Genomic DNA, 68,606 nt, shown 5'->3' with positions numbered 1-68,606 from the left:
TCCGAGTCATCTAAACCCAACTGAGCTTGAATACTTTTCATTCCAAGTTTTTGAATTCCTTTTTTTTTTTTTAATATTATTTTATCATAGCTACAGAGATGAGTTCTGAAAAAAGAACGGTCTCAGAGATGACGGGTCTACGCCAAATCCGAGCCGGATGTTCAGTTCAATTCTCTCGCCCCCTTTTTCCCTTTTTCCTCTTTTTTTTTTCTTCATAAAATGAACATAGCAACAGCCCAGAAGAGATGACTCGGAAGACTGACAGTGATCGAAGTCAGAGGTGACGGGTTTACGCCAAATCCGAAACGAGTATCAGCCTAGCTACTCTCTCAGTGAAACGCTCAAGCACCTCTATATCCAATCCAGACAGTGATCTAGCTCAGAGATGACGAGTTTACGCCAAATCCAAGAAGAGTGTCTATCTTTTTGGACTAACACATCCACAGAAGACAAAGTTTCAAGAAACTCACGTACTTGTCTTGTCCACATGACATGAGGTTTTGTGAGGATGATACATATATATAAAAATAAGAAATCTGCAGTGAGTCGTACTCGTATCTAAGTGGTTGCAACATCTCACGAGCACAAACGCTCAGCATTCACATATACCAAGTAATTTTCGTAAACGTAGAGGTATTCAAATCTAAAGGTTTTGTAAAAATGTCTGCTAGTTGATTTTCAGAAGACACATGTTTAATTTCAACAGTTTTCTCCTCAACAAGCTCTCGTACAAAGTGATGTCTGATATCTATGTGTTTGGTTCGTGAATGTTGCACAGGATTCTTAGATATGTTAATAGCACTCATGTTATCACATTGAACTAACAAGGGACCAGAAGACATACCGTAATCATTTAGCATTTGTTTCATCCATAGAAGCTGAGTACAGCAACTTCCCAAGGCAATATATTCAGCTTCAGCAGTAGAGAGTGTTACACAATTTTGTTTCTTGCTATGCCAAGCTATCATGTTGTTTCCGAGATAGAAACACCCACCAGAGGTGCTTTTCCGATCATCTATGGAACCAGCCCAATCTGCATCACAAAAACCAACCAAATTTTCATTAGTGTCTTTAGTGTAACATAAACCATAATCTAGTGTTCCTTTTACATATTTGATGATTCTTTTAACCGCACTGAGATGCGATTGTTTAGGATTAGCTTGATAGCGAGCACAGAGTCCAACGCTCAAGGCTATGTCTGGACGACTAGCTGTGAGATAGAGCAAACTGCCAATCATAGCTCTGTACAAACATTCACTGACTTTTACCCCATCTTCATCTTTTCCGAGCTTGGCAGTTGTACTCATAGGTGTTCTAGCCGTTTTACATGTCTGCATTTCAAACTTCTTAATCAGATTCTTTGCATAGGTACTCTGAGACACAGTTATCCCATCTGAGGTCTGCTTAATCTGCATTCCTAGAAAATAGTTCAACTCGCCAACCATGCTCATTTCAAACTCATGTGACATAGTTTTCACAAATTTGTCAACTAGTGTCTGCTTGGTACCACCGAAAATGATATCGTCTACATAGACCTGAATCACTAATATATGATTCTGCTCCTCATAGATGAATAAAGTTTGGTCCACACTTCCTCTCCTAAAACCATTTTCCATTAGGAACACTGTGAGTCTCTCATACCAAGCTCTAGGAGCTTGTTTCAATCCATAGAGGGCCTTCTTCAACTTATAAACATGATCAGGGTGGTTTGGATCCTCAAACCCTTTTGGTTGAGCCACATAAACTTCCTCCTGTAGAAAGCCATTTAAAAATGCACTTTTCACGTCCATTTGAAATAACTTTATCTTCAGAATACAAGCTATTCCAAGAAGAAGCCGGATTGATTCTAATCTAGCTACTGGAGCAAAAGTTTCCTCAAAATCCACACCTTCAATTTGAGAATACCCTTGAGCTACTAGTCTGGCCTTGTTCCTCACAATGTTTCCTTCATCATCAATCTTGTTCTTGTATATCCACTTCGTGCCTACTATGTTAACAGTGTCTGGTTTTGCTACTAAATCCCAGACTTCATTCCTTACAAACTGCTCAAGTTCTTCATGCATTGCATTCATCCAAAATTCATCTTCTAATGCTTCAGTTATGTTTTTAGGCTCGATGGTTGATACAAAACAAGCAAACATCAACATTTCTCGGAAGTTTATTTGCTTCCCTCTAGTCCTTCTTGCATCACCTAGATCACCAATAACATCATCTGCAGAATGGTTTCGATGAACTTGCAGGTCATGCAACTCTGCTTGGTCATTTGTAATCACATTTTCTGAGACATCCATCAGATTTCTCTGCGAGTTACTTACCTTGACCTTCTCGGTTGAGAAGTCATCATCTTGCATGTCTCCTACAGCCGTATTACCTCTGTCATCAAAAACGACATTTACTGATTCACCGATGGTACGAGTTCTCTTATTGTAGACTCTATATGCCATGCTGTGAAGCGAATAACCCATGAAGATTCCTTCATCACTGCGAGAATCAAACTTGCCGAGGTTTGCCTTGTCATCTAGAATGTAGCATGTGCACCCAAAAACATGAAAGTAACTCAGATTTGGAGTTTTTCCTTTCCATATCTCATAAGGTGTAGTGCTAGTTCCAGGTCTTACATATACTCTGTTAATGATGTAACAAGCTGTACTTATAGCCTCAGCCCAGAACTGTTTAGCCACATTGTTCCCTTGCATCATGGCTCTTGCCATTTCTTGTAAAGTTCTGTTCTTTCTCTCAACGATTCCATTTTGTTGAGGTGTTCGTGGAGCTGAATACTGATGCCTTATCCCTTGAGATTGACAAAACTTCTCAAAGATATCACTTTGAAACTCCTCTCCATGGTCACTACGAATTTCAACAATCCCTCCTTTGCTATTCCTGAGTTGCACAGCCAGAACTTTAAAACTCTCAGCTGTTTCTGACTTTTCTCTAAGGGAATCTAACCCATGTAAATCGAGAAAAATCATCAACTAGTACAAATATGTATCGCTTTCCAGCAATACTTTCTATCTGAACGGGTCCCATGAGGTCGAAATGGACTAGCTCCAGTATTCTCTTTGTTCCCACATCGGCTACTTTTCTGTGTTGCACTCGGATCTGTTTACCTTTGGCACAGGCTCCACATACTGTTTGAGTTTTGCTTTCTAATTTTGGTATCCCTCTGACCACTTTACCTCTTACTAACCTAGTCAAGCTGTCTATGTTCATATGCCCTAACCTTTTATGCCATAAATCCAGATCGGAAGTTATAGCAGTTAAGCACACTTCGTCTGCTTTCCACATATAGCAGTTGTTTTCTGCGCGTATTCCTCTCAGAACCACCTTCCCTGCCTCGTTTACAGCTTTGCATCCAGTCTTTGTGAAGGTCACACTCAAACCTTCGTCGCATAGTTGGCTTATGCTGATTAAATTCGCTCTTAAGCCTTCAACATAATAAACATTCACCAGATTAGGTTGATTGTTTCCTCCAAGAATTCCTTTTCATCTGATTTTACCTTTACCACCATCTCTAAAGGTCACTTTACCACCCACGGCATCGTCTACTTCGTTTAGAACGTCTTTCTTCCCTGTCATGTGTCTTGAACACCCGCTATCAAAGAACCATCCTTCACTATTGTGATTCTCAGTCGATGTATATGCGACCAAACTCGTTTCTTGAACATCTTCGAAATCAATCATAGCCAACGAGCACACAAGCTCAGGTTCATCGCTTATCTTATCAGTATCGATGCTGTGTCTTGTAGTTTCCTGCATAGTTGTGACTTTCGAGCAGTTGTATAGATATTGTTTCTCAATCCACACTTTGCGATATCTGGTTGGCTCAATAAAACATCTATTAGCTCGCCAAGCTTGTTGAATCTTCCTGCGAAGCCTGTAACAAAAAAACTTGATGTGACCATGTCTTCCACAAAAAAAACATCCAACTTTCCTGCTGTACGTCTTCGCTTCTCTGTATGCATTCATGGTCTGAGTCTCCTTGGATACTGATTCACACTGTTTACCATTTTTCTGAGATTCGGTATTCAACTGAATTCTTTCTTTTCGTGGTTGCTCGGTAAAAGCCTCACTTCCTCTTACGAAGTTTATGAGATTTCCATTTGTTGCAGACTTCTTGGACGAATTACCCTGATACCCTAAACCCCAATGATTTTTTCCTGATTGACCACTTGAGAGAATTATATTAAGAGCTTTGGTTCCACTGCTTGTTGCATCAGCTCTCTTTTCACTTTGAAACTCTCTCTGTTGCTTTCCGTTCTCATCACTGGTGAGTTTCAGTGCAGCTTCGAGATCCTTGATCCTGTCTTCCAGCTTCTGCCTCTCGTTCGCATCCACGCTCTTTGATTCTGTCTCTTGTTGATTCTCTATCTCGAGAATGTTGACTTTCGCCTCAAGCATTAGTTTGTCTTTTGTGAGTTGCAGTTTCTCATTGCTCAGAACAATCCAGCTATCATACAATTTTTTGAACTCCTCCTTTGGATCAATCTCTGCTTCATCTTCAGAGTCTGAGCTGTCATCCTTTTGAACCTTTTCTTCGGATCCAATAAAAGCCACAAAGTTCAGAAAGTCTTCTCCTTCATCATCATCATCAGAATCACTCTCGCTGAAACTTATAAGTGATTTTTCTTTGTTCTTGAGAAGGTTTGGACAATGCAAATGAAAAACCGGTAGTATAGATCTGACAGGATTTCAATGCACAACCAAAACACTCTTTATTTAGAATCCTTCAAACAATCCTTTACAGACTTGTTTGATCAGTTTTATTCGCAATCAAACTCTTGACCCGACACTGACCGATCCTAAATCTACCCAAAGTCTCAAATCACTCGAGTTTTCTTCTTACTCTCTTCTTACAAAAACATTCGCTCACCAATATCCTTTTTCTCTGTTTTTGTGCGCACTAGGTCAATACCCTCTCACGCTTCTTATACTGCCTTCATCACCTTCCTTATTTTTCTCCATCAAATATTCTCATATCTTCTCTTGATATTCTCTTCCATCGCAATATCTCCCTTGTTCCTATTTTGATAACACCACGTCACTCGATCAAGTTACTCCTTTCCTCGTATGATCCTCTGTGCACTTCGGCTTGAATCTTGACTGCAACTTCTTGTGCCTTCATTTATAAGCAAGCCACGAGGTTGCCAATAACATTCATTTTACATTATCTCTCTTCTTTCTCCAAACTTTTTTTTTTCGTTAACTGAACGCATTAATAGAGAAGAAGAGAGATCCATACAAGAAGATACAAACTTTTTGATTTTCCAAAAATGCAGGTTCGTTATTTTTTTTTGTTCTCAAGTTTTCTTTTCATAATAGTTTTAACAAATTAAAATTTCACTGGCAGAACGGTAGGATATATATATATATCAACTTATTGCTTACAGCTTACACCATGAACTGTACAGTTTTAGTAGCTTTATTTCAAGCCTTCATTTGTTTTAATAGCTTTTTTTGCGAGAAAGCTTTTTTTGAATAATTTTGTTTAAATGTTAATTTGCAGGAGAAAGTTGTATTCACGTTGGGAACGTCTGACAGAAAAATCAGACAGAAAGCTATGAAACTTGTCTGTGGGGTTCCTGGTACAATTTCACAAATCAGTAGTTATATTAAACCAAAATAAACCACTATTGGCAGGATTTACCGGTTTGTATACCTATTTAGGCTGAAAACAATTAAGGAATGTGTATGTAATATTTTATTTGTTTTTCGTTAGGAGTTACTGCGATAGACGTAAAGGAACATGGTAAATTAAAGGTGACGGGTGAATTTGATAAGTATCCCATGACGAAGAAATTGAGGAAGATATATGAACATGCTGATATTATCGCGATTGCATCAGATGAAGGACCGGGGCAAAATCACAGTACTCCGGTTCCACGAGTGACTTGGCCAAAATCTTATCCTCGTCGGAATAAAGGGCCAATGAAGAAATCCGATGTTTGTATCATCATGTGAACAGACATACTATTTAAGATTTCTTTTTAAAGGAATCAATTTGAGGTGGTGATCGGTTTGAGCTCCATGGAGCAGAATTTTCTGGTGTTTAATTTCATATTTTATGTACGAATGTATTGTCTCCCTTTTTTTGTCCTTTTTAATAATTTTGTGGTGTTTATTTTAAATATTCGAATGCTATCTTATAAGATTTGATCATGCAAATTGTGTTAGTTTGGTGATATCGTTTTGTTGATTGAGATTTAAATGACTCTCATTGAAAATCATTCTAAACAAAAGCTCCCCAAGCTCATGATGACACATTTATAACAAGCACTTGAGGCCTTGAAGATATAAATCCCCGACAAAGGTCAGCCTATGCAGTTGAAAATAGTCCATCATGTTCAGCCTTGTACGAAAAATGGTTCGTGAAAGGGAAAAAAAAAAGAATCAATATTGCTTTTTAAATGTGAAAATCTGGTACTTAAATTGTTTGTACCGTGTTTTAATTTATTCACATTTTAAGTTTCGGTTCCTAAACCATGCATAAAAACTATTTGAATTAATATTGTTTTAAACTACCGGTATTTTGAATCTTCTCTCAAAAATTTCCGAGATGTTATTTTTTTAGGGTAACTTGATTAAGTTAGTGACTATGTAACTAGATATTGTAAAATTTTAATAAATATGATAAATATAAAAAATTTAAAAACTTAAATTATAAATATAATATACCACATATGAATTAATATATTAAATATTTTTTTTTCAAAAAAATATATTTAATTACTCACAACTCTACCAATCACTTAAATTATGTACACTAATAAGAGCATACAGTTTCAGCATCACACTGCTACTTAAATATAATGCTTTACTATCAGATATACCAATCAATGTGATTTTTTTTGCGGTGAAAATACATTTTTGTACTTAAGAGAATTTGTATTATATAATAAAACAATGTAATATCTAGTAAAATAATGTGCTATTTGACGAAAATAGTGATATTATAAATTATACGAGAACAAAAATAAAATTGTATATAAGAACATATTTTTTGTTAAACATATTGCGTGCTATCAAGAAAAATAACACGTATAATATCACAAGATAAAAGTGAAATGGTAACCAACAAAAGTTTATTTGTTTTTATAGTATAAGGTTAGAGTCATTTTAGTTTATGAGAAGCGTAGGTTTATAAAGTGTAATAGAGTATATTTCTTGCTTTTTGTAATTCTCTCAATTTGTTCTACAAATATTGGAACTATATAAAACACTAAAAAATGACAATATTTGTAATTCAATCAGAACAAATATTTCGTCGAAGCTAGATTGTAATTTCTTTAAATAGTATAGCTTCGAAAATTGATAATATTATCCTTTTATTCTCAAATAATTAACGTCAACTGTTATCCGCAAAAACATAATAAAAACAGTATATATATATATATAAATATATATATATATATTGACGAGATAAGACATATTATATCGCATATATAACATAGTGATTTTTTTTTGGTTAAAGATTTAACATAGTGTTAGTCGAAAATACTACGTAAAAAAATGTAGCAAGTAACCAAAAAGGAAAAAATTATACTCGCCCTATAATAAAAATAATCATAGAAATAAAGATAAAGCTCCACGTCTTGATAAAATTATTATCTACATATATATATAGTAGTCCCATCAGTTTTCAGAATATCCTATCTTGTATTTTTATATTTTGTGACAATTGTATTTTATATTTTGCTGCTTTAATTTTCGTTGCAATCCCATAATACATAACTTCCATGAAACTGTCACCTTAGACCACCTCCAACAATGGTCTCTAATGAGGAGATTTAATTTATTTTTTAATAATTTTTTTATCACTTTAGTGAATTAGAACTTCTTATAAATTTTTTCATTGTTTTATTGTCTAATGGTAGAATCTTAAAAAAGGCTTAAAAAAAAATTTAATTATAATTTGTTTTCAAATACAAACATTTTATTAATACAAATTAAAAACCTTGCCACAAAACTATCACGACCAAAACACAAACTCAAAAATGAAACCCAAAACATTGCACCACAGACTAGTAAAAATGCTGTCACCATTACATGCTTGACTCTGAATAAGCATGATTTCTTAAGCATCAGCTGTGGCGAAATGAATGGAATTTATAAGCAATATTATATCTTACTCTGAACGTGAGTAATCCTATAACTTACTGAGAGGTGGCTGCAAAAACTGAATATTGGAGAGAAGTGCAAGCCACCACTACAGCTTCCACTATAGCAAAGAGAAACGATAGCCACCATCTAAAAAAGATAAAGGTAAAAAACAAACGATTTAGTAATAACGTTGTTTAATGAAACACAAAAGTCACAAGAGCTACAACAAACAAATTAATTGCATGTTAAGAATTCATCTCACGGCTTAAGAAGAAAAAAACTAAACACACATGTAACTCTTGATCTTCTCGTGACCATCTAAGCCTTCCTTTCGCAGCTTCACCAAGGATGGAAGAACGTGACAAAGCACCTGGCACAACACATTTTCATGATCACTTGATATCATCAATCATGATCTTAATACATAAAGAACCCACAAATTCAGGCAAACACATTACATCAAAGGGAAGATCTTAACCTGCATAATTATGGATGCTATTATTTGTGGACTGAGCCCAAGCTGGAAGAGAGAAAGCTTGATCTCAACTCCAAACTCACCCAGTTCCTCTATAAAAAACACATAGATGTGTGAATTACAAACTTAGATGTGTCATCCGAACAAGGGATTTACAGGACTCAAGTGGGATGAGAACAGAGCATCTGAGACGCCACCTGTGAATTTAGCTTTGGATCGATCTCGTTTTTATGGGAGGAAGCTCCGCGACCATCGTTTCCGATGAGAAGAATCCACCGGAGTCTAAGCAGAACGCCGGAGGAGAAGAAGCTTGTGTCGCCGCCGCCATCGACTCGCCAAGATCGAACACCGGTAGAGAGATCAATCCCCTTTCTGGATACTTTGATACCACTGAAGTCGAAGAAAGAAGATAGAAAATATTCTCAACAATATTTTCATTTGAAAGACTCTATATCAATCAGAAGCTTTGATTAAAAAAAAAACATGCTACCTATCATTTTGCACCACGTATGGGGCTCAACCCAGACTTTTCAATCTCTAAAATAAGAGACGGCTCAAGCATATTAAACCATTTAAACCTTTTTTTAAAATCAAAAACATATTTAGAACCCCTCCTAATACTACCATTGGAGCTGCTCTTAGAGCACCTCCATTAAAGAACCTCCACTTGAAGTTGTTATGATTATTTTATTAATTGATTTCCAACTAAAACAAAATTAACATACTCTTCTTCTTTTGCCCTTTTATTAGAGAACTAATAACTGGGTTGTTATATATTAAAAATAATATATATTTTTTAATTTTTTTTGTTTTCGATATTTTTTTATTTGTCTTTTTGTGATCAAAAAATTAAGAAATAATGTTTATTTCATTGAATTTTAAAAACTTACATATGATAAAAAACATACAAACATTAAAACATAGAAACATACAAATATTAAATAAAACGTTGTACTTCTTAAACTCTCTATCCAAAGTTGTTCCAAATATTTTCAATTAAATCATCTTTCAATTGGTCATGTATTTGTTTATCATGAATTTGATTCCGGATGAGGATCGAAGAGGCGATGGGATTGCCGAGATTTGAAGCCATATCCGTAGAGTACGTCATATCCACTTGTGAAGAGCTAGATCCTTCTTCGGGTTCGAAGTCTTTTGTATTATACAGACTGTAGCCACCTCGCTCGTTTTCTACTATCATATTGTGCAATATGATAGATGCTCTCATAATTTTTCCAATTTTTTCTTTATCCCATATGAGAGCTGGATTTTTTATAATTGTAAATCGAGCTTGCAGCACTCCAAATGCACGTTCGACATCTTTCCGGACAGATTCTTGAGTTGTAGCAAACAACCGCGTTTTTTCATCTTGAGGAAGTCGAATGGATTGGATAAATGTAGCACATTTAGGATATATACCATCTGTGAGGTAGTACGGTAAATGATACCAGTGTCCGTTGACCGAGTATTGCACTTTTGGTACTCGTCCTTGTAAAAGGTCATCAAAAACAGGTGATCTCTCGAGAAGGTTAATATCATTTAAGGTACCTAGAGGTCCAAAAAAAGCATGCCATATCCATAGATCTTGTGATGCTGCATCCTCTAAGACGATTGTTGGTTTTCCGGCACCACGAGTATATTGGCCTTTCCAAGCTGTAGGGTAATTCTTCCATTCCCATGGTACTCTCCGGAAAATCCACGCATCTCTCCGTCATGGAACAACCTTTGCAGATCTTCTCGTGTGAGTCTTTGCAGATACTCATCTCCGAAAATTGTATGATTCCATCTGTGAAATTTCCAAACATAGAATTGCAGTACTTTCACAGAGACGGAGGTACTCGTCTACCGCGTCAGCGGCACAACCATATGCCATAATACGTATTGCAGCCGTACATTTTTGTAGCCAAGATAGACCAAGCCTTCCATGACCGTTTCTTCTCTACTGAACATATGGAGGCTCTAACTTGTGACCATTTCGGGAACAATAGGAATGATAGGGAAAAGGAATAAAAAAGAAGGATAGGAACAAATTAGAAGGAATAAATGTAGAGAAAAAATGTAATAAATTGTCACAGTAAATGGTATCCATAAAATTGTAGAGAAGGAATAGAACAATATATATAATATACTTTTATTAATTTTCTTTTTTTGCATTCCTCTCGTTCCTTAATAAATTTGATAGGGAATATATTTGTTCTATCATTCCATTTTAAAACAGGAATGAAGAGGAATAAAGAGGAATGACATGTAATAGTTATTCCTTTTAAATGGTAAAAAATTTTAGGAATGGAGAGGAATAGCACATTCCTCATCATTCCATTCCTTAATTATGATCACCAGTTGGAGCCGGAATTTCCTGAGAAAGTCGGTCAACAATACGCAGGAACAGATCCCTGTTCATTCTAAAACGGCGTCGAAAAATCTGTGGCGGATAAGTGGCATCTTCAGAGAAATAATCGTTCCATAATTGGAGATGCCCTTGCTTGCGATCTCTTTCTATGTAAGCTCGCTTCTTCTTTTTTTTCTTTGCTGCATGGCGTTCCAGAATATTGTTGAACATGTTATCAAATTTCTGATCTAAAATTTGACCAAAAGCTTCATCAAATGACTCGTCTAGCTCATTGTCGCTTGAAGATGCCATTGTTGTGTTTGATAGCTGAGAAAAAAAAAAGTAGTTTTGGTATGTGGAAAGAAGAGAGATATATGAGAGAATTTTAGGTGAAGAGATGTTTGGTCGATGAGATAATGCGTTTGTATATATACATAAAATACAAACATTACAATATGTGGCTTACAAAAAACTCAAATAAACATATGGTTAACAATGCACTACAAAATACTCTCAATACAAGTGGATGAAACAAAACGCATGGCCCATCTATTTTGTTTGCTTCTGGTCATGGGAAAGGTAAGGCAAAATGCTTGTGTCCAAGTATTCCTTGCATCGACAAATATCCTGTCAATACAAATAAAACCAATACATATTTGTATGAATGGTCGAAAATGCATCACCAACCTTTGCTCTTTGATGCAAAACACACCACTTAAAGTCATGTTTGAAAGAGGACTGGGAACAAATTAAAACCTTCTTCATTAAATTTAAACCATGATAGGAAGGACCCCTAATACATCATACCAAATAAAAAACAAATAATACAAGGAAGACTCAAATAGCTACTAAAAACAAACAACACATTAAGACTAACAAAACACATTATAACCGGGAAACACATTAAAACCAGCTACTAAACATAAACAAAGACAGATACCTGAACTCATTCAAAGTTCTACAACAGCTCATTGATAAGTTTGTTCTTAAGTGCCGTTTCATTTTCAGACAGCTCAGTTTTGGCTAGTAGCCGATCTAGTACCTTATGCTTCACAATCTCCTTTTTGAGTGCTAAATCCTTTTGCTTGATTTTCCACACATTACCCAAGTCCACAATCTCTTCACTCTCTTTTTTCATACTGGTTGAACTTTTCCCTTTCCTCTTTGATGCCTTCACACCTGGTGGCCTAACCTGCGTGACATCATCACCGACGTTTTCAGGCATAGAGCTTTGACCTGTCCCCGCTTCCACTTTCCTTCGCTTTCCCTTTCCACCATCCTTCATCGCGGGTGTTGCACACCACTTCTGGTCGTGGCGGAGTTCTCTCCATGCGTGATCGAGGTTGAACTTGAAGAGGTAGTCATTGAAGAAAATTTCGTGTGCGGCTTTCATCACATCATTCTCATTTTGCCCTGATGTCTTCTCATTCGTAGCAGCCGCATATGACCCTACAAACTTACAGACGTGGTCGTTTATCCTTCCCCAGCGCTGCTTGCAATGACTGATATCGCGTTTGGGGAGGTCGACTAGTAGAGGACTTGAGTTGTAGAAACGATGGATCCAGGTCCAGAACGAACCGGCCTTCTGTTCATTAGCAACGATGGGGTCTTTGGAAGTGTTAAGCCATGCACTAATGAGGATTAGATCTTCCTTGGGAGTCCATGCTCTTCTAACCTTACGATCATCGCCACCTAAACTTGGACCATCGGTACCTTGTGTACTAAACAAAAGAACCTGTGATGATCCAAGTTCAATACAAGGAGAGTATGGGTCGTGAACAAGCTGACTGCTGAGGAGGTTGACAAAGCCTTCGGTTTGACTGAATGAATTCTGACAATCCATAGCTGTTGTTAGAATTTTTTAGTGTTTCGAAGTTGAAAAAGAGGAAAACAGTTTTAAGTTTTTAGAAATGTGAAGAGATGAGAGAAGTTTGACGTGTTGTAGAGGTGTGAAGAGATGAGAGAAGTGTGAAGTTTTTCGAGTGTTTATGAAGAGATGATCGAAGTTTTCATTTAAGGGTGTGAAGGGTTGTAATGAAGAAGTAGTTTAAAAAGGTTATCTGCAATAAGTGTATTGATGTATTATGAGTGAAGTTTTCATTTAAGGGTTTGAAGGGTTGTAATGATGAAGTAGTTTAAAAGGTTATCTGCAATAAGTGTATTGATGTATTTTGAGTTAAGTTTTAAATCTTTTACTTTAAACATTTATCACACCACAACCAGAACTATCAAACATTAAACATTAGACGTATACCTAACAAAGGTAACTAGCATTCATTACTATGGATAACCTAAACCAAACTACCAATACTAAACCACCAAAATATATTTACTAACTGGTTCTAGTAACTATACTAATTAAGCACTAGTTAGAGAAGGGCTGACCTTTACTTTTATGGACGTAAGTATCAGTTGGATCTCAACTCAACCAGTTTTCTCAAGGTCTCCAAGTTAACCTCACAAAAAATTAAAAGAAGTAATGTTAACAAACTGCTAAAATAAATTAAAACGAAGTCAATGTCAAAAGCAAACCATTCTACTAAAGAATCCGAAAACATAAGTAGCAACATCACATTACAGGTGTCAAAAGCAAACCATTAAATTAGGAATCTGAGAATGATCGTGTGATCAAGATTCCAAAAACATAAACCATTACTCAGTTCTCAAACTAAACCATTACTCAGTTCTACTACTTGAACATGTATGAACAAGCAGCGAAGACACAAAAAAATAGCAACATCACAATGCGATCACCTTGGTTTCCAATGTTCTGCTTCAGCATTGAGACTTCACCTTCGAGATGCCTTAAATCTTGCTGTAGTTCTTCATGCGTTGGATCCGATGCATTGATCCATGGCATGTTCTCACTGAGAATGAGCTCCTTTTGAGCATCTAACCGTCTCTCAATGATATCGATTTGCTCGGTGACCGCTTCATCCCACCAAACTTCCTTGTGTGCACCGGTCAGCTATGACGAATGAAGACATGAATAAAACTACCTTTTGACACAAATACATAACAAGAACAACACACAAAAACTTACATCTATCATGTAGTCAGGACAACTGTAATACTTGCGGCCCTCAAGTTTTGTTTCAAGCTTCATCAGCTTTCCGCAAAAGCATTTGTTAGGGATCCCGTACGTAACATCGGCATAAGCCCATCCCATGTCCATCTCTGGAGCTTCGGATGATGTTTCACTATAGCTAATCGGCATATTCTACCCACATAGATGAAACAATATCAGCAACCAATATCACATAATCTATATTATCAAACATAAAACTATATAAACAAACAATCACAACAAGCATCAAACAATCCAATTCAAAACGCTTATATCTAAGTACACAAACAATATCACCAACATCAAGCAACACCAATACAAACTGCAGAAGAGTAAATACACAAACCCTACAACACTCATAAGCCTACGTATACAATCACTATCAACACGCATATGAGTAAGATCATGGACTATATCATCAAGCAACAAACAAGGCCAATTCGTTAAAAACACATCGACTTTATTGCCTAACAGACATGTCACTTAACATATATATGAACAAAACAACACCATTTCAAATCGCAATCAAAACCCCCAAATTATACCCCAGTTTCGAGAGAACCCTAATTTTGATTTCGGATTCAACTCGTCTACCACATATATAGGTTTCGATGAACGCAGAGAACACGGTATAATCATAATTAGAACCCCCAAATAACCCTAATAAAAAATCCCAAATTTCCTCCAAATTCGAAAGAACCCTAACTTCAGTTTCAAATTAAATTGAAAAAACACATAAATACTTATCGAATATGGCACTCAACGAAGCAGATTGTTTCGTTTTAACACTGGATAGAGCAGCTTGTTTCGATTTTGGATGAACTCAACTTTTTTCCCCAATTTTCATAAACCCTAATTTCGACTAAGCTTTAAACAACGACAAATCGAAAAACAAAGAATCAAATCACTCTAACCTGGACAGATGAGATGATACTCGACCGTAGGCGATGGCTGCCCGGAAGTCTGTGTTCGCCGACGAGGAGAATCGTCGAGATGAGAGAAGAGAAAATATCGGGGAAGAGGAGAGAAAGTTTCTGGGTTGAGAAATTGGTCAGGGGAAAAAATGATGGAGAAAAGAATAATTCCATTTTCTCATTACAATTTCTCAACTCCTTAAGCCAATTAGAAACAGCCACTTCGATTAACATATAGGTTCTACAAATTACAATATAACATACGAGTTGATAGAAATTGGGCCATTTTTCATTTTCTTTTAATGTTTTTTACCTAGGTTACTGGGCCCAAAATCCTCCATCAACCTTTGATGGAGGTGCTTTTATTTCTTCTCTTCTTCTCGGTTTGACTTAATCGCCCTTAAATTTGATGAGTAAAAGACAAAAAAAAAATATAGAAAGACTCAAATAGTTTTTATTAGTCCTGATTGAATTACAATCTAGCTTCGACGAAATAGTGAACTACTTTCTTCTCTTTTAATCTGCTTGACTAAATCGTTTGTATACTTTTTTTTTTGGAAGATATATATATATATATATATATCATACGGGGAGGAAATGTTTGTGAGCAAGCCACGATAATGCAATCATGTTACTTTACATCATCTCTCCTAAGTCTCTAAACTTTTAAAATTTCTGAACATGCAGGTTCCTTTTTTTAATCTTCTAATCATTTTTCTTTTCAAATCTACATGGAATTTTTTTTAATCAATACATCGTAGCCCTGCAGAAACATGTTTATATATATAATTCAATAGAGTTAGAAGGATACATTCAATGTTACTGTTTGCTTATATAATAAACTTTTTGATAGGGTAACCGATATGAAGGTGGATTCGATTGTTTAGTCTAAGAATTCCCAAACGAAACACGCGTCTTGAATTCGTTGAGAACTTCTGTTCTAGCCGAAAGCAAGAGAAGAGAGCAAAAGCTTCTTTGATAATTAATAATAATGAGATGTGTTCTCACAAGCTGAGACATCAACCCTTTAAATAGAAGTCGTTAAACGTAAAGCAAACTGGAAAAGGAAAACTGCATAATTAGAGAAAAGGAAATTCTAAAAGAAAAGGAAATCAACTTAAAACCAAATCCTAAACGAAAGATGAATGTGTGCTGCATCAGGTCACCCGGGGTAGAAAAAGATTCGGCCTCGAATCTTCAACATCATCATTTGCGATGAACGGAACCAGGTGCTTCACGTTAAAAACATCAGAAGAACGAACATTTGAAGGAAGTTTGATGCGATACGCATTTGCATTAATGCACTCAAGTATCTCTAAAGGTCCAATCTTCCTTGCTTTGAGTTTGTTATACTCACCAGCGGGAAAGCGATCCTTTGTTAGCACTGCCCAAACTTGATCTCCCACCTTGAAACGGACGTCTCGACGATGACGATCAGCATCGGCTTTGTACTTTGCAGAAGACACCCTTTAAGTTCTTGTGAACTTGAGCGTGAATGAATGAGAGGTTAGCTACAAAATCGATCGCCTGACCATGATCGCCGTTTATATCCGGACCACACTAAGATCAACAGGGCCTCGCGAACAAACCCATAAACAACACTGAAAGGACTGAACTTCGTACTCCTATTAACAGCGTCATTGTGGGCGAATTCAGCTTTGCACAAAATAGTATCCCACGATTTGATGTTGTCTCCGACTAAGCACCGTAACATATCACCCAAAGAACTGTTTGTAACCTCTGTTTGGCCATCAGATTGAGGATGGTAAGCAGAACTCATAGCGAGGCTAGTACGTAATAATTTCCAAAGAGAACGCCAAAAGTGACTAAGGAACCGAGAATCGCGATCAGACACAATAGACAGAGGAAGGCCATGAATGCGATAGATTTCCCAGAAAAACAATTAAGCCACCTGCACCGCATCAGTTGTCTTCTTACAAGGAAGAAAATGAGCCATCTTTGAAAGCGATCGACGACCACAAACATGGAATCATAGCCGCGCTGAGTACGAGGTAATCCCAAGATAAAATCCATGCTTATATCCGTCCAAGGCTGCGTAGGTATCGGAAGAGGCATGTAGAGTCCACTGTTGCTAGCATGTCCTTTGGAGAGGTGAAAAACAACACAGCGTTCTACAAAACGAGCGACGTCTCGTCTTAAAGAAGGCCAAAAATAAGATGTAGCCACCAGTTCAATCGTACGGTCACGACCAACATGCCCTTCTCTATGCAATTCTGTGATAAGCTGGAGACGCAGACTGCTCGAAGGAATGCAAAGCCGATTATCGCGAAAGATATAGCCATCATGAAGGACATACTCGGAGTGTAAACCCTGTTGCAAGGCGGACCAGATACGGCCAAAAAAAGGATCATCGGCATATAAATCAGCAAGGACAGCGAAACCCGGAACCGAGACATGTAGAGAAGCCAGCAACGAATGGCGACGACTTAACGCATCTGCTACCTTGTTCGTACGGCCAGATTGATGCTTTATCACAAACGTAAATTGCTGCAAGAAAGCAATCCAAGAGGCATGATGAGCAGAGATCTTTTCCTGACTTCCCAAATGTTTCAAGGCATCATGATCGGTGTAAAGAACGAACTCCTGATGATAAAGATAATGTCGCCAATGTTTTATAGCTTGAACAATAGCATAAAATTCAATGTCATAAGTGCTGTATCGTGCTCTAGAACCAGCTATCTTCTCACTATAAAACGCCACTGGCCGACCATGTTGACTAAGGACGGCTCCTATACCGAATTTACATGCATCGGAATGAAGCTCAAAGACTGCAGAAAAATCCGGTAAAGCCAAAATCTGAGCTGAAAGCAACTTCTGTTTGATCGTTTCAAATGCTGTATTTGCTTCAGGGGTCCAGACAAAGGTAGAGCCTCACATACAATCAGTAAGTGGGGGCAGTTATATTGCTGAAGTGATGAACAAACCGACGATAAAACGATGCTAAACCATGGAAACTGCGAACGTCACTAATAGATTTTGGAGTAGGCCATGATTTGATAGCTTCGACTTTACTAAGATCGACCTCTAAACCCTTACTTGAAACTAGATACCCCAAAAAGAGGACCTGAGCCGATCCAAAGACACATTTTTGACGAGCCGCATATAGTTGTTCACGTCGAAGAACGCGAAGGACTTCGGTGAGATGCTGTATATGACTCTCCAAATCGGTGCTAAAGATTAAAATGTCGTCAAAATAGACAACAACGAATTTACCGATGAAAGGACGTAATGCTTGGTTCATGACCCTCATAAACGTACTAGGCGCATTAGAGAGACCAAACGGCATCACTGTCCACTCAAATAAACCCTCACGCGTCTTGAACGCGGTTTTCCATTCATCTCCTGGACGGATACGTATCTGATGATACCCACTCTTCAAATCAAGCTTGGTAAAGATTGATGCACGCCCAATCTGGTCTAGAAGGTCATCAAGACGAGGGATGGGAAAACGATAACAAACTGTAATCTTATTGATAGCACGACTATCTACACACATGCGCCATGAACTGTCTTTCTTTGGAATAACTAAAGCAGGTATGGCGGTGGGACTGAGACTCTCACGAACATGTCCTTTAGCTAGGAGCTCTTCCACCTGACGACGTAATTTATCGTGCTTTTGCGGAATCATATGGTAATGTGGTCTTTTGGGAAGCAAGGCATTAGGGACAAAATCGATCTGGTGTTGGATATCGCGAAGCGGTGGTAAGGTGTTAGGTAGTGCAGAAGGAAAAACATCTTGAAACTCGGTAAGAAGCGGAGAGAATGCCGCAGGCGCATCAGAAACAAGTGATGTGTAGACCGGAGTATGAACCAAGGCCCAAACCTCACCTGAATCAGCCAGCTGAGCCTCAAATTCTGCTTTGGGAAGCGTCAAAAGTGGTTTCGCGGAAGGGGCAGCGCCTGTAGCTTCAGGTTTTTGCGTCAACCCTTTAGGTTCGAATGTTTCACTAGACGGAAACAATGTGACTTTCGGACCCTCAAACTGAAAGCTATAAGTGTTGTTGCGGCCTTTGTGAGTTGTATCTTTATCATATTGCCAAGGGCGACTTAATAAGAGGTGGCAGGCATCCATTGGAACGACATCGCAACAAACTGAATCTTTGTAAGAGCCAATAGAGAATGCGATGAGGGCCTGCTTCGATACACTAATCTCGATACCATTGTTTAACCACGCTAGTTTGTAAGGGTGTGGATGAGCATCAGCCTTGATACCGAGCTTCCGAACTGCTTCCTGAGATATGACGTTTGCACAGCTTCCAGAATCAACGATGAGCTTGCAAACTTTGCCATTAATGGTGCAAGATGAACGGAACAGGTTTGTGCGCAGCCAAGACTCTTGTGGAGCTCTAGGAAGAAGACAGTTGCTGCGGAGAACCAAATTTGGACCAACATCACCTGGAATGAAATCGTCATCGTTACCATGGTCAGAAGCATAATCATCAAAACGAGGTTCATCATCAAAATCGGGTTTCTGCACGACAAGTCCACGACGATCCTGCTTAGGACAAGCCGTTTGACGATGTCCTGATTCACCACAAGCAAAACAACGGAGAGCGTTTGTTCGTGGTGGACGTGATGTCGCAATGGAGTCCTGCACAGGAGCTGGTCGGAGCTAATTCCCACTTCCAGAGTGTTGTTCTGTAGCTGCAACAGTACTGGAATCATTCTGGTGTTGAGGAGGAATGCGAGAACGCGACCCCGTAGAAGCCCAAGAGGAACGAAACTGTATTTCCATAGCTATAGCGCGCTGATGAGCTTCAGACACAGTAGCAGGGTTGAACTGTTGTAACGCGTTCTGCAACTGTGCTCGCAGTCCACCAATGAAACGAGAGACTAATTGTTCCTCTGTTTCCATCAATGTGATACGAGATACCATGGAAAAGAAGTCTGTAGCGTAGTCGTCCACTGATCGGTTTGCTTGTCGCAGATTTTGCAATTTATTGTAGAGAGTGCGCTCATAATTATACGGAAGAAAAGCTTGTCGCATGTGTTTCTTGAGTTGTTCCCAAGAATCAATTCACGATTTTCCGGAGTGACGACGTGATTCCTTTAGCTGTTGCCACCATGCCATCGCTCGCTGTTTAAAACGAGTGGCTACCAAGGGGACACGCATCTCATCAGGAACGTTTTTGAACTCCAAAATCTCTTCAACAGAGCTTAGCCAATCGAGGAAATCTTCTGGGTTAAGGGAACCCGCAAACTCAGGAATATCGAGTTTAAAACCCGATTCCCAGCGTGCAGGTGGATTTGCACGATCAGCATCACGACGGACGAGGTTGCGCTGATGGTTGTGGGGTTCGTGGCGGTTATCTCCTTCTTCACGGCGGTAGTTGTCATGAACAAGGACTGCAAACAAATTTTCTGCAAGCCCATCATCGTCATCTTCCTGTACTCTGTTTTGCTGTTGCGGATTTTGGGCACCATGACGCTGACCCTGCTGATTCTGCAGTACCCGTGTCATAGCTTCCTCCACTGCGTGCAACAAAGCATCGTGCAAACCGGCCGTGAACGCCTCCAAGGTGCGTTGGAGTTCATCATGCTGTTCTTCGAGGGTAGGTTTTCTGGGTGCCATAGCAAAAGAGAAACTGTGGATCGTGCTTTAATTGAGAAACTAAAGAACCTGGCTCTGATACCAACTGATAGGGTAACCGATATGAAGACGGATTCGATTGTTTAGTCTAAGAATTCCCAAACGAAACACGCGTCTTGAATTCGTTGAGAACTTCTGTTCTAGCCGAAAGCAAGAGAAGAGAGCAAAAGCTTCTTTGATAATTAATAATAATGAGATGTATTCTCACAAGCTGAGACATCAACCCTTTAAATAGAAGTCGTTAAACGTAAAGCAAACTGGAAAAGGAAAACTGCATAATTAGAGAAAAGGAAATCCTAAAAGTAAAGGAAATCAACTTAAAACCAAATCCTAAACGAAAGATGAATGTGTGCTGCATCACTTTTATTTACATGTTAATGTGCAGAAAGTAGTATTCCAGTTGGGAGTTCATGACGAAAGAATGCTATGAAAGTTGTCTGTGAATTTTCAGGTACACCAACACAAATCAATCGTCATACTAAAGGAAATTTTTTTTAGGCTATAACAAACATTAAAAGAAGAAGGGAAACTGAAGCAATGTTTTTATTTTTTGCTAGGAGTTACTTCACTGGACGTGAAAGAAGAAGGGAAACTGAAGGTGACAAGAGCATTCAACAATTTTGAAATGACAAAAAAACTGAGGAAAGTATGTAAACATGTTGAAATCATCGCGGTCGGGCCTAATACAGAACCGAAGCAAAATCGCCATCCAGTTAAATGGAATGTATGCCTATTCTTCAGCTTCGTTGTCCGCCTTTACATCAGCATCGTCTGCCAATATGTCAGCCTCATCCACCAATACCTGTCCTTCCCCGAGCACCGAGAGTTAGAGGCGAGAACTCGGATCTTTGTATCATCATGTGAATTATATAAAAAAATTCAGAAGGAAATATAACGATAAATTTGGCTTATTTTATTATTAGCTCTCCCAATATATAATACAAGTCTCCATGATCTCATAATAACACATTTAATCTTCGCAAATCTTATTTGGCTGATTGATTCTCTATTTTAGAAAAGTATGATTTCTATATAATAACAAACATTCACTCTAGTTGTTCAAAAAAAAAAAAAAACAAACATCCACTCTCCAGCCACTTGGAAGGCAAGGCAATTAGACAAACATAATTAGTCCAAGTTGAAAATGTAGTAGTCGTGGTTATTATTAATGAAAGTGACACTGAGATTATGAGATGGTAACATTTCTCTTCTAGAATATACACCACAAACTGATTTATCAAGGTCTCATATTCCTTTTTTTCTTTGTCTAAAAGGTCTCATATTACTTTCAACGAGTTCATCTTATAAGATTAATAGAAAGCACAACCTGAAAAAGGGTGAAAATCCCATAACAATAGGCGATAGAAAATGTTTCATTTAAACATTTTAATGGACGATTATAAGTAATCATATATATGATTTTAGGTGAACTCTCTCCATCCTGCTGCCACATCAGCATCTAAATGGAAGACACATGTCTTTTTATCTAATTAATAAATCATAAATTTTAAATAAAAATTTAAAACTAATTAATACCACTACTTCTAACTTAACTATTCTATTTAATGTTTATTTCATATGTATTAATATTTATAGCTATTAAGTTACATTAATATTAAGCTTTTCACATTCCTAACAAAATAAATAAACAACATTTCTAACTTTTTACATTTCTAACTTTTTGGTATTCATCTAAAATTTTTTAACATTTTTCTATACTAACTCGATATTTTTCTTCCAGCTTATCATCATCATAAACACTTTTTTCAGAGCTTGTTATATGAAAAAATATAAAAATGTAGCGTTATCTTCATTCAAAGATTTGACGATTTTTACGGGTCAAATATAATATTATTATAGCTGCATTTTAATGTGAAAAATAAATTATGGGGTGGTTCTTGCAGAATCAAGGCAATTGTACACGTCATAAATTTGAAAACATTAAAAATCAGAAGTAATTATATGTTTTCAAGCAATTTAAACAGAAAAATATGACTTTTATCTATGTCTTTTTTACTCATATCATATTTATGATTTCTAGAATAGTAGAATAATTTTCCTAATTACCATACTTCCAATTCTTAAAAAAATTATTTATTTTACAAAGAATTTATTTTTCAAAAACCTAATACTAAACAATCAAACAAATTACCATATTCTTATAATTAATTATATATATATATATATCAACACAGACATATTTTAAAAATATTATGTGAAACAAAACCTGTGCGTATGCGCGGTTACAAGTCTACTAGTTAGTTATAAAAATGAACTATTAATTTTTTTCAAATAATTTTCTGAAAACTGCCTTTAGGTACCTTACTACCTTAGTAACCGTAAAAATATTTCTTAAAAATGAAATATTAGTTTTCAACCCTTTTGCGAAATGGTTTATTTTAAGAAAAAAACAAAATGATATTTTACTATTTTAGACTATTTAGTTTCACAAAATTTCTCAAGAAGACTTGAATATCCTGCCATCACCGGGTCAAGTAACGAAATATCCTCGAAGCTTCATCCGACATGTGGATCCCCCAAATGAATTTTCTTTTATTTGTTTATTTGTTAAAGAAGACTCTTGATCTGGACTTTTCCTCAATCTTAATTATCTAATTCGCTAGTTTTTCAAAATTCTTTTTATTTTCTTACAGTCGACTGTATTACTACGTGGGCGATCCAGAAAGGAATTGAAAAAACGATATAGTATATAATTATGAACCGATTTAACCAATCCGTCGAAACATATTAATTTTACTACTAGCTAAAGACAAAGTATTGAATATATATTTAGTAATTAGTATAAGAGAAAAGTCTACGTGAATGAAACCGCGAGAAAAAAGACTAATTATAACTAGATGATTAAAAGAAAAAAGTTAACAAAGCGTATTAAGATCATACAGAAATTGGATATATTTCCAAATAAACTCATTCGAGAATTGTATGTATTACAGTACCACCCCAAAAATAAAATGCACTCTTCTATTAAAATTAAGTGTTACATAACTAAATATTATCTGAAATAAATCAAGAAAATCACATAATCACACAAGTATTTGGCTCCTCCACCACAACTCTAGAATTAAAGTTTGGTTGATAGTAAGAACTTGGGTTGGAATAATAGTGTTGGTACGGGTTGATCATCGGAACCGCCGGATAGGCAACAATCTCAGCCGGTTTAGGTGGAGCCGGTTTCGCTGGTTCTGGCTTCTTCTCAGGTGGTTTAACAACTTCTACCGAAACAATCTCTGTATTACATATCTTCCTTAGCTTCGTCACGATAACCGGTACATCAACTTCTCCAACTACTGTCATTTTCCCGGTTTTGTCATCCATTGCTATCGAAGTAACCCCTAAAATATTTGACAAAATCATAAAAGAAAATGTTAATTTGCCTAACTTATTAAAAGTAATGATCATGTAGTAGTATTTTTTTTTTGAAATTTATAAAGATACCTGAAAACCGAGAAACGGTCTTCCACGCTTTCCTCCTGATTCTTTCCTCGTGAACACTCAATTGCAACACAGATTTCTGTCATTTGAAACCCAAGATCAGTACTTGCTAATTGCATATCTTATAAAGGAAAAGATTTAAAACATAATTATGACTGATAAGTTTCTATATATAGCGACTAATCAACCAGCAGTAAATAAAATATAATTATTTCAAGATAGAAAATATGAAAGAAAGAACGTACCTGTGCAGTCATGGCTGAAGAAAACTATAGAAAGCTTGAGAAATTTCTGATATATATTTTAAAGAGGGAGAATGAGAGGAGATATGATTTGTGATGCTGAAGCTTCTTGATGACAATTGCAAGTCCTTAGATTCTCTATTATATAGAAATTCCATAGGAACTTACGAGGAATTTAATATATGATGACCCACAAAAGCTTTTCTATTTTTTTAAATAATAAAAGATTTGCTAACGACCAAAAAAAGGAGTAAGTGGGTCAATTTCTATTAATTCTTTATTATTTCAGGATTTGTTTGAAATTTAAAATTCAATGGTACGATACGAGCAACGACGAAACCAAGAAGTGTCACTACTCATGGGCCGCGTGTACGACCCGGACAACGTTGACCCGTTGACCTATTCGGTCACGTAAGAACTTGTCAAGCAAGTTCTCTAGCCAGATTATGCTCTTGTAAAACTTGTATATCTCTAGATCTATATATCTCATCAAAACGAAAACTGAAATCGAAATCAAAAACTGAGATTGAAGTCACAACGGTTCTTTTTTTTAAAAAAAAATTTTTTAAGATGTTGGATTTTAATTTCCCCCCCCCCCCCCGGTTAAAGAGGTGTTTTTTTGTCCTTCGATTGCTTTTTTAATCATAAGAAAACATATGTAAGTACCCGAAACCGTAGGTAAGCTCGTCGATAGCAATCCTAATATGTTAGACTATTTAACTAAGTGTGTCAAATCTTTGGTTCCGACCTAGTCATTACTACATAAATTGATGTGTTTACTTGGCTGTGTTGAAATCGATTTCTTGTCATTCAATTGAGGAAACTCCCTTGCTTGTAATAGTTTGCTAGTCTTGCTTGGAATCAAGACTCTCACAGAATGTAGACTCAAAAAATTAAGCATATAGAAATGTTATAAAGTTGCCCTATGCATTTTAAAAAAGTCCCATGACATTTTTTCATAATTTAAGTAATGAACGATAGGGAAAATATTAAAGTAAATTGATTTTAGTCTCCTCCTCCACACAGAAAGTTCAGTACGTAATTATATTGCTGATTAATTTGATATAGTTATAAATATTTTTAGAAAATTAAAATCGGCCAATAACGCGGAAGTCCCCTTAGTAATGTATCTGATTAAATAATAATTTATGTCGCTTAGTTGAGATTTAAAACCATATTTGTAGTTTTATGTTTTTTTTTATTTGCATTTCAGTCTTTTTAAGTTATTTCAAAATTAATCTTCTTAACTTTTTTGCTTATCATTTTAACTCCTCAAATTTATATCTCATAAATACTTTATATATATCCTTATAAATTTTATTGTACATATAAATTAAATAAGCATCCTAAAATAAAAAGTTTCTTTATCACCTTAAAATGCTTTGACTGATCATATATAGAACATTACAGTAATAGTTTTATTAAGTAATTTGATATTTAATTTGTAATTTATAAGTTAGTTAGTGTGTTTTTATTATATATATATATTATACTAATGCTTTAGTAATAATTAATCTTGCTTGTGATATTTTTAAAAATTGTTTTATAATTACTTATAAAAATTTTATGATGGGACTACAGTGTGAAATATAATTTTTAGAGATGTCATATAAAGTTTACATTTGGAGAGCAGCACTCATAAACTTCAAATTTGAGATTTCTTATACCTTAAAAATAGATTATCTCTTCGTAATGCTCTAAGGTTGTATAAAATTGCCTCCTATGTATTTTTGTTAGGAATGCTTCTTCATTGTTCGAGTTTATTCAATGGTTCATTTGTACCTCCCTTCTGCTCCCATTGTGTCTCTCAGTTTTCTTCTAACTATGTCTAATTTTTGCTTTGATCCTTGATTTGGTAGTGGCACTTTGCGTCGTATTTATGTATTTTTTATATTTTATAATAAGTAATGTTTTAACTAGAAAAAAATGTTTCATTTAAATTAATATTTTTAATCTTTAATTCAAATCTAAAATATACTTTTTGATCATTTATATTTTGCTGTCTTTCTGATTATTGGTTGAATTTTTTAGTTAGAACGGAAACTTCACAGCTTTTTTTTTTGATAAAAAAGTTTTTAATTGAAAATATGCTTTCTAATACACAATTGTTCTCTTTCTAACATCGTTGTAAGAATTCTCTTAAAAATTTGGGGTATTATAGCACACATCAGTAGTGTTTTAATAGAGTTCTCAATTTTAAAATAATGAAATAAAAAAAAGTAAGTAAGAATTGATTCTCAAATGAGAACCATAAAAACTCTTTGTGTCACTTGTCTCTTTTCTAATAGTTTATTTTTTGTGTTTAAAAACTAAAATTTAATTATATAATTAGATTATATCAAAATATTAATATTTTATTGTTATACTCAAGCAAAGTTCTTAACCGAGGGAGAAGCTTATGACTCTTACAACAATAACATATCAAAACAAATGATTACTACGAAGCTAATGACTCTTACAATAGAATTAGCTAACCTGGTCCAAAATTGTTTTTCCTTTTTTCAAGAGATGACACAAGCATTGGGATTTTCATCGCCACATCCGTAGTAATGATAGTAAGGTGGAGGACATGGGGGTGGGATATACGGCCAAATCACTGGTGGTTTTGGTTCCGGTTTTGTCTCAGGCTTCTTCTCCGGTTCTTTAGCCGGTCCAACCGTAATAATCTCGGTATAACATATCTTCTTCAATTTCTTCACAATCATATAGGCATCAATTTCTCCTATCACCGTTAGTTTACCGTCCTTCACGTCTATCGATTCAACTCCTTATATAGAAATAAGATAAAATAATTATGACTCAACCAATTCTTTGAGAGAATTTTTGAGGCTTAAAGTAAAGATAAATTATAAATTAATCATTGTTAAGTATTCGTGTACCTGAGAGACAACAGACAGTCCTCATAGCTTTTTTCTTGGTTCTTTCACAATTAACATCCAATTTCAGTACAGCTTTCTGTCATGAAAATATTAAACATAATCAAGAGTCAATTAGGATAGCATAATGACGTTTCATGTAATGTTAATTTACATATATTACAAGCTTCCAACTGAGAAAAACATATTAAGAGAAGATAAATAATCGAACCTGCATTTTTTCTTCAAGTTGTCGTGTGTTGCTAATGAGTTTTGTTGAAGTTGTCTCCTTTTTATAAGCAGTAGCGACTCTTAACAGAAATTACAACTAATATCCAAAAAAAAAGATTAAATTTACTAAAAATTAAAGTTGTTTTTCTAAAAACTAAATCAGGCATTTTAGAATTATATGAAGCATTGTATTATTTCTTTTGGTGGAGATTCAAGCCCAACCAACAAGGCAAGGATTTGGACCAAGAAAGCGAGATTAGAATTGAATCAACTAATATGGACAAGTAGATAAGTATGCAGCGACTAATTAGCATTAAGTCTCCAAGTCTGAATTTTTGTGAACCCGAAGTTACGTTTTCGACTTCCTAATTTCCAGGCAAATACCAAGCCGTTTCATTTTCGTATAGTGTTGACTTTGAAGTAGACATTGTCGAATATTTTTGAAACATAGCTTAAATACGCTTTGTGAACCTTCTACTTCTAATCATCTAGAAATAGTTGGTCTCTTTTCTCGTGGTATCATTCACTGATTCACGTAGACTTTTATCTTATGCTAAATATATGTTCTTAATTTTTTTCTTTAACTATATTATTAAGTCAATATGTTGGGAAGGATTAGTTGAACCGTTTAATTTAGGTACAAATTCGATATATATATATATATATATATACACACACATAATTATGTCCTTTTTTCTATTTCTTTATGAACATCTAGATCGTCCACGTAAGATTAATACATTCGATTGTACAAACAAAATTAACTTTGAACAATTAGCGAAATAGATAATTGATAAGTGAGATTCAGAAAGAGTCAAGATCGAAAGACTTCTTTAACAAAACAAAACAAAAAAAAAAAATGCAATTTTCTTAACGAAATTTCTCAAGAAGATACACCGGTCAAGAAACGAAAGATCCTCGTAAGCCAATGAAGACTTTCGGATTGAGCGTTCCTATTTTGGACCCTTCCGGTTATGGCTATCAAAATAATGTTTACCATCCTCGTTACTCATTAATCATTATATTTCTTGTTCCTCTTCATATAAAAAATAAACACGTAAGTATTCGATTCTTGGTTACACAAAAAAAAAGCAAACAGAAACTACATACCAAAACAGAGGACTGAAGATTAATTTATGTACCCACAACAAGTTCCAAGAGGCAAAACACATTAACAACATTACTTCTCTTCTTTCCACATCTCTACCCAATTCTCCTTTGCCTCTTCGAGTCCAAAAACAGAGTTAGTCTTGGTCGGATCCAGGTTTGTGGACAAGCTCCCGTAAGCGATCCCAAGAGCCGACGCACCAAAGGTCACGAGCGTGGTCAAGAATGGAACCCACAATGGCACGTCCCAGACGTTTCTATCCTTCAAAACTTCAAGTAATTTCAAGATTGCCACTCCCAAGCCCAATGGTGTCCCCACAGATACCACAATCCTCCCCATCATCCTGTCGAACACTTCTTGAGGTATCGGCGGGTCATCTTCCGGGTCCGGGTCTGACCGGCCGGGTTTTTCAGAGCTTCTAGAAGATTGAAACCCCTTGGGTCCCGCTTGGAGCCTTGAATCCCATCTTGCTTTGGAGTTGTTGAGGTTTAGGGTTTTTGGATTTTGAAGTTTGGTTTTGAGAGTTGTTCTTGAGTGAGATGATAATGGTAGTGTGTGGTGTGAGCACAAGAGAGCTCTCATCATTTGTTTTTTCTTTTTTTTTTCTAATGTGTTTAGTTCCTTGTATATTTTATTATTGACCTTATATCTCCATGTATAAACTATGGTTTTGTTTGCCGACAAAAAAAAAGAAACTATGGTTTTGTTTTTATCTTTGAGATATTTATTTCTCGCCACACATTTCCTACTACTATTTATCGTTTCTTCACACTTCACAAAACATTGTTCTTCTTGATCATCTCCAAATTTAAACCATGTCCATCATTCTCTTCTTCCATTCCCTTTTAACCATCACCGCTTCAACGATGCAAAATTTCCATGGACACAATCAACACCATCAGTATCGTGCTTGAAAGCTTGGAAATAATGCCCACAATAAAATGAAAAAAATGCAAGAGGGTCACATTTTGTGTAAAGTTAAGCTTATATAAACATATATATATATATGTAGTTTAATATTATGTGCTGGGACTTTTTTTGTTTGAAAAGTACATCACATCTTAAAAAATTATGTTCATAAGAGATATTGAATGGTGTGATTATTATATTTATATAGAGATGGTTAAAACTAACTTGATTATGGGAGTTTGTTGAGGAATTTTTAAGCAAAAAAAAGGTTAAAATTTTGCTTTAACATTCATATACTATAAATTTTCATTATAAAAAAACGGTTTCATTATTGATGTATTGTATGTTTCAAGACGAAATTATATATTATTTTAAAAAATTTATATAAAAAAAGACACATATATATATATACAAGGGCCACATTTTAAAAAATATTTTTCTTAAGCTTATATGAATCCATGTACAACACTGACCACCATTCCCACCATTTTCTCTTTTCATCCTCCCAATTATGATCATATGTCAAGATTCCAAAGCAAAGGTTGTGAGAAATTCACTTTAGTTCAAAAGGCAATTGACTCAATTCCTATTTAAACCAATCTAAAGAGGTCATCTTGTTGATTTCAGTATATAAATGTTAGTTTAGCTAGTAACTCAATTGTTTTTTGTTTCCTTACAATTTTTAATTTTGTTAACAAAAAAAGTAATGAAATTGATGTTGTAAGTTGATGCAAGGGATGCGATAACACATCCATCGAGTAGAATAACACATCAGCATCTTACAGTTACACTTTTTTAGCTTATATGTTGCGATGTTTGGAGAAAATTTTCAAAGTATAGATTTCTATTTGTGTAGAATGGAACATAGTATTGAGACTTTTATTCCCTTATATGTTGGTTTGATTTGTGGATTTTTTGTGTTTGGAGTTTTTTTTTGTGATTGAGTAATTTTTTTAACATTTGTAGTTTAGAAAGTTCGTATGTTGTTTGTATACTAATTCAATTACACACAAAAAATTACATTTGATCTATTTTTGCACTTTTATAACCCTGAGTTGTGGTTTTATTTGGTTTGGGTTAATGTGGCGCCACATCTTGGTGTAGAGATGGACATGTGGTGGTTATCAAGGATATGATTGTGGTATCTCTAATATCACATAATTTTACCATTCATTTTACCTTAGTCACATTCATGTTTTGCATATTTTTGTGACATAATTTCACATAAGTGTCTCATTTAACTTAAAAAGACATTATAGAGTCTTAAGTTGCATTTTAAGTATTTGCTTAGTCATTTTGTTTTCGTTTTAGGTATCATGAAGTTTGTAGTGAAAAGTATAGCTTAATTTGTTGAGACAGTGTAATTCACCTTAATATTATGTTATCAACATCAGGAGCAAAATGATCAGTTTTTTAAGATAATAAAGCCACAGGTAAACAAACACGTTTCAATTCGGTTTAGTTAGATTTGGGTTGTATATCCAGTCCTATTTTCAATAAAACAATTAAAATAACAGAGCTAGAAACTTGATTTGAAGGAGGAAAAATTCATCCCTCTTAGCACTTTCTTTAACCTTTAAAGTTCTTGAAAAAACTATTAATCATGTTCACATAAGAGAAGATATAGCTTTGAATGTTTTTTTCGCCTTTCACTTTATGACGTAAGTCAATTGAATCTTGAAAGTGATCGAGAAGAAAAAGTCTCCAACACTTATTATTATTATTATTATTTGGTTCACTTGAATCCAATTTTTATCAGATTCATCATCCATTATTATGAACCATTTGATCTTGGTAGCTTCACATACGATTTCCTCAACACCTGCAAGGGACCAAAGCAAACAAAATGCAAAGGGGAAACATTAGCTTCCAGATCAAGAAAGATGTTGCAAAACAATTTCTTGAAGGCCAAGTTACGTACCCCACTAGGAGACAAATAGTAATAACGGTCGTTACTGTCCGGAGAGAGCACGGAGGGAGGTTGTGCCGGTGGCGAAGCGTAAAGTGTTGGCCGGAGAAATGGAGACTGACGGTAAGGTGAATTTATCGGTGACCGGAGCAGCGTAGAGATCATGATGCTCGGTGATAGTGGACTTGAACGATACAGCGAGATAGGAGATGCCAGCTCCGTAGCAGTTTCCGGCGATTGTGGCCTCGAATTTCCAGATATTGGCATGTTTATTGTTAATCTGTAGAGGGAAGAAAAAGATTCTGAGTACGGTGAAAAACTACTGTAAATTGCAATCTACTTTATGACTGATAAATAACGAATCATATACCTCTTATGAATTTCCACATAACGGTCTGTCTCATCGAATATTTCTTCCTTTAAGGTTCATAAAATGATTAGTTCAAAAATCATTCACAAATATAATATTTAGTAAACTAACATTTGATAATATAATACTATAGATTACCTGTATTAGTTCCTCCATAACATCTTCCAGAGTTATAATCCCAATGACCTCTTTATCTTCATCATCAATACTATCAATGTATTGGATTGGACTTTGGCGATATGTTTCACTCGAGTCCATCACAGGAATGCTCAAAACGTCTTTCTTAGCCGTTCCTGAAAAGAAAAAACAAAAGACATAAACTTTCTCGTCTCAACTTGATATGCCTTCTCATATATTCAAGTCTCTTAACCATTGATGCTCTTGTCATGGACAGGAGTATTGGTATTGGTATAGTTCTTGGTCCCAACGACAGCAGCCATGTGGCTTCGACCTGTTTGGAAGATGTTGAGGATGTCGTAGAGAGGCAAATTCAAATTGACCCTGCTTGCATAAACAATAAGCTTTTTAGATCAGTCCAGCTTCAAAAGCAGTTTAATGAGTTTGTTTACAGTCCATATATATGTATGTATGTATGTATGTACCTGGGCATTCTTCTGATGGGGAGATCTATGATTGGTGTCTCATCTTCAGGACGAACTTTGATCAAGTTCTTGACCTATTCAAAACTCATGTCAGAAGCCCAAAGTAGTGTTTCTCAGGATTACTGTGTAATAGATTTGTTGCTTACTAGAATATATCCGATGATAACAGTTGGATTTACGGAGTAAATAGGGATTCGACTATGGCCTTCACTTGCTATTAATCCCATTGTCTTTCTGTGAAGCAAAAAGAAGAGGAGATAACTAACTGAATATATATTTTGTCAAAAAGCAGAATGAAAATGGATTCCAAGAGAAGAACATACTCGTCGAGCCTAGAGTTTATATCGAGTGAAAATATCTCAGAGACTGGTGTCATTGCGTCTTTGGCACTCTTATGAGACATGTCCAGAGCTCCTGATATGATTGTTGTTTCATCGTGAGTCAGCTCCCCGCCTTTTCCTGCCTAATTATCAGAAAATGGACACAGAGAAAGAAGAAGAAAAAAAAGACATGGATTCAGCTTACATATTGACAAAACAATAAAAGCATCTCAAGCTTTTGAAACGAACCTCGTTTCCGTGCATATACACAAATGACTTGAGCTCTGCTCGCCTTAAAAGTGTAGAATGTCTTCTTCCAAGCAACAAATCGAGTAGCTGAAGCATTGAAATAAGAAAAATTTGCAAGTATTTTTACAACTTGAAACAGTTTTCTGCTTCATTATAATAACATCTGATTGTAATATTGAATTACCTTGCTGATTGGATAAGCTAGTGGAAAGAAGACTATGACAATAAATCTAACCAAAAGCGATAGCTTTGCTCCGATGCTCAGCCCGTATCGAGAACATACAGCTTGAGGTAAAATCTACGACAATAGAAACAGAACAGTAGGATTTTAGGCAACCTTAAAAATCAGATCAGCACAGATAACTAATTCAAACTCTGTTCACCTCGCCAAATGCAAGTATGAGAGTCACGGATATCAGAACAGAACCCCAAGCTGGAAGCAGTGAATCAACAAAGACTGGTAGAGCCTATTGAATATTAGCATTAGAAACAGAGTCAGTAAAGACTGAAAAAGCTAAAGTGTGCACAACACAATTTAGTTGTATCCAAACATATATGCATAATCCTTATACCTCCATTGCCAAAGCATTGCCTATAAGAAGTGTACACAGGAGAAGATGCTGGTTTTTAACGAGTGGCAGGATCTTTTCTGGCCATTTTGTTACAAATTTTTGAAAATGGTGTTAGTTTGAATATGAAGTAATGAAGTATGAGTAGGTGAATGAGTTTTGGTGACACTGACCAGCGTTTTTGCGCTCGTTGGGTCCACCAGCCTTGATGATGACCTCGAGCTCGACGAGACTAAGGGACATGAGGCCAAGAGTCAGTCCTGACATTAAACCTGCGAAAGCAACTAGAGCAAAACATGCAATTAGGTACACCCAGAACATAGTTTCACAGCAAGGGACATCATTTGCTGCCATTTCTTGAGAGTATTTTAGAAAGTAAAGACTACGAATGTTGAGACTGAGAGAGAAATGAGTTTTTACATCATAGGAACTTAAATAGTAGCCGAGGATGACATAGTAATACCAACTGCTACACGAGGAGAACATAATCCAAGAACCACCATCCAAATCTTTTTATAATATTAAAGAAGTAATCACATTCTGTAATCAGCTATTACATAGTCAATTTGTCATGCTCCAGTGACCTGATTTCAGACAGAGATATCAGAAAGTCATATGAAGAGATCTTGGCCAAGACAGCAAGTACACAGTTTGCTAAGAGTTTAAGACGGTTTCACACAAAAAGAGCATGTTATACTCACTTTCAAAATCAATTGTGTAGTGCAACTCTTATAAACTGCAACCACTCGCATTGTCGAACTCAAAGTGTGTGAAACTGTTCACCATGGTCGATGAGACCAAATAACGTCAAATGTGCTTATGTTCCTTTGCAACAAACCATTAACGTCAGGAAAATGTATTTAAGTTTCTGAAACACCAATACAACAGAGTAGGTTCCAAAGGAGCAAGTGGAGAAGTATTAAAACCTTGAAGGTACAAACAAGATAGTGACTGATTCACTAAAGAAACAAAGAAACAATTCAAGCGACGACTACTACATAATAATATATCTGTAAGGGTCAGGTATAACATAAGAAATGACCTCCAAAAAACATAGCCTAATGAAGCTATAAAATACTTCAGAAGAACAAAATTAAGAGAAGCTAATTTTTTTAAATCGGCCTACTCCACCAATAATAAATGGAAGACACACATGCTGCTTTATTCAACTTAGCTAACTATTAATCAAGATAATAATATGGGAAGAACATCACTATCTTCTTTAGGTTTTCTGCTAACAAATCCTCTATATGAACTGAATCACTTCCCACTAACAAATAATCTATTGTGTTGGAAATCAGCAACGTGTCCATCAACCCTTAATTCTCACAACGAAAAAAGAATCCAGATAAACAAAAGACTCAATCAAGAAATTTGACAGAAGACTGAACCTTAAATCATACAAAATTAAAAGTAATAACCAAGTAATAATCATCGGTGATTGTAGAAAAGGTGGACAATACATTGATACTCCTAAATTTTGCATCACAATTTAATTTGTGCCTTAATCGAAGAAAACCAAATTAGATGTGATGCAAAATTTATGAATAACGAAAAAATGGCCCAGAGAAATCTTTCAAAGCTTCTTCCTCCTTTCTGAGCCAGCAACGTCACCGTTTATGTTCTCCAAAATCAAAATGGCTCGTCCGAAGGACGGCACAGTGTGTTTATCTGTAATCCTCAAACGGGAGGTAGTTTTCGACTGTAAAAATATTTCCCAATAGGTAATCGACACGTGGATCAGTTTTTTTTTTTTTTGGGTGAAGAAAGGAAATAGGGGGAAAACAAAAAAAATCCCGCTTCGAATTGCGAATCTGTGAGAAGAGAAGAAAAGGAATGAGGAGAAAAATGTCGAAGAAACTTAGCGCGAACACCATGGATGACGTAGATCGATTGTTCCAGTGCTTCAAGTGTGGAATCTCTCCGCCTGGTGAGCTTCTTTCTCTCTTCTCTGTGATTTTTGATCCAAGCTGAATTGAAAAGCCTGGTTAATGCAATTGTCAAATTGAATCTCATATCTTATACTACGAAATGTTACGAAAAGCTTGAGATCTTTGTTCTAGTATAAACCAACGAATGTGTGCGATTTTTTTTCTCAGCCTCTGCTGTGAGAGAAAGGAAACGGAGCAAAAGAACGTTGAACCCAGAGAATTCCTCTCCTGCGACCTGTAAGAACTTGCAGCAGCCAAGTTCTTTGTCTGGAAAGGGACAAAGAAATCAGATTGATGGAAGTCTCAGTCTAGTAGACTCCATTGTATGTATTATGAACCATAGTGTTTAACTTGTCGTGTTTTAAAATTGTTGTGGAGTGGATTCTGAATTTTGTCTTCTTGATGTCATATCTCTAAGTCTGGTTCAAGGAATGTTAAAAAGAGTGTTGGGAGGCAGTTTTCACCCATTGTATTCTACGGTTCTCCAAATGGCGTTCCTCCAAAAAGACCATTGAGTTTGTTAAGGCTCTTGCGTGAGATACGTATTGATCTCAGTGAAGAAAGGAAAGCAATCTCCAGGTATCTATGAATAAGCTGGAGCTGGCTTTTTATTTCTACTTGTAAGATCTTCTGTTTTGTTCAAACGGTTTAACTGGTCTCCACTTTGCTTAGGAAAGGAGTTTGGGCTACATTTCCTCGGCAAGATGAAGCAATTAAGTTTGAGAAGAGGCATGAGAATGTGCGGGTTTTTAGTTACCAAGATCATTTTAGTGGCCAAAGAAGGTTTCTGGTTTCAACATATGAAGAATTCTGGAAGAGGTTACTTTTCTTTTACCTTAGTTAACATACCTTTAGTGTCAAACTTGAAACTTCTCTCAAGTGCTTTATTCTTCTACCTTAGATACAAATCTATGGATCCAAGGCACCGACACCATTATGAAGTGATTCAAGAGGTATCTAAATCTCATTCCCTGTGATGCTGTCGTTAACTATTTTAGTCTGTTCTGCATAGCTCTCAGAAGAGTAGATCTTCAAATTTTGCAAGAACTACGCATGTCTGAGTTGTGATTGACTGCGTTTGATTGCGACGGCTTCTCAGGGATTGCCATGCCATATGTACTTCGATTTGGAGTTTAGTCAGAAAGAAAATGAAGGGAGAAATGTTGATGAAATGGTTGATATTTTGATATCAGTCATTCTAGAAGCATTGCATGAGAAATATGCTATTGAAGGACAAGACGATTGGATTATAGAGCTTGATTCCTCAACTAAAGGTACAGTAATAGATCATGCTCTCCGAGCTGCTAGTTTGTTACGAGTTGTCCTCTTTGCTTCAGTTTTCTTTTCTGAGCGATCGTTAGAAAGCCAGATATTGTAAAGTCGTTTCTCTTAGATATTTCTGTATAAGAAGGTTGGTTCTCTTGACTGAAGAATTCCTTATAAATCCGTACGCAGAAAAATTCTCTCGCCATGTAATTGTCATAATTCCAAAGGTTGCCTTTAAGGACAACTCACACGTTGGTGCTTTTGTAGGAGAGGTATGCTTCAATCGGTATTTTATTTTTTTAACCTGAATATTTGCTTTCCAAAGTTGCAAGTTGGGCATGGCTCATTTTCATCTTGATATTTCTTCAGCTATGCTCACGGATAGTAAGTGCGAAAGAAAAAGATGAAAGGTTGGGCAAGTTGTTTGTTCATAAAGAGGCTAATGATTCGGCATCCCTACTCTTTGTGGATACTGCTGTCTACTCTCGAAACCGTTGCTTCCGTCTTGCACTATCATCAAAAGCTGGAAAGACGTCGGTTCTTCTACCTACAGGACGATTCAAATGCAAGGATATGGTACGTCCACCTTTAGTCTCTTTCTGCACTGTTTCTCAGCTCCTTTTCCATGTTTCTGTCTCAGCGTCGACTTCTTGTTTTGTTTTAGAACAGTTCATAGTAATTTCGGTGCCTAACAAGACCATTGGTAAACAAACAGGGTGAAGAAGATGTATTCATGACATCCTTAATCTGCAACGTGGCATCAGATTGTGAGAAGCTTCTGGTTTGCAAGATGGAATCAGACTGTATGAAGACACTTTGCTTTGACACAGAGGTAATTTTCATCAGTTTCGCCTCGCACTTGTGCTTTTAGCTTCCAATTGCATCTCTCTTCCACGAATGATTATGCCTTTAAACTGAACTTTTTGGCGATGACAGGTGAACAATAACAGTATTGTAAGAGACCAGAGAGCTCACAGATTCCAACTGGATGCTTGCACAAGTGACATGTCAACATCGTACTTTGGGGGAAAGTCCCCGTTCCCGCTCGTGGACCAATTCATAGAATCCATTGCTTCCACCGGAAATGTCTCAGGTTGCACAATTTATCTCTGTGCAACGTTTTGTGTTCTGGAGAGATGGCAATGCTAATCTTCTTAGTAAAATGTGCTGTGATATTTTAGGTAAGATAAGGTGCTGGTACTGGTTTTCAGAAGATAGCCTGATTGTGTACAGCATGTCAAGAAATAGATACTGCGAACGAATTGGCAGGGAACATAAAAGCAATCATGGTATTATTAATTCCTTTATGATATTATGAATCATAGCATTCTCTGTATTCTCAGCTATCAAAGAACATAGTAACATTAGTTGAAACAAACTTTGTTGGTACAGTGATGTACATTGTTGACATCATAAGGGGGATCTATTATCAGAAATGCTACGATCCTGATTGTCGAGGTGTGTATACTATTTCTTAATCGTTGTCTTAGTGAGAAAAAACATGAAAGCAGAATCTTGTTTCTTTTCCCTTGCTCTAAGAAATTCAGTAAGCTTGTATTTTGTCTGCAGATTATCGATCTCCGATACGTCCAGTTCCAGATAGTTACCTGCCTGAAGATGTAGTCTACCATCAAGGAGAGGCACATAATTTATGTGATAACCTTAATCCAGAAGGAGAATGCTACACTGATAACGAATGCGAACCAGATAGTGTTTCTAGCAGAGGCTCATGGTGGCTTGAAGCGGCTAAAGTCGCAGATGATCTTGAAAGCAAACCCAAGATACTGGAACCTCATATCTTGGTTAGTTTACTTTAGAGTTTTTCATACAAGAAACCAAACAGCTTTAAAGTTAATATGTTCTTGACTTGACTTAACATCTGTCTAATTTCTCGACTTTATTAAAAGAATAAGCTTTTTTGGACACACAGGAGAATTACGAGGAAGATGATGACTGGTGGATAGCTGCAGAAGAATCCCTCAAAGAAATCTCATCTTTAAGTCCTTCCCCAAAATACCCTTTGATTTAGACATTTGTGACCCAACTAAAGTCAAGAATACCAAACTGGGTTCGTCTTCTTCCTTTTTCTCACCTTAAAAACTACCATCGGATCCTCCCAATCCTTGCATCAACAGATCTCTCAGAAAAATCAATGGCTACAATCCCAGTTTTCATACCGGCTGAGTCGTTTCCTTCGATCCTCTCTCATGAAACCTTGATCAATCACTTTCAGACCAATCTTCCAACACATTCCTCAACAATCACAAGCCCGGTCCGCCAAAACTACGCGGTTTCACCACCTTCCTCTCTCCTCCTCATGCCTTCTTGGTCATCTTCCCCTTCTCTCCCTTACATGGGCGTCAAGCTCGTGACCTATTTCCCTCATAACTCCTCCCAGAACTTACCTGGAATCCACGGATCCTACACACTCTTCAGCTCCACCACAGGCCAAACCCTAGCTTCAATGGACGGTACCGTTTTAACCCTTTACCGTACTTCCTCTGTTTCAGGCTTAGGCTCCAAAATCCTAGCTAGAGACGATAGTCAGGTGCTGATCATGGTTGGTTCCGGTGCTCTCGCGCCACACTTAATCAAATCTCATCTAGCTGCGAAACCAAGCTTGAGAAGAGTGATCATATGGAACAGAACTCCCCAAAAGGCTCAGATTTTAGCTGAAACTCTCTCAAAGGATCCTCAACACAGCGAGATCTCGTTCGAGAGCCACGATTTGCTAGATGAGATCATTCCTCTCGGAGATATCATAAGCTGTGCAACAAACTCGACTGTCCCGTTGGTGAAAGGTGAGTTCTTGAAATCTGGAGCTCATCTTGACCTTGTTGGATCGTTTAGCCATGAGATGAAGGAATGCGACGATGCAGCGATACAGAGAGGGAGTGTGTTTGTGGATAACGATACTGCGATGGAAGAAGCTGGAGAGCTCGTGGGAGCGTTTGAGAGAGGAGTGATCAAGAGAGAAGAGATTCGTGGGAATTTGGTTGAGTTGATAAATGGAGAGAAGACAGGGAGGAAGAGTTCAACGGAAATAACGGTTTTTAAGTCTGTTGGTTCGGGAACTGTAGATCTCTTAACTGCGCAACTCGTTCACGAGACTTATCTTAGTCGTTGTTAAGTAGTGAATCCTGGCTCTAACCCATGGGGTCAAACTGTTATGTTCTGCCTAGAGAGAAGGGTCGATGCACTACTACTATCTTATATATAGTATGAGGAATCAAACACTTATGGAAGAACAATGCTTTGAATCTCTTTTAAATTTCTATTTCTCTTTCTCTCGTCTCTTTTCTTCTGATCTCTCATCTCCTTCTCTAGATCCCTTTCAGGATCGTATCACCAAAGTCCAGATCTTTTTATTTGGGCATTTAGAATTGTTACAAATGAAAAATGTATTGCATACTTTCTCGTGTTAAATGGACCAATTATATCCAAATCTCGAATTTAACCATTAAATTTTTGGTTTTGAATAAACTTTTTAAGGTTTTTATGTAAGAAAAAAATAAATAAATAATTACTTTTAGCATATTACGGTAAACTCAATCTTAAATGTTATATTAAACATATCTCTTAGCGTAATCAAATGCCGTCTTAGCTCAGTGGTAGAGCGCGTGACTTTTAATCCCGTGGCCGTGGGTTCGATCCCCACAGACGGCGGTTTAAATTTTTATCTTTTTTTCTATTATTTGTTTTTTTTTGTGTGATTTTTTTAGCCCAAAACCCTAAAGGAAAAATCACACCTTATTTGTCTCCCTCTTCCCTCTTTACGAAGTCAGAGTTTTCTCGCTAAGCTCCTTCGTCGTCGTGATGAACATGGAGGCAGGGATGGGGAACACGGTGATGTGTCTGTTAACAGACCCAGAAGGAACTCATTTAGGTTCTGCTATGTATATTCCTCAGAGTGCTGGTCCTTTGCAGCTTACTCAGCTCGTCAATAAATTCCTCAACAATGTAACAATTCTTCTCTCTGCCTAACTTCATTTAAAGAAGTGATTTTTAGGATTTGCAAAAACTTCCTTTGACGCCTCTGCTTCAAATGTTTATTTACTCTCTGATTGTCGAATTTTCTGTTAATTACTAGAAATGATTGCATCGAATTTGAATTTGGGTATTTGTTGGAATTTTTCAGGAGGAGATGTTACCTTACAGTTTCTATGTATCAGACGAAGAGCTTCTTGTACCTGTGGGAACTTACTTGGAGAAAAACAAAGGTAAAAACACTCATAACTGGTGTGTCATTGCTCTTTGAGGAAATCTAATAAAATGTGACTGCAAAATTTGTGCGTTTCAGTGTCTGTGGAGAACGTTTTGAAGATAGTTTATCAACAACAAGCTGTTTTCCGAATTCGTCCTGTTAACCGTTGCTCACAAACAATCGCTGGTATGTCATGAGAGTACTATGTTCTGTATTTGAAAATTGCTCTAGTTAAGAAGCTATCAATGAGCCAAGTTTGCTTACTTGGTTTGGTTTTAAAATCATAGGTCACGCGGAAGCTGTTCTTTGTGTCTCGTTTAGTCCTGATGGCAAGCAGTTAGCAAGTGGTTCTGGTGATACTACTGTCCGGCTTTGGGATCTCAACACTGAAACTCCATTGTTTACTTGCAAAGGTTCCAAAAACCACGTTCTTTACTTTTGCATAGAGGCCTAAAAATAGCTCATCCTGATGGTCTAGCCTCTAATCTTTCCAGGACACAGGAATTGGGTTCTCTCGATTGCTTGGTCACCGGATGGTAAGCATCTAGTGAGTGGTAGTAAATCCGGTGAAATCTGTTGTTGGAATCCAAAGAAAGGAGAACTAGACGGCAATCCACTTACAGTAAAGTCTTATTCTTTTTACTTGATATTTGGTTTATCTTGTGAAATGTCCATAATGTTTTGGTTTCTTACTGATTACCCGTTGATCTTTACATTTTTATTAGGGTCACAAGAAATGGATTACTGGTATCTCGTGGGAACCAGTCCACCTTAGTTCTCCATGCCGTCGATTTGTAACTTCTAGCAAAGATGGGGATGCAAGGATTTGGGATGTTACACTGAAAAAGTCTTTGATTTGTCTTAGTGGACACACACTTGCTGTGACTTGTGTCAAATGGGGCGGAGACGGAATTATATATACAGGGTATGTCTATTATGTGTATTGAAAGATATTTCAATGTGTTTCATAGTTAATTAGCTTAGATGATTTAGGTGTTGGTGTTTGGTGAATCTCAGTTCTGATAATGAAAGAAACTTAGTTTGCAGTCTCTTTATCTAGATAATTACTCTGTACTACTTGCCTCCATGTTTAAGCTCCATGATCACTTATTTAAGTACATAATTCTATGTTTTTGTTTGGCAGTTCCCAAGATTGTACGATAAAGATGTGGGAGACTACTCAGGGGAAGCTCATTCGTGAATTGAAGGTAAACTTTTACGTATATCTGACTTTTTTCCTCTGGATTAGCATCAGATGCATTCCTCTTCTGGCTACTATCTCTAGAGACAGTGCCAATGTGATTCAAGTCCGATAGTGTTATTAATGGCTTATGTGTTTGTATCATGCTCTGCACCTTTTGACCCGTATCTTGTTCAGATTAACCGAGGCTAGTATCACCTTTAACCACCTCAATTTTACTCTGTTACCTTAGGGGCATGGACATTGGGTTAACTCCCTTGCATTGAGCACAGAATATGTTCTTCGAACAGGAGCTTTTGACCACACTGGAAGACAATATCCTCCAAATGAAGAAATGAAAAAGGTAAAGCTTCTCACTCCACTCAACACTTGAGATCAGTTTTTCCCTTTTACCTTGATTCTGACCTCTCTTGGGAAAATTTTCTTGGCTTCTTTTGTTATAGGCGCTTGAAAGATACAACCAAACAAAAGGGGATTCCCCTGAAAGATTAGTCTCAGGTTCTGATGATTTCACAATGTTCCTTTGGGAACCATCTGTTAGCAAGCAACCTAAAAAGCGTTTGACCGGTCATCAACAGGTAAGTTACTTAAACAATCTCACTTCTTTCCACCTAGTCATTTAGTTCCGTTTCTAATTCTTTACCTTTGATATTTGGTCACAATCAACAGCTTGTAAATCATGTCTATTTCTCACCTGATGGGAAATGGATTGCAAGTGCTTCGTTTGATAGATCAGTTAGGTTATGGAACGGTGTCACAGGACAGTTCGTTACAGCTTTCCGGGGCCATGTTGGTCCTGTTTATCAGGTCAGTTGGTCTGCAGACAGTAGATTGCTTTTAAGTGGGAGTAAAGACTCTACTCTCAAGGTAAAAACACTTGCTCAATGAAATGCCATTGCTACTCTTTACTGGATATATATAATTTTCAGATTCTGAATCAGAAAGTTTGTTACTTGCAAACAGATTTGGGAAATAAGGACGAAATCGTTAAAACAAGATCTCCCTGGTCATGCTGATGAGGTACTTACCAACCAACAACACCTTTAAAAGCTTTACCATTTTCCTTACCAGAAATTTTAGTCTCTTGATTCTGCGACATTCCTTTTCTACTTTTTTTCTTTTGTATTGAAAATAGGTTTTTGCTGTGGATTGGAGTCCAGATGGTGAGAAAGTAGTCTCTGGTGGTAAAGACAGAGTATTGAAGCTATGGAAGGGTTAAAAGTAATGATCATTTTTGGAACGCTTTTGTTTAATCAACCAAATCATATATTTATTAATATTTCACATATTTAACTCTTTCAACTTGTTTCTATTTATGCACTGGCAGACCGGTTTTGTATTCTATCTCTATCCTTCTTCTTTATAGGGTTCTTTGGCTTTTTATCCGCAATTAAAAAAAAATAACTTTTTTCCATCAACTTGTTAAATTATGAAAGTAACGTTGAAAATGATTTACTTAAGATTTTGGTGCAATCTGCAGACCATAATTGCAAAGACAGCATTTCCTAAATTATAAGAGAAATTATAAATTGTTATGAGGATGAAAGTGTTTCTCAGTGATTTTGAACCACAACATAAAAGACTTTAGTTATGAGTGATTCCATAACGCATACGACGAGACTTAAGACTACAGAGACTGAATCAATGATAGATTCTAGAAAATCAGCGAAATCTATATTACGTTTTGTAGTTTTTTTGAAAAAAAAATGGTCTATTCATAATTTTTAGGTTCTTCCTTGTTCTCGCTCTCTCCGTTTCTCTCCGTTTTCTCTACGAGTAAACATAAATCAGAAGTGTTGGTCTATTCATTATTCACACCTAAAGCTTTCAAGGGTGAAATATATGCTAGAAAAGCAATATCTGCATTTACAACAAAATATGATGTTATAAGGAAGTCTGATCTTGAATTTGATGCATTTCATCCTATATGATCAGTGATGGAAGTCTCATTTCAGTATATGAACTTTACATGGAAATGATATTATTATTGCAAATGGTCATGATGTGCCTGTTAAAGAAGTTAAAATTTTGAATCTGTTTAACGAAAACTGTAAAGCTATCTTCATGCCTGAACTTACTTTGAATCTTTTATATGTCGTAAAAGTAACAAAAGTTCTTGATCGTCTTCATAATTTCAGTCCTAATCTTTATTTTCAGGATATGAAATTAGGAACAACGATTGGAGAATGGTCAACAAAAAAATGACCTTTAGGGTTTTGAATATCTCAATCATGTTTATGTTTTTAGATTTGCTGATAATTTTGTGTGACATACGAGACTTGGATATCCTCATACCAAAGTTCTTAAAAAATTACATTTCAATATGTTCTTTTGAGAATGATAAGGTGAAACTTATATCTTTGGAAAGCATTGCAAACCTCTTTTCTAAATTTTCTACTATACTTAAACAAACTTATAAATTATAATAATGTATGGACTGTTCCTTGTCTAACAAGAAACCAATGCAAATACTTTGTTAGTTTCATTAAAGAAATTCTATATATAAATGAGCTACTCCAGAAGAAAGCTCTTTTAAGTGTTTCCCACAAACTCATTTTGCCTTCTTTGTCACATGCGATCAACATGAGGGATAACCAAGAAATGATTTTAGTTTTAACTTTTAAGTCTTATATGAATTCAATATTATCACACTCTAATATGCTGGGTCCAACTAGTGACCATAAAAATTGAGGAAAGGAATAATAATGAATATGGTATTCTTTTTCATTCCTATATTTTTTTACCATTTAGATAAAATATTTATTACACATGATACCTTTGAGGAAAGAAATATAGAACAAATATATTCTTCATCAAATTTGATAGGGAATGTTTCATTCTTTTCCTACGTTAATTTTTTTTATTTTTTTCCATATAATTCCTTTCATTCTTTTTTCTTATTATTTCTGTTATTTCTGAAATGGTAACCAGTTGGACCATTATATGAATTCAATATTACCACATTGGTTTGAAGTCTAAGTTTTGTATAATTAATACTCGCCATAACGTATCAAATGTTACATAAAATAGTATATTGAATTTAGAGATTTTCTTAAAATTGTTCACAATCATTAACTAACTAAAGGACGTAAATATTTACCATATTGTAACCGCGATGATAATTTTTTTTTTTTTTTTTTAAAAATAGTGTTGAAATGTTCAATTCCAGTGTTAAAATTGGCAATATCATCCAAATATCTCGGTCCTCTATAACCTCCTAAAAATAAATGAGCTTGACCCACTCTAGGTATAAATTATAAGTATGTACAGACATCTAACCTTGAAAGGACAATTAAAAAAAAAATTCAAGAATGCTTGGGATAGAGAGGAATAGTGATGAAGCTTTCTTCACCAGGTTATATAATACGGTGGATAATCCTGCGACGGATTCAATTGCTTCGTGGAGCCAAAGCGGCAAAAGTTTCATCGTTTGGAATCCGGTCGAGTTTGCCAGACGCGTTCTATTATGTAGTCTCCTTTCACCTTCTATCCGCAGTATACTTTGCATTTACGGCTACGTAAGTTTGATTTTAAATGTTTTACCATTTCTTGAGGTCAATTAATTAATTAGTGCTTGATTCTTCCTATTTATATTATTTTTTTCTTTATATATATATATATATTTATTTTTTTTTTGCAGGAATTTAGAAAGGTTGGATATGAGTCAAACGAATACGCAAATGATAATTTTGTGCGAGGCCAACCAGAGCTTATGAAGAACATTCCGAGACAGGATTCTTCATCACAAAGCAGAATGTGATGGAATATAATGATATACTCGCAAAAGAGAAAGAAGAGTTGCTCGCAGTGTTGAGGAAACAAGAGCTGCAAATAAAAGAACTAAAGAATCATTTAATTTGCAACACGTAGGAATTTGCAAATTAGTACCAAGTTAAATCTCATCTCATCAATAATTGTTTTCGAGCTTTTATATATAAAATTTTGTTAATAAAATATCTGACACACATGCAAAAATAATGTTAAAGGATCATGCATGTAATATGTATATAAAGCAAGAAATCAGAAATGTATGCTTCTCCTGATTTTCTGTTAGCACAAGTCCCTTAAATGTCCGCACTTGCTCTTACTTTTTCCAGAATCAGATTGTCACTAACGTTGTACGGTTTTGAATACAGTATTCATTGAGATGGGAAATGGAAGGATCAACATTGGAAAACTTAAAAATTTTAAAAAGGGTACACAAAGATAAAACAAAAGTTTCTATCTTTTTCTATGTAAATACTGTTGCTGCGACATAAATACTCTTTGATCAAGCTTTTATGAACTGATTTGATGATTCAGAAAAAAAAAATTAAACCACAAATGTTTTTAGAGATATTGAATAGTGGACCAAGTAAATTCAAACATTCCATTACACTATCAACATTAATACAGGCATTAAAGTTTTGTGATTACATAGCAAATCCTGAAATTTTTGGCTTTTTCCTTTAAAGAAAAGCCTTCGGCTAGGCATTATTACAAACAACTTGAGAACTTTATCATTCACTGCTCAAGAAAGAAACAAACAATCAGATTTATTCAAATTCTAAACCTTTTTATCCGAATCAAATAGTGAAAAACAAATAGACTTTTAATACATAAATCCAAATCCAAACGCATTCTTTCTTCAAAACGAAATGAAAATTCACAAGCTTCGATCAATTTATATGACAGAGAACTTAGATTGGAATTGATATAGAATAAGAAAAAAAATCAGAATAAGGATGAGCAGAGAAGAAGGGTTTTTGTGGCATCATGAATTTGTAAAGTAAAGTTAGGGCTTGATTTTTAATTAAGTTTTTTAATGTTATAAGAAAAGCTTAATTAGGAAGAACTCATTTTATTAAATGACATACAAACACAGCCACACAACAACAAACAACTCGATTACACTAAGAAAGAAAAACAGACTCGATTGCACTAAACCAAAAGAAAAGAAAAAGAAAAACAGACTCGATTTCATAAAACCACTTAACAACACCAAGTTCTTCTCATGCTGATGGCCTTCTAGATCCACCGTGGGTACTACTCCGAGGAAGCTGATGGTCTTCCAGATCCACCGTCAGTGGATTCAGGTGCTGTGGCGGTGAAGATAGCAGAGATGGAAGCTTCAACGGAGGTGAGAGTATGGAGAATATTTTCGATCTTAGCTTCAGTGGTGAGGTTATTTATTCACCAGATGAACTCTTAGTTGAGCCAGTTGATCGGTCAAATCATCAATCCTGTTTTTTGCTTTGTTTATCTTCAAGGTCAAAGGAATATCCATGTTTTGAGAGCTGAGAGAGAGATGTGATAAACAAAGGAAGAAATTTTAGACTGAAAAGTTTACTCCTTTTGGCTGATAATGTGACGGGTTAAAGAAAGGCTCTTTTATACACGGTTAGAAGGGTCTAGACCTAATTTGTGTCCACCATCTACAGCTGGCTGGAATCTTGTACTAGAGAGAGAGAGAAATCTTGTATTGAGAGAGAGAGATTGTTTCTCACTTATATCACTAATTTAGCATGACTTTACGAATTCATTTTATTTCCTAGCCATTTCAAAAGATAATTTGAACAGCATTCATTTAACTTATAATAATATATATTTTCTTATTAATACTCTTGCAAAATAATACTCCATTAACATTATTAATATATATATATATATATATAACTTTCGTGTTTCCTGGAACAAATTTCACCATATTCCTCTTTGAAATATGAAAATTTAGTAAAAACAAACATGAATGTCAATATTGGTTGTAGCAGAATAAAACATCAATAATCTCTCTTTTTCTATCTTTGACTTTCAACAGTTGTAGTTTTAATAAATTTTCTTAGGCAATAGGTTTTTATTTGGTCCTTCTTAACAAAGGATTTATTTGTTTGAGTAGAGACATTCACTAAATGGTTTCAATATGGACTGTTCATTTTTTTTATGAGTATAAGTAAAACCAACACATTTCTCTTACTTCAAAATAACTAACACATTTGTAAACATGGAAATAGTATGCAAATTAGTCTTGAACTTGGATTTTATGTTTACGGCTTTAAGCAAGTATATTTTATGGACCTTGATTTAATATTAGGTATTTTCTATTCAGAGTGTCTTACTTTGTGAGTTGATTAGCTTCTTTTTTGTGCCATCAGCGAGTTAATTACTTGATTTGATGTACTGCTCTCTCATTTATTCATATATTTTGTGCATAAACATATATTATATTTTTTTCACCCCAAATAAGAAAAGACGATATATTCGGTCTGGTACCTGAAATCTTAAACTAGATTTACATATTTAAGGTTTGTACGGAGGAATTGAATCGATCTGGTTCATATGTAAGTTTATGCATACTCGCAATCGATTGAGTAATCAACTAATTTGTGGTCAAATTCAATTCAACGAAACAAATCACATATAGCAAAATCAGTCTACTGCTTTTTCTTATCTATTTTACTTTACAGTAAAAATGCCTAAAAAGTACATCTCTCCAAGAACTCATTTAACTCTTTCTCTCCACCGTTGATAAGGATTAAGAATCAATGGCTGATATTGATTTTTTTTTAAAAGTAAAATGGTGAAATATTAGTACAAAAGCCTTTGCAAGATAGAATACGCTGGAATTATTTTCTTTTCTCTTCTTTAAATTTTCTTTTTAGGAGTACTGATTTTTACGCCACACTTCTAGTTCTATGGCATTAGCGCCTCAATTTCAAACATTTATATAGTTTTTCGGAAAAAAATAATCTAGTTATTTGCATATAGATATGAATGTATATTTCTCGTTTCTTTATCACATTACCGTTTTGGTTAAAAACAAGATGGAGTTCAAATATACTGTCGTCTTGGAGTACTTCTTTTCTTTTCTCTTCTTTAATTTTTTTTTCTTCTTTTGGAGTACTGGTTTTTACGCCACACTTCTGATTCTATGGCATTAGCGCCTCAATTTCAAACATTTATATAGTTTTTTGGAAAAAAAATAATCTAGTTATTTGCATATAAATATGAATATAGATTTCTCGTTTCTTTATTACATTACCCATTTTAGTTAAAAAGCAGATGAAGTTCAAATACACACTACACATTAGGGCTGGAACGGAACTGGATATCCAAACTTTTCAAGGTATCCCGATCTGTATTCGTCGGATAATCAATTTTACAATCCGAGTCTGGATCCAAAAATTCTGAATATTCGGAGACTAGATAACTGATTTAAACCAAATATTTATGAATATTGGATTGGATATCTTGTTTTGTTGATTTAAAAAAAAAAAAAAATTTTGAAAATTATAATAAAATAACATAAATCATTAAAATGTATCATCATATCAAAAGTTAAAAATTGCAAAATTTAAAAAGCATTCAAGTAGCATTCAAATAATAGAAAATTTCAAAAGTTTACATAGCAAAAGAGAAAATAGTAATAGAGAAGTTAATTTTTCATGTTCTTCTCTCACAATCTGAAATAAAAATTATCATTCAGTATGAGTTCAATGATATGTGAAGAAGTTAAACCAAAAAACGTTCAATGAAAAGAAAAATGAATGCATGTCTGCATAAGTTCAATGATTTCTAAACTGATTTTTACTTCATCCAAACTTCACACTCAATATAATTATGGTTGCATATTTAATGTGCTCACTTCTGTAAATGATAATAATCATTAGTACTTAAAACGATAAAAACAATATCATAAGCTAAAATTCTAGTTCATACATGTTCTAATATAATAAAGTTAATTTTTTAAAATAAATAAATATTATCAAAATAAATAAATACTTAACAAATAGATCTGCATCCGAATTTACCAAATACTTGATTTCATTATCAGGATTCATATCTGAACTACAGGAATATTCGTTTTTACAAATTGTATAAAAAAATACCGGATCAGAGATAATACCAAATAATAATTCCACCCCTACTACACATCACACGCAACTTATCCTCTTCTTTTGGCATAACCAAACTTTACCTCTTCTTTTGGAAATATATATTTTATCTTATTATATAAACTTGAATTTATCAAAGTGAGCATGTAGACAAACTTATTATGTATGAGATTATAGTATACGTGTAATTAATTAAGATCACAATATGTGTTAATATATTAATATAAATAAAAAATAAATAAATATGATATTCTGACTCACGAGATTGTGATTTGTATAAGAAATAGAAAATGACAATGTAATAATACAAAATTTTTTTATCTTTAAGTTTTTTATCTTTAAGTTTTTTAAGAATACAAATTAAGATAACAAATAAAGAAATTGTGTTTTATTTAATACATGTATCAAAGTAATATCATAAACTTTCTGATTCTTAATTATTTATTCAAAAAGGAAAAAAATTATGTTTTTTAAACGAAAAATACTAAAAATAGGGAGAAGTAAAAAAAAAATCAGAAACTTTAACATAACATAATATTATCATTTATTTAGACAGATTTTTAATGAGGTTTATAATCATATAAATTAATTTTTCAAATTTTTAGTTGCAAATCATGGAATATAATTTGTGGCTACCTACCAAAATTTCTATCTATAATTTATTATTTTAGATTAGGTTTGGCGTAATATTCGTATTTTTGTATTTTTATAGAAAAACGTAAAAGAAGAAAAGTTCAAGATTAGTAAATATAGATTAAAATACTTATAAATTAGAAAAAATACTGTTTTTTTATTACATTTTAAATTGAGGCATACACGTCTTGTCCAGACCCTATAAAGTTTGGTTCCTCTCCTTATTTTCCCCTATAGACCCCATTTATCTAGTTAGTTAATTTTCTATTTTTTATATATGTCAGTATTACAACAACTAGTAATCATCGTCAACTCCAAATCTCACTATAAATGATAAATTTTCTAATTATGTTTTACATCATTTTTTATCCTCTGATCTCTGGAAGAGAAAGAGAGAGAGAAAGAGAGAGAAAATCATATTTGCATATACATATATATATGTTTCAGTAAATAATGCGTCTCTCTATCTACTAAAGAAGAAACACATTAGCTTTGATTCAGAAAATATGTTTTAGTGAGTAGAAAACCATTAGTCCCTTTTTAACTGACGTTACGTGAACAAGTCAGTCAAGTTACATCACAACTAAACTAATCTGATGGATAGAAATTGAAAACAATCAAATATCTGTTGGATTTACCAATGTATAGCTTTCTGAAACCTGTTCAAACCAATCAGGTCACTGTAACTTTGCCACCATGGCAGTTGCAGCCAATCACTATAAATTTAAGGTTTCAGAGTTTATAAAGTGAATAAAATGATTAGTTCACTCTCCCGCGCATATTTTCACACTTTTTTTGTTTAATAATTTTGTAATTAAGTTTTGTATTTCAGTTTGATTAATCATAATGAGTTCGCACCTTGGGTATTCTTGAACTGATTGCATCTTAAATTCTCAATCATTTTAAATATACTGATCTCAAGGAAATCAATTTAGCGGCTTATTCATGTTTCAACCATATAAAATAATATCAGTTAGTATCTGTACAATTATTTTATACTAGAATTGAGTCCGTGCTTCGTGCGGATTTTAACATATGTTCATGTTTTTATATGTTATTTTTGAAAAATAGTTTGTTTGGTAAATTTTTTTTTTGGTTGAATAATTTTTTTTTCTAAGGTTTACATTGCGTTAACAATACATGTGTACTATTGTAGTTATTTTTAATAGTGTTTTTATATAACAACAAATTTCTCTCTCTTCATTTTTATATTCTTATAGTTTTTATTTTAATTTTCTGTTTTATTTCTTCCTCGATTTTATACTAAAATTTATTTTATTTTATTTTATTTGTACTAAATATACTGATAATGAATATAAATATACATGTATTAAGTGCATATTTTAAATATATTTTAATGTTAAATTTTGTGTGTTTAAACTTTCATCATACTTTATTTTTATACAGCTAATTCATCATATTTGTTTTTTATTTTTTTTAATTTTATTATACTTTTTCTCCATCATCATATTAACATAGTTTGTTATTTTCATTTTCGAGTCACAAAAATAGTTATTTATTTTAAATTTTTTTTCATTTTCAACTTTTTTGTTTTCATATTTTCTGAAATTCCTCTTCATCAACTTTATGTTATTTTTTCTCTTCTTCTTTATCTTTTTTTTTTCTTCATTTTCATCGACTTGTTTTTTCTTTATCTTTTTTTTTTGATTTTGTTCTTCTTTTATTTTTACTTTATCTTCTATTTCATCTTTATCTACATGCTTTTCTTTATATTTTGATTTTTTTCTTCTTCCTCATTTTTTCTTATTTTTTTCATAGTCTTGAATTTTATTTTTATCATCGTCTTTTTTTTAACTACTTCTTCTTATTATTTTTTTTCAGCTTTTACTCTACTTTTGATAAAAAATAATTATTATAAATAATATGTGAATTAATCAAATCATTATCTTTAGTATTAGTACTTTTCTTTTATTTTTAAATTACAATAATATTATAGTGTATGAATTAATTAAATCATTAATTTTAGTTTTCTTTCAATGCTGATGTGGACACTCTAAAAAGAGAGAAAACTATTTAATTATATATAAGATTCAAACATACTCGATCTATTAAAAATTTGAATATTCATATTCGAATTCATTATTTTTTGGAAATTATAATGAATAATACGTTTTTAAGCACAAATTGTAAGAATAAAACTTCAATTCTTTTATTGATGTGTAAATGCACAACACACCCCCAGCTACCTAATCGACTACCATCTAATTTAAATCATAGCAGCCTAAATTTTTTTATCTGACACACTTTCATTTCTCAATAACACCCCAACTTTTTCTTATTCTCAACACTTTAATTTGAAATTTATTCTCGTTCCATTCAGCAACATGAAGATTTCTTTCAACACTCAAATTCATATTTTGAAAACATCCATTTTTTGAAAATCTCCCATTTAACTCCACCCTCGATGGAAAACATTTCTTTCATTTTGAACTGCTCCCTGTCAAAGACACTCCCAGACACTCCGTCACCACTCATCGTATCACCTCCGTCCACTTTCCGGCATTCATATTCTTCATCAGCGAGTACTGAAAGGTTATTTTTCTTGGCCCACTTCTTTGATTTCTGGTTCTCTATAATAATTTTATTTCTAATACTTCTGATTTTTATTTACTGCATTCACCCGTTTTGTTGTCGTCTTCGTTGTTGTCAATATCTGGTTCTTTTGATTTTATAGATCTAGAGTAATTAACTATTTTATATGCATACTGATTAAGTAATAACATCATTGAATATCATCATTACTAATCGTCTACTCTTCTGTGTTTAACAAATACAATAAATAGAGACTCTTATTCAGTTAGTCTACATAACTACCATGCACATATAACCAACTAATTATATAACTATCGATAATTAAATATGTTACAACAGTAATCAGTTTACAATAGCTAATTCTATGCCATTTTTCCTTTGTAGGGATGTGTTCTCTTCGACAGTGTGAACCCACACCATTTGCAAATAATGTTTTTCTTCAGATTCGCGATGCACTCGTTGATGTCTTTGTAAGGGTTGCTAGAGAATCTGCAGAAGATGCATGTTTATTTTCTTGTTCATGTAAGATTTCTGATTTCTGAAAATCTAAGAATATGGACTACTAGTACATAATCACTTACTTGATAGTCGATTATGTATGATATTAGGTTTAATTGTATTTTGGCGGTCCTTTTTTAGATTTTAGCTCTATGTTTTTTTTGCTAGGTATTCAATTTTTTTAGTCGTTTAGGGTTTATTACTTGTTTACTCGTTTATTAGTTGTCAAATATTCTTAGTAGTCTTTTATCACTAAGCAATTACCAATTTATGTTAGCCATTGGATTCCTTTTGTTGGAAATTTTATGATAGTCAGCTACTAATAGTCTTTAACCATTATTTTTCTATGTACTTCATTAGTCAACATCATAAAAATTAGATCGTCTTTACGTAATCAGTGATTATGTGATGAGTAGGTTATCGGAGAGACTCTTCACCTTAGTCAATGAACCGAAGAACAAGAAGGTCTACACATACTTTCAGCTGAATCATCTTGACACTATAAGTTTTGCATTAAAAGAAGACCATATGGAGAAGCTGTCCTATTCTAGTTCGGAAAACTTATATGACCATATAGAGTTATCTCTCCCTTTTTATGAAATCTTTCCATCTTCTATCTCATTTTCTCTACTTGTATCTCAGATAAAAATAGTTATATTTACAAAATAGACAAAAATAGTTGACCACTACATTTATACACGTACATGTATAAGAAAAATAGTTGAATACTACAGTCATACATACGCATAAGACATATCTCATAAAATAGTTAGCTACTAATTTAAAATTTGATAAAAACACTTTTAGATCTAATAGTCAGTTACATTCATATATATATATATACAAAAATATATCTCACAAAGTAGTTAACTACTACAATCACACACATATACAATAACTATCTCACAAAGTAGTTAACTACTACATTCACACACTTGTATAATAACTATCTCACAAAGTAGTTAACTACTAAATTCACACACACATGGATAATAACTATCTCACAAAGTAGTTAACCACTATATTCACACACATCTACAATAACTATCTCATAAAGTAATTAATTACTACATTCACACACATCTACTATAGCTATATCACACATTAGTTCACTACTAGAGTCACATAAATGTACAAGAACTATATCACAATGTAGTTAATTATTAGTAGTCATCTACTATAAATATATGTCAAAACTTGATCTGCTCAAAGTTTAATCCCTAGAGCTACTCTGCAAGAGCACAGATGTGCAATTGTAGTATAATAGGGGTCGAACCACAGAGACGAGAGATTCGCTCAATAAACCTATTAGAAATTGAATTACGCTAAGCAGATTAATGAGAAGCAAATAGCAATGCAAATAAAGATAAACAAATGCAGTAAAAACGTTTGTAAAGTTCAGATGGGTGGAGATTAGGCTTAGGGCGTTTCTCAGGAAATCAATGCATGCAGATCAATCGATAAATCAGGGTTCAGGTTTAAGCACGGTTCTTGAACTCGAATCACAGAATTATAATTAACCAACTTCCGTTGTGAGAATTATCTAAGTTAAAATCCTAGAATTCCAAATTCCTTTGCAAACCCTAAAGATTTAAACCAGCTTTAATGCTCAAGTTCGATATGTTCACAAAGTATCTAAACCAAATTCCTTTGCGAATAGCTACTTTGCTCACCCTAGGTTCTTTCCAGTTATTCAATTACACTTTCGTGTCAATCAAGCAACCTAAGATCTAAGTTCTAGGTGGCCAGTCCAGAATTAGCTTTAAGAACAACCTATGGTGAAGAACTAAATAGATTATGAACCCTAACTAACCAATCAATCTAACATCCAATGAAATCCTTTATGAGAACCCTAAACCTAACAAGCAAACTACTCAGACATGGAGATTGAAAAAATAAACATGAATGAATAGATTGCAGAAAACAATAAATAGATTAATAAACAGGGGTTCGAAATCTTCTCTCTCCGGAACAGAGTTTCAGACTTGTCTCCCCAAAAATTCTCAAAAACAAAAACTCTGTCTAAGAAAATCTAAGGTCTTCGTAAAAAAGGAATAAAAACCCTATATATATCTCTAAGACACGTTTTGGGCTTCCTTGGAAACGTTTGGGCCCAACTCCTTCTTCAAATAGGAAACAAAATCGCCTTTTCCTTATTTCTTTGACAAGTGTCGCGCGTCACTCTCCATGGTGTCGAGCGTCACTAAAGCACAAAATCCATTCTTGACGAATTTGATCCTGATTAAGCTCCAAAGTGCTCCAAAGTCTCCAGTTAAGCTCCAAACGTACCTATGACCTGAAAAGACTCCCAAAGACTCGAAAGACACTAAAAAGACTCTATAAATAAGATTTATACCATGGTTAAAAACCATAAAAACCATGATATATCAATGTCACAACAAACAAAAGAATTAGAATTGAAAAGAACGTTTGTACTGAAGTGATAGGTGATTACTTGCTATATGTCTATTTACCTTCAACTTGGTGAATCATAGAAAATATCATCCATAATGTCTCATAATTTTAGAGTGAGATGATGTTCATCTGAGGTGGATGCAGTTTTTTTTTATGAAAATAGTCATCTACTACATAACCACATATTCTGAGCAAAATATTTTTTTCATGAAAATAGCCAACTATGCCATCTACTACATAACTACTACATTCACACACATCTACAAAAACTATCTCATAAAGTAGTTAGTTGCTACATTCACACACATCTACAATAGCCATCTCACACATTAGTTAACTACTATAGTCACATACATGTACAAGAACTATATCACAATGTAGTCAACTAGTAGTAATCGTCTACTATAAATATATGAACACAACAAACAAAAGAATTATAATTGAAAAGAACGTTTATACTGAAGTGATAGGTGACTGTCTGGTATATGTCTACTTACCTTCGACTTGGTGAAACCATAGAAAGTATCGTCCATAATGTCTCATAATTTTAGAGTGAGAAAATGTTCATCTGAGGTGGATGCAGATTTTTTTCCTTCTAAAATGGTTTTCAGAGTGGCAGCTAGGTCAGCTTTGTTATCAATTTAACAGAGTTGACTAACAGAAAATAAAGTCAATGCATATTTTAGCAAAACAAAAAAAAATCGGATATGAATACTCAAATTGTCAATACTTCAGGTATGTTTGAGCACAACAAGATTGTACATGCATTAATCAGTATCATTTCATATGGTTAAGGCATTGATAAACCACTTTATTATTATACGACATACACATACATGCATAAGGTACTAAGGTATATAGTATAATCCATGTATATATTAATCTATATTATGTTAGCGTTCAGCGAGTTAGAATTTTCAAGGATGAGTTTTCAATGTCCAAGTTTTCAATGTCTTGAAAGCTGACCGAGTACACTACTCCCCTGAAGGGTGCTAGACTCCATACACAAGTTGGAGAAAGTTGCAGTTAGACAAAGGTCTTCTCTTTCTTGATTTTAGCAGTAGAAATATTTCTTGAGGTTGAATTCTCCTCATTTAGTTCATCATTTAGCATCTTGTAGTTCTTAACTCTTGGAAGAAGTCACCGAAGACTTAATCGCCGCTAAGAAAGATAACCATAGTATTTTAAAAATCGAAGAAATAGTTATCTGCTTCGTAAATATGATGTGGCGCTCTAGGACTCCCAAAAAGATGATTTCAAAATCTCCTTCACCATGACACCTAGACCTTGCTGCTTCAATTTTCTCAGGCCTCTCCATCACCGATCTGCGTGTTCTTCACGACCACTTACGCTAGTTTAATGTCCCCTTTACTGTATTTTTCAGTTTGTGTTTCTGGTTCTCTTGCACTCGTTGTTCGAAGTTCTTTTCCTTCATCCTTCAACCCTTCCTTGCCCCTTACGTTTTGATGGATCATCCTTTCTCCCGAGAGGAAAAAAGGTAAGGGCAGAGCATGCTCGCATTGCTGGATCCGGGATCCCCCTATCCGTCTTCCGGATGAAGCTAACCCAGACCTCATCGAAGCTAATCGACTCAGTCTGATTGGCAGAGTCCTCAACCCTGGCGTGCAAAAACCTAAAGCCTTAATCGGCTTCATGCCCCAAGTGTTGCGAATGGAGGTAAGCTATCTAGTAAGGATCTTGGCACAGAGAAATTCTAATTTAAATTCAAATACGAAGAAGATCTGCAAATTGTCCTTAATGAAGCCCTTTTCCACTTTAAACGGTGGATGTTTGTTCTCCAATGTTGGGAACCGGTGATCTTAGATGCCTTCCTGTCATAAATTCCCTTCTGGATCAGAGTCCATGGGATCTCTCCTCACTGCTGTACTGACAATAATCTAAAGGAAATTGGTAATGTTCTGGGAACCTACATGGAACATGACATCAAAGAAGCAATGGTGAAAGTGTCTAGATGCTCTTAAGCCTCTTATTAAGAGGAAAGTGATCCAATTTCCCTCAGGAGTTGAAGTTGTCAAAGCTCGAGATTCTAAACCTCTCAACCCCCACATTAACAACAAACAAACTCGGTAACGCTTGGAGGAAGATCGCCAAAAGAAAGAAGATAGGAGAAGTCATCATCAGTTTTCTTCTTGGGACCACTACAATCGGCATCAGCTCAGACGGACTACCTCTCCCTCACGATCCCTCATCCCTGGCAGCAACATGTCAAAAATCAAGGATTCAGCCCAAGGAAAACAATCAAAGACCCCCATCTTGTCGACAGGGAATATCATTTTCCCTCCATCAGAGATCATCCCAAGAAAAACAATCAAAGGCCCCCATCTCGTCGAGAAGACCATGTACCTCGTCAGGAAAGCTTTCGTAGCTTCAGACCTGCTGATTCATCTCGATATGATCAGTTTGATCGAAGCTATCGTCAAAGCTCCCCACCTGAAAAATGGCACCTGAAAATGGATACTCGGAATGCAACCTCTAACCAAGAATATCCCACTTCTCACAAAGACAGAGGTAACATAGGATCTGACCGCTCTCTGTAATATCGCTCTGGTCACTCTCTCTCTCTCTCTCGAGACAAGATGGAATCAAGAAGAGGCGATCCTCCTGAACTAAACCAGAGTCTCCCATGCTCCCTGCAGTCCCCTTGATAGCTCTGCAATTCGACAAAATCGACTCATCAGGTAGTGGAAAGGGTAGGTCTGCTCTGGAACAAACACGACTCCCGTCATTACCAAGGAAAACACCGTGCCGGTAATACTGATGTAGCCCAGAGTGCTGCTACCCGGGATTGGGTAGAGAATGACGACCTCCTAGGCTCCCCTGAACATGTTGAGGAATCTGATTTTTTTAATTACAAAGATAGTTAGAATTTTAAACTAACTATAACCTATGTTTAAGAAAATTTTTAGTTATCTAAATTAATATTTTAATTTTGGAATTAAATTATATATAAAAGAAAATGTGTTTTAAATAATATTTAAATAAATTAAGATAATCTTAAAACTGTTTCCAAACAAAATTTAAAACAATTTAGAAGTGTTTGAAAGCAAATACTAAAAATGCTTCTGTTTTTATATAACATAAATTATTATTATATATAATATAAGAAAAGTCAATTTTTAGTTTCAAGCCTTCTCATTCACTTTCAACATGGCTAATGATCATTTTACCCTTAATAAAAAATATAATATATTTTTATAATTAATTAATTTATTTTAGCCGTATATAATTATATATGATTTTAACAATTAATTCGTTGTAACTTTTTGGGTTTTTGGCCGTGTGGTGTAGTTGTTTTAATTGTTCGATATCTTATTAAGGTTATATATATCAATCAATTTTCAGCGAAATCCTAGCATGCTCATATAGCTATATACACATCTCTCTGTTTCTATGTTTTGTTAGATACGTAGTTCTAAACTTTAGGCTTTACTCAGTTTATATATTTTTTTTTTGTTATTCTTTCCTCGAGATATATATACGTTTTGTTCTTCTTGCAAAATATTAAGTTTTACTTTTTATGTCGATTGATTTTGATTTTCACTGTTTTTTTTTTGAACTTTTCTTCGCCTTCATTTATAGTTACCTTTAGCTATGATCATTATGAATGTTCCTAATTCTTATTTTTGTTTATAATAATCTCTGTATAAATCATTCTGGTAAGAAACTTTGTGGTGGAGAAATGTTTTGCAGACTCTCTCCCGTGAGTAGAGGTTTTGCCTCGTCCGATCACAGTGGAGTAAATTTTTGGAAGGATGATTTCCTTGCTGCCTTTCAAGATTTTTTGGAAAATTTTCCAAATCTCCTCTCAAAATCTTCTCCGATATCCTAAAAACTTCCAATATTTCATGAAATCTTCAAAGAATTATTCTGTTTTTCTAGGGTTCTTAAAGGCATCGTCTTTAGTTATTCCCAGCACTAGCAGCAAAGAAGCAAGTTTGTGGCAAAGCAATCCCCTTTTCTTGCTGCTAATGGACTAATTCTAAACGACGCCGTGAGTTCGATGAAGCTAGATGATGATGCTATGATTGATCTCCTTAACGAGGACGACTACAGCACTATTGAGAGAAGTGGTAAAAGTTTGATAGGGAGACTATTAAACCCAGAATGTCAAAATATGGCCTGTATGCTTCGTTCAATGCCCAGGATATGGAAGATTTACGACAGAGTCAAGGGAATAGCTTTGACGAGGGAGAGCTTCCAGTTCATCTTTGACCTGGAATCTGATATTCAAACTGTGATGAAGCATGGTATATTGGATTTCGATGACTGGGGAGTAGTAATGGATCGATGGATTGAAAAACCACCAGCCAACTTCCTCAAAACAGCCCGGTGTAAATTCGGATTTACAAGATTCCGGTCAATCACTGTACTCTCAAAACTATTAAAGCGATTGCAGACCAAATTAGGCAAGTTAATGTAATTGCGTATGACCCAAAAAAATCTGTTCTGCAAGAATTCGTGCGGGCTCAGGTTATCCTAGACCTGGATCAACTCATTAGAGAGACCAAATCTCTCAACCTGCCACGAAGAGGAGTCGCGGTAGTAGATAGTAAGTATGAGAGACTAGGGAAAAATGCTTCCACTACTTAAGATTCACACACGAAAAGCAAAGATGCCCTCTCCTCCAGAACGAAAAGAGGACTGTGAAGGCTGGAGACCAAGGCGTATAGACTCTTTCCCAAGAGAAACTCCCGTGCGTCAACACCACACCAACCTGGCTGACAAAATCATGCCTCTGCTGGCTCCCTCGGTTCCGCTGGGTTTTAAACCACTGCCATCCGTTGTTGTCCCTGAAGTCTTTGAGCAGATGCAACTATACATGAGCTCAGGAGATCCAGCAGATCGTAACGTCTATCAATTGTGTATGAAACAGACACTAGATGAGCTATCCTGAGACCCAGTAGCTTAACGATCCTACTTGCGGCTGGAAGCTCCTCCTACAATCGCGGGAATATCCCCTCCTAATGCTGAGAAAGTAGCACTACCGGTGACTCCTTCGCTGCAAATTTGCAACACGGGTATTATTGCGACACCAGGGGTGTCTACTGGGGTGGATACAGACACACCGATAGTGGAAGCAGGTGGATCTCACTCCAAAGATAATACCTCGCCGTCCTCTCTGTTGCCTGCACAACTTTTCTCAAACCAACCAACAAAAGTCAATGAAGAGGTTGCCATAAAGGAAGGATCATGATATTTCACTCCTCCGGATAATGCCGCTGGTTTCAGTATTGGGACATCCTCGGAGAACAGTAACAAAAGCAACCGTTCTGCAAGAAAGACTTCTACCTGGTCTCGCAAACCAAACAGAAACAAAGCAACCTCGTCACAAACGCAGCAGAGGAGGCGACAGAGAGTGATGATTCCAACTGGATGTACCTCATAGTTTCTACTGCAATAGAACAGTGATGTAACTGTAATATAAAATATTAGAAATCCAGAGGACCAGTGCTACTCTATGACCATACGAGGACTAAAATAAAGCTAAGACGAGGATGATTTGTATGAAACAAAAGAAATAAAACAAAATGGCAAACAATGATTCAAATTCGATTAAAGACAAACACTAGACTAAGGTGATTCGCAGGAATTTCAGAGATAAAAATCATATGACTATTCAGGGCATAATTTAAACGCAAGTCTCGAACTCAAACAGAAATTTATATCGACCCACTGTCTTGGCACCAATAACTTTATCTAAAAACCTAAATTCTAAACTGCCGTTTGAACATAGAAAATTACAGACAAGCATTAACAACTTGGTTTGATCTGTTCACGATTTGCCTTAGCATCAACTCTCGCAGGCTAAGGACAGATTGCTCACCAATGTTTCTTCTAGCAACCTATTACACTTTTGATGAATTGATTAACCTAAATTCATAGATTGATTGATCAGTTCAACCTAAGTATTTAGTCTAACAATGATGAAAACAATAGATATGAAGCCATATTTGCAACTAATCCTTTAACTCATAATACTCTTTGAAAAACCTTAATCTAGCTAAGAGAACTACTCAGACATAGCGAAAAGAACACAAGCACAGATTGAAAAGTAATTCATGAATAAAAACTCAGAAACGATAACAGGGTTCAGAATTCGTCTCAAAGTGTAGCAGGAATTCTACTCCCAAATGCTTATAAGCAAAAACCCTCAGTCTAAAATGTAAAAGAAAGCGTAGATAGCATCTGTGAACAAGATAGGCGGCTCTGGACTTTTTATTCCCTTTCACGCGACTAGGAATTAGGTAAAATTGTTTCCTTATTTTTTTCCAGAGGTTAGAGCAGGTGCTCCACGGAAGGTCCAAAATGGGAGTAGGTGCTCCGTGGAAGATTTCTCCAACTGCGTATGAAATTTGCTCCTTTTTGCTCAGATTCATCTCTTTTTGCTCAGATTCATCTCTTTTTGCTCCAATGCCTTCCAGACACTCCAATCCTCTGCTAAAGCCTCCTAGTCACCTGAAACTTCCTGAAAAGACTACAAAAATGATCAGTAAAAAAGGTTAGAATGAGTCAAAATCTCCATCCATCAACTCCCCCGAACTTGGATCTTTGTTTGTCCTTAAACAAACTCAAATTCAGTTCCAAAAGAGTGACAGGACAATGGTGAGAACTCGCAAAACTCAGAAAAGCGTAAATCTGACCAAGGCATTCGACGACCTGTTGCAAAAATCAATCAAAATCTAACCTCCATGTACTTCTCCGTAGACATTACAGCTCCTCAGATTAGTCCCACAATTTCTTAACATCATCCATATCCCATCATCATTGGGTCTCATCGACAGAACTAGTGTCAAAAAACTTCTAGACTCATTCCCATACTTATACCTTAACAAACTAACTATATTACAAAGAAGTACCTTTCCTCTCCCCCAGACTTATTCACTTTTCAAGCTGTTACGTTTTTCTCTTTTCTTTTCTCTTTTTTTTTTTTCGATTCATGGTTGGAGGTGAATAATGAGGTCATTGGAAACATTCCTACCCCTCACTTCCAAACCATGTGTGATCATTCCTCTCTAAAGTAAAATAATGGGATCATTGGAAACATTCATACCCCTTTACTTTGAAAGAAAATCATCTCATCTTTTCTCTTTCTCATTTTTTTTCCAGACCATCTTTTCTCTTTCTCATAAGGGAGAGGGATACTGAATTTTATCACACAGGAATTTGCTGTCAGGTAAGAATGAAGAGTCAAGCCCTATGAACACTAACCTTATCGATGAGGGAAAATTAAGAGCTGAGAAATTAGCTCAGGTTCAATGGACTTGTCAGGAAATATGGGCACCTCTAGTCTACTACTCTGTCTTTGGATTTCCCATTAGTCGATCTAAATGATTCTGCAACAATGATCACTAAAAGAAAATGGTCAACATTCACAAATGGTTTAAAGTCATCATAGATTTGGTCCTAGTTCCCACAATTTTTGACTTTGACTCATTTAACAAACTGACTCCATAAAAGAAATAAATGAAAAATAAACTGACCGACTCAAAGACAACGTCGCGGACGCAAGAAAAACACAAGAGAAAGGCAAAAGATAACAATGCGGATAGATACTCTTCCCCGGACTTATCATACACCGTCCCCGGTGTACAAATAAGTGAGAGAGAGACAAAGAAAAGACAAATAAAAGACACAAATGGATAATACAATGGTGGTAGAGAGGTTTTACTAGCGATCAGTGAGAGGTGGTGTCCTTCGGACTCTCACTCTGAAAGCGAGCTGTGCGATACTTACGTCTGCTGTGTCTCTCCGCGGACCTGGCTGCTGTCACTGTGCTGCTACGACATCCACTGGAAAGCATCTTCATCACCCTCTTCATGAGGCTCTTGTTCTTCTTTGTAGACGCAACCATCCATCTCCGGTACTCTGCCTCGTCAGGATCTTCAGAAATAGGTGCAAGATCAAACTCGCTTGTATCAGATGAGGCGTAGGAAGGCAGCTCCTCATCTCCCTGTGATGAGTATGGTTGGCGCGAAGAGATGGCGCGAGCATGAGCAAAAGCCGTAGCAGGTGCTTTGGCGTGTGCTCCAGCGGATAAGAGTGGTATGCCCAACAAAAATCGCATGTCTTCTGCCGTGTTCAGCGCAGTGATGGTGGGGTTGGGGAGGACGACGGTGTGTGTAACTTCATAGGCGCCCTTGAAGCTTTAGGTTTCCGGGTCTGCTAGAAACCTTGAACTCATCAAATGGTCTGTGTCCATCTTCCTCCGGCTAACATCCTGCATAGCAAACTGAAGAGGGACACCACAAAACACAAAGAGTGTTGTAAGGAGACTCCCAATATGCTCGACTTGCGTGCTCTTGTACGATTTGTCCTTCGTTGCGCAGATGGTTTGCGCGAACCTTATGCCAAAGTTGATGTTGTGTTCGCCCAGTACCTTGCTGCTGAAGGAATCTGCAACCAAATCACCACAACCAAAGTATCTCAGCATCAACACATCCAGTAGTACCTTGTTCCCGAAGTCGCGGTTGAACAACATCTGGTTGAAGATTTTTGCGCAGACGCAAACAGCAGGGTGGCGGATGACAGATATGCTCGCAGAGTTTGACTTGTAGGGACTGGAGGCGATGGTCTGCCAGAACTCATTCACGATGTCGAACTTCTTCGGGAAGCTCAGGTCCTTGTCCTCCTCATGAAAACCATAAGCCTGGCAAAAGACTTCCATGGTGATGCTGTATCTCTTCCCTCTAGCAAAGAAAAAGAGTGCCACCTCGTCAACTCGCGGCTTTGCAAGATTCGCGTATTGCAGCTTCGCGGAGGCGAGACATTGGCGTACCAGATCAGGGTAGAGCACATCATCCTTGAATGCGAATGTCGACAGCTTCAAGTTGAGCAGGATAGTGCTCACCTGATCAAAAATCCTCAACCGCTTTAGTGTGTCTGCGCACATTACTAAAGTCGGTTGCATATCGACTCCGAGCAGTTTGTTGTAATAGAAAAAGTTTGTTTGGTCCCACTACTCGGTCGAGTGCTCCGACATCTTTTCATCGGGTAGCTCAATTTATTCGTGCTCTGCGCGCGGCCATGGATATGTGGTTTAATCGCGACTGCTTCCCTCACCGTTCTTCTTATTTTTTTTTCTTCTTGAACATTGTTTTAGAAGCCATTCCTGGAACAACGTCAAAGAAGAAATCAAGTAAACTCAGAGAATTCCACAATAAAATTTTCGACAAGTTTTTGCATGTTTAAATTTAGAGCAAATAATCACATATAATCAAACTGTTTCTACTCAAGAGCTTCAACAACACATGCATAAACCGAAATCAGCACACAAACATAGGAAAACTTCATTTTCAAATTTTTTGCAAAATATAAAAGAGGGAATTGCGAATTATACCTGTGCTGGGTGTCGAAATTGATTGCAGAAACGTAAAGAGGGTGGAAAACCGATGAATTTAGACCAAAAAAACGTTGAAAACGGAGAAGAATTGAAAAATCCGGGTTTAGGGAGCTTCAAAGGCACATTCTGGCGAAGTAGAGAGGAAGAAGGAGAAAGAGTTGGGGTTGGGATTTTAAAGGGAAAAAATCGGGAAGGTCAAAAGATTTCTTTAAAAATTACACTTTAGTCCCTGATTTTTCTTTAAATCCCCAAATTTTCTCAAAAACTTACCTGGCAGCGCAGAATACCCTAGCGGAGCAGGTGCTCCGGTTCAGAGCATGGTGCTCTTTCGGGTTTTCTTCGTCTGAAGCACCAAACGGAGCAGATGCTTCCGTTTTCTTCTGGATGCTCGTTCGGCTCCTTTTTCCGTGGTGAGCACCCCATGGAGCAGGTGCTCCGACTGGGGGGTGCTCCTTCGGCCCACTTTTACGTGGTGAGCAACCAACCATCAGACGAAGCAGGTGTTCCGGTTGGTTGCTCTCTCCTTCTTCTTCATGTCACCTCCATCGCTGAAAACCTGTCTACCTGTTTTCTCAAAACTAGAACTTAAAAACAAAGTTAGTAACAAAAATTTAAAAGACACAAATTTAGAGACTCTTACCGGTGGGTTTCCTCATACCAAGCACTCGTCTTAAGTCATTAGCTTGACTTTGAAGAACTTTCAGGCATGAGAAGGGTCGCCTAAGGTGAGTGATTCACCCTCTGCGACATGTGGACCAGCGAGGTATGGCTTCAACCTTTGCCCATTGACGCTGAACTCTCCTCCTCTAGTGTCCAGAAACACTACAGCACCATATGGTCGAACCTCTTTGATGATGAAGGGTCCAGTTCATCTTCATCTTAGCTTCCCAGGAATCAGCTTCAATCTTGAGTTGAACTGTAGCACCTGATCGTTTGGTACAAAACTCCTGTTGAGGATCCTCTTGTCATGGAAAGCTTTGGTCCTCTCCTTGTAAATCTTCGAGTTTTCATAGGCCAGGTGCCTAATCTCCATGCAGCTGCATCACTCTCCTCTCCTGAGCACTTTTGGCATCGAAATTCAGGAGCTTCACTGCCCAAGCAGCTATGTACTCGTGTTCCACTGAAAGATGACATGCTTTTCCATACACCAAGTGAAATGGTGTAGTCCCCAAAGGTGTTTTGTAAGCTGTCATGTACGCCCAAAGAGCATCATCAAGCTTCACCGCTCATTCCTTCCTTGTGGTGCTTACAGCTTTCTGCAGAATGTTCTTGGTCTCCCTGTTGGAAATCTCAACTTTCCCACTCATTTAAGGATGGTATGGGGTCACCACCTTATGCTTTACACTATTTTTCATTAACAAGTTTTCAAAGATCTTGTTGATGAACTGAGAACCTCCATCGCTGATCACCACTCGCGGCACACCAAACCTGGAAAAAATGACAGATTTAAACATCTTTAAAACCACCTTTGCGTCATTTGTGGGGCTAGCCAGAGCTTTAACCCACTTTGACACATAGTCAACTGCCACCAGAATATACTCATTCCCATAAGATGATGGATATGGTCCCATAAAGTCGATACCCCACACATCACAACTCTCCACTTCCAAAATGAAGTTCTGAGACATCTCATTTCTCCTACTAATGTTCTCCTGCCCCTGACATGTGTCACATCTGGAGATAAAACTCGCTGCATCTCGGAACATCGTTGGCCACAACTACCCTGCTTGGAGAATTTTCGACACTGTTTTGAAAGTGGCGAAGTGACCTGCATAAGAGGACCCATGGCAAATGAACCAGCACCCCTGGTATCTCCTCATCAGCTACACATCTCCTGAATATTCCATCAGAGTAATGCCTGTATAAGTAAGGCTCATCCCAAAAATAGTACTACACATCCCTTAGAAACTTCTTCTTCTTGTTTCCTATGAAATCTGCAGGTTCCTGCTCTGCAGCAATGTAGTTTGCAATCTCTCCAAACCATAGAAAACCATAATGGCGAGTTACTTCAACTGAATTGCAGAAATTCGTCGGAGCAGGTGCTCGTCGAACCCAGAAACATCAATAGCGTAAACTTGTTCATCAGGGAGGCTGTCATCTAATGGCATGTCATCATCAATCTTCAGCCTTGAAAGGTGATCTGCAATACCATTTTCAACCCCCTTTTTGTCTTTGATCTCCAAGTCAAATTCCTGAAGTAAGAGAATCCATCTAAGGAGGCTTGGCTTGGCATCTTTCTTTGTCAAGAGATACTTCAGCGCAGCATGATCAGTGTGGACAACCACCTTTAATCCAACAAGTAAGACCTGAATTTTTCAAAGGCATAAATTACTGCTAAAAGCTCCTTCTCAGTTGTGGCATATATGCACTAAGCTTCGTCGAGTGTTCGGCTGGCATAATAGATGACATGGAGTTTATTTACTTTCCTCTGACCCAGCACTGCTCCCACTGCATAATCACTACCATCAGTCATGACCTCAAAAAGTAACTCCCAATCTGGTGGCTGGACAATTGGAGCACTGACTAAAGCTCATTTTGTATGAAATGCTCCCAAACATGCATCATTGAACTCGAAATTCACATCATTACACAGCAGCTGTGTCAGAGGTTTAGCGATCTTTGAGAAGTCCTTGATGAAGCGCCTGTAAAATCCAGCATGACCCAGCAAATTGTGAATCCCTTTGACTGATGTCGGTGGCTGCAGACTCGGGGGAAGCGGCCGATACATGCCTCAACCGAGTGAACTGGTACCGTTTCATGCCTGTACTTTTGAGCTGTGCCCACACGTACCTGAACTCTTTAAATTGTCTATAACCATGCCCAAACCTGGTTTTTTTTGTCATTTCCTGCATTGACTTTGCAACCCCGTCAAATTGTTAACGGGGAATGACTCAGCTGCCATGTTAGAATCCTTGTTGGAACGGAAACCTGTGCATTTTTTGATACGACGTCGTTTTGGAAATGCTTAAAAAAAAATTTTGTAGCCGTAACGGATTGAACCCAACACCACTACCATAGAAGCAAACCCGGAAACCACTGGACCAATTGAATTATTTGATATTGTAACCATACCTTATGAATATATTTACACTCTTACAGCTATAATTAAACAAAGAAACAAACACGAAAAATTTTGTCTCCACGGGACATCGAACCCAAGATCCCACATGTAGAAGCAAGCCCAGAAACCACTAGACCAATTGTGTAATTTGGTTTTCTATCGATAGCTTATAATATTTATTTACAGTTGTACAGCTATAATTTAAAAAAAAACAAACACGACATCGTTTAAGTCTTCTTGTTATTTCTTTTTCCTCGACGGAAATTTCTAAGTCCTAAATCAACTCAAAGACTCGAAGCAAA

General features: G+C 35.9%; 10 protein-coding genes, 1 long non-coding RNA gene and 1 other non-coding gene across 17 annotated transcripts; 6 read left to right on the top strand and 6 right to left on the bottom strand.

Moving 5' to 3' along the window:
* The first annotated feature begins 5,395 nt into the window (after nucleotides 1-5,395).
* Nucleotides 5,396-5,958, top strand: LOC18016867 (heavy metal-associated isoprenylated plant protein 10). Its single transcript, XM_024155464.1, has 3 exons — nucleotides 5,396-5,407; nucleotides 5,504-5,582; nucleotides 5,717-5,958. Exons 1-3 carry the CDS (start codon nucleotides 5,396-5,398, stop codon nucleotides 5,956-5,958), a joined length of 333 nt encoding a protein of 110 aa, XP_024011232.1.
* Nucleotides 5,959-8,163: 2,205 nt separating this feature from the next.
* Nucleotides 8,164-8,636, bottom strand: LOC112086844. Its single transcript, XR_002899696.1, has 3 exons — nucleotides 8,576-8,636; nucleotides 8,388-8,467; nucleotides 8,164-8,244 (listed from the first exon to the last, which is right to left on the bottom strand). It is a non-coding gene; the product is annotated as an uncharacterized LOC112086844 (long non-coding RNA).
* A 3,223-nt stretch (nucleotides 8,637-11,859) lies between these two features.
* On the bottom strand, nucleotides 11,860-12,744 carry LOC112086506 (glutathione S-transferase T3-like). Its single transcript, XM_024155463.1, has one exon. It carries the CDS (start codon nucleotides 12,742-12,744, stop codon nucleotides 11,860-11,862), a length of 885 nt encoding a protein of 294 aa, XP_024011231.1.
* A 10,641-nt stretch (nucleotides 12,745-23,385) lies between these two features.
* On the bottom strand, nucleotides 23,386-24,658 carry LOC18016865 (heavy metal-associated isoprenylated plant protein 13). The gene is made up of 3 exons (XM_006401723.2): nucleotides 24,192-24,658; nucleotides 23,950-24,025; nucleotides 23,386-23,846 (listed from the first exon to the last, which is right to left on the bottom strand). The coding sequence occupies exons 1-3, from the start codon at nucleotides 24,201-24,203 to the stop codon at nucleotides 23,530-23,532; spliced, it is 405 nt and encodes a 134-aa protein (XP_006401786.1). The 5' UTR covers nucleotides 24,204-24,658; the 3' UTR covers nucleotides 23,386-23,529.
* On the bottom strand, nucleotides 23,392-27,395 carry LOC18016864 (heavy metal-associated isoprenylated plant protein 12). Of its 2 annotated transcripts, XM_006401721.2 has the most exons (5): nucleotides 27,276-27,395; nucleotides 27,068-27,143; nucleotides 26,664-26,955; nucleotides 23,950-24,025; nucleotides 23,392-23,846 (listed from the first exon to the last, which is right to left on the bottom strand). In XM_006401721.2, the coding sequence occupies exons 1-3, from the start codon at nucleotides 27,279-27,281 to the stop codon at nucleotides 26,690-26,692; spliced, it is 348 nt and encodes a 115-aa protein (XP_006401784.1). In that variant the 5' UTR covers nucleotides 27,282-27,395; the 3' UTR covers nucleotides 23,392-23,846; nucleotides 23,950-24,025; nucleotides 26,664-26,689. The 2 variants fall into 2 exon arrangements, with proteins under 2 accessions (XP_006401784.1, XP_024011527.1); XM_024155759.1 differs by having other exon boundaries at nucleotides 23,458-23,846; nucleotides 23,950-26,955.
* An 842-nt stretch (nucleotides 27,396-28,237) lies between these two features.
* LOC18016863 (uncharacterized protein PAM68-like) lies at nucleotides 28,238-29,076 on the bottom strand. Of its 2 annotated transcripts, XR_002899708.1 has the most exons (2): nucleotides 28,385-29,076; nucleotides 28,238-28,310 (listed from the first exon to the last, which is right to left on the bottom strand). XR_002899708.1 is itself a non-coding variant. In XM_024156935.1 (1 exon), the coding sequence occupies exon 1, from the start codon at nucleotides 28,965-28,967 to the stop codon at nucleotides 28,455-28,457; it is 513 nt and encodes a 170-aa protein (XP_024012703.1). In that variant the 5' UTR covers nucleotides 28,968-29,076; the 3' UTR covers nucleotides 28,262-28,454. The 2 variants fall into 2 exon arrangements, 1 of the variants encoding a protein (XP_024012703.1); XM_024156935.1 differs by having other exon boundaries at nucleotides 28,262-29,076.
* Nucleotides 29,077-30,924: 1,848 nt separating this feature from the next.
* LOC18016862 (DUF21 domain-containing protein At5g52790) lies at nucleotides 30,925-34,890 on the bottom strand. 4 transcript variants are annotated; one of them, XM_024156877.1, is made up of 15 exons: nucleotides 34,012-34,890; nucleotides 33,731-33,894; nucleotides 33,484-33,594; nucleotides 33,314-33,390; nucleotides 33,125-33,208; nucleotides 32,926-33,039; nucleotides 32,742-32,828; nucleotides 32,496-32,635; nucleotides 32,319-32,406; nucleotides 32,173-32,246; nucleotides 31,941-32,071; nucleotides 31,709-31,863; nucleotides 31,571-31,617; nucleotides 31,213-31,480; nucleotides 30,925-31,113 (listed from the first exon to the last, which is right to left on the bottom strand). In XM_024156877.1, the coding sequence occupies exons 3-15, from the start codon at nucleotides 33,575-33,577 to the stop codon at nucleotides 31,066-31,068; spliced, it is 1,407 nt and encodes a 468-aa protein (XP_024012645.1). In that variant the 5' UTR covers nucleotides 33,578-33,594; nucleotides 33,731-33,894; nucleotides 34,012-34,890; the 3' UTR covers nucleotides 30,925-31,065. The 4 variants fall into 4 exon arrangements, with proteins under 4 accessions (XP_024012645.1, XP_024012646.1, XP_024012644.1 ...); XM_024156878.1 differs by having other exon boundaries at nucleotides 33,484-33,582; XM_024156876.1 differs by having other exon boundaries at nucleotides 33,484-33,894.
* A 242-nt stretch (nucleotides 34,891-35,132) lies between these two features.
* LOC18016861 (DNA-directed primase/polymerase protein) lies at nucleotides 35,133-38,569 on the top strand. The gene is made up of 14 exons (XM_006401718.2): nucleotides 35,133-35,240; nucleotides 35,410-35,564; nucleotides 35,660-35,820; nucleotides 35,914-36,060; nucleotides 36,143-36,194; nucleotides 36,341-36,515; nucleotides 36,697-36,779; nucleotides 36,877-37,083; nucleotides 37,223-37,339; nucleotides 37,444-37,600; nucleotides 37,689-37,796; nucleotides 37,900-37,965; nucleotides 38,077-38,309; nucleotides 38,438-38,569. The coding sequence occupies exons 1-14, from the start codon at nucleotides 35,147-35,149 to the stop codon at nucleotides 38,534-38,536; spliced, it is 1,854 nt and encodes a 617-aa protein (XP_006401781.2). The 5' UTR covers nucleotides 35,133-35,146; the 3' UTR covers nucleotides 38,537-38,569.
* A 22-nt stretch (nucleotides 38,570-38,591) lies between these two features.
* Nucleotides 38,592-39,770, top strand: LOC18016435 (protein SAR DEFICIENT 4). The gene has a single exon (XM_006401717.2). The coding sequence runs from the start codon at nucleotides 38,660-38,662 to the stop codon at nucleotides 39,635-39,637; it is 978 nt and encodes a 325-aa protein (XP_006401780.1). The 5' UTR covers nucleotides 38,592-38,659; the 3' UTR covers nucleotides 39,638-39,770.
* Nucleotides 39,771-40,101: 331 nt separating this feature from the next.
* On the top strand, nucleotides 40,102-40,173 carry TRNAK-UUU. The gene has a single exon. It is a non-coding gene; the product is annotated as a tRNA-Lys (tRNA).
* A 78-nt stretch (nucleotides 40,174-40,251) lies between these two features.
* LOC18016434 (notchless protein homolog) lies at nucleotides 40,252-43,291 on the top strand. Its single transcript, XM_006401716.2, has 12 exons — nucleotides 40,252-40,467; nucleotides 40,646-40,727; nucleotides 40,808-40,897; nucleotides 40,999-41,124; nucleotides 41,206-41,333; nucleotides 41,437-41,636; nucleotides 41,856-41,919; nucleotides 42,145-42,255; nucleotides 42,356-42,490; nucleotides 42,582-42,779; nucleotides 42,876-42,932; nucleotides 43,048-43,291. The coding sequence occupies exons 1-12, from the start codon at nucleotides 40,324-40,326 to the stop codon at nucleotides 43,129-43,131; spliced, it is 1,419 nt and encodes a 472-aa protein (XP_006401779.1). The 5' UTR covers nucleotides 40,252-40,323; the 3' UTR covers nucleotides 43,132-43,291.
* A 16,612-nt stretch (nucleotides 43,292-59,903) lies between these two features.
* Nucleotides 59,904-60,323, top strand: LOC112086505. Its single transcript, XM_024155462.1, has one exon. The coding sequence runs from the start codon at nucleotides 59,904-59,906 to the stop codon at nucleotides 60,321-60,323; it is 420 nt and encodes a 139-aa protein (XP_024011230.1).
* The last annotated feature ends 8,283 nt before the right edge of the window (nucleotides 60,324-68,606 follow it).

This window comes from Eutrema salsugineum, unplaced genomic scaffold (assembly GCF_000478725.1).
Source record: "Eutrema salsugineum unplaced genomic scaffold, Eutsalg1_0 scaffold_2, whole genome shotgun sequence".
Classification (NCBI taxonomy): domain Eukaryota; kingdom Viridiplantae; phylum Streptophyta; class Magnoliopsida; order Brassicales; family Brassicaceae; genus Eutrema; species Eutrema salsugineum.
This window is presented reverse-complemented; position numbering and strand designations above follow the sequence as displayed.

Bases quoted from the DNA above. Each gene is read 5' to 3' on its own strand.
- LOC18016862 (XM_024156876.1), bottom strand. From the start codon at position 33,796: ATGTTCTCCTCGTGTAGCAGTTGGTATTACTATGTCATCCTCGGCTAC. The intron at 32,072-32,172 runs GTACATACATAC...TTATGCAAGCAG, and splicing joins CCCATCAGAAGAATGCCCAG to GGTCAATTTGAATTTGCCTC. The intron at 31,481-31,570 runs GTATATGATTCG...TTCCCTCTACAG, and splicing joins TATGTGGAAATTCATAAGAG to ATTAACAATAAACATGCCAA.
- LOC18016867 (XM_024155464.1), top strand. The intron at 5,583-5,716 runs GTACAATTTCAC...GTTTTTCGTTAG, and splicing joins ACTTGTCTGTGGGGTTCCTG to GAGTTACTGCGATAGACGTA.
- LOC18016863 (XM_024156935.1), bottom strand. From the start codon at position 28,967: ATGATGAGAGCTCTCTTGTGCTCACACCACACACTACCATTATCATCT.
- LOC18016435 (XM_006401717.2), top strand. From the start codon at position 38,660: ATGGCTACAATCCCAGTTTTCATACCGGCTGAGTCGTTTCCTTCGATC.
- LOC18016861 (XM_006401718.2), top strand. From the start codon at position 35,147: ATGAGGAGAAAAATGTCGAAGAAACTTAGCGCGAACACCATGGATGAC. The intron at 35,821-35,913 runs GTATCTATGAAT...CACTTTGCTTAG, and splicing joins GAAAGGAAAGCAATCTCCAG to GAAAGGAGTTTGGGCTACAT. The intron at 37,340-37,443 runs GTAATTTTCATC...TGGCGATGACAG, and splicing joins CACTTTGCTTTGACACAGAG to GTGAACAATAACAGTATTGT.
- LOC112086506 (XM_024155463.1), bottom strand. From the start codon at position 12,744: ATGGATTGTCAGAATTCATTCAGTCAAACCGAAGGCTTTGTCAACCTC.
- LOC18016864 (XM_006401721.2), bottom strand. The intron at 26,956-27,067 runs GTACACGAATAC...TTTCTATATAAG, and splicing joins GACTGTCTGTTGTCTCTCAG to GAGTTGAATCGATAGACGTG.
- LOC112086505 (XM_024155462.1), top strand. From the start codon at position 59,904: ATGAAGCTAGATGATGATGCTATGATTGATCTCCTTAACGAGGACGAC.
- LOC18016434 (XM_006401716.2), top strand. From the start codon at position 40,324: ATGAACATGGAGGCAGGGATGGGGAACACGGTGATGTGTCTGTTAACA. The intron at 41,637-41,855 runs GTATGTCTATTA...TTTGTTTGGCAG, and splicing joins GACGGAATTATATATACAGG to TTCCCAAGATTGTACGATAA. The intron at 42,491-42,581 runs GTAAGTTACTTA...CACAATCAACAG, and splicing joins GTTTGACCGGTCATCAACAG to CTTGTAAATCATGTCTATTT.
- LOC18016865 (XM_006401723.2), bottom strand. The intron at 23,847-23,949 runs GTATCTTTATAA...CAAATATTTTAG, and splicing joins GACCGTTTCTCGGTTTTCAG to GGGTTACTTCGATAGCAATG.